We start from the raw sequence: 72,089 nt of genomic DNA, 5'->3' as shown, positions 1-72,089 counted from the left end.
GAAATGTCAGTGAATGTTGTTAATTTCTATCGATTCACACAAAAGTGAATCGGTAATCACCAATTTTCAAGTTTATGCATTTTCGGATACGACATAACTCGATTGTAAGTTATGATCTCGAATTGCACGTCGGAAAGCTGCTCTTTTCGAAATGTCAGTGAATGTTGTTAAATTGTATCGATTCACACAAAAGTGTATCGGTGATCTCCAATTTTCACGTTTATGATGGTTCGGAAACGACATCACTCGATTGTAAGTTATGATCTCGAATCGCACATCGGAAAGCGATTCAGAACGAAATGTCAGTGAATCTTGTTAATTTCTATCAATTCACACAAAAGTGAATCGGTGATCACCAATTTTCATGTTTATGCACGTTCGGATACGACATAACTCGATTGTAAGTTATGATCTCGAATCGCACGTCGGAAAGCTGCTCTTTTCGAAATGTCAGTGAATGTTGTTAAATTGTATCGATTCACACAAAAGGGTATCGGTGATCTCCAATTTTCACGTTTATGATGGTTCGGAAACGACATCACTCGATTGTAAGTTATGATCTCGAATCGCACGAGGGAAAGCGGTTCTGTTCGAAATGTCAGTGAATGTTGTTAATTTCTATCGATTCACACAAAAGTGAATCGGTAATCACCAATTTTCAAGTTTATGCATTTTCGGATACGACATAACTCGATTGTAAGTTATGATCTCGAATTGCACGTCGGAAAGCTGCTCTTTTCGAAATGTCAGTGAATGTTGTTAAATTGTATCGATTCACACAAAAGTGTATCGGTGATCTCCAATTTTCACGTTTATGATGGTTCGGAAACGACATCACTCGATTGTAAGTTATGATCTCGAATCGCACATCGGAAAGCGATTCAGAACGAAATGTCAGTGAATCTTGTTAATTTCTATCAATTCACACAAAAGTGAATCGGTGATCACCAATTTTCATGTTTATGCACGTTCGGATACGACATAACTCGATTGTAAGTTATGATCTCGAATCGCACGTCGGAAAGCTGCTCTTTTCGAAATGTCAGTGAATGTTGTTAAATTGTATCGATTCACACAAAAGTGTATCGGTGATCTCCAATTTTCACGTTTATGATGGTTCGGAAACGACATCACTCGATTGTAAGTTATGATCTCGATTCGCACATTGGAAAGCGATTCAGAACGAAATGTCAGTGAATCTTGATAATTTCTATCGATTCACACAAAAGTGAATCGGTGATCACCAATTTTCATGTTTATGCACGTTCGGAAACGACATTACTCGATTGTAAGTTATGATCTCGAATCGCACGTCGGAAAGCTGCTCTTTTCGAAATGTCAGTGAATTTTGTTAAATTGTATCGATTCACACAAAAGTGTATCGGTGATCTCCAATTTTCACGTTTATGAACATTCGGAAACGACATCAGTCGATTGTAAGTTATGATCTCGAATCGCACGTCGGAAAGCTGCTCTTTTCGAAATGTCAGTGAATGTTGTTCAATTGTATCGATTCACACAAAAGTGTATCGGTGATCTCCAATTTTCACGTTCATGATGGCTCGGAAACGACATCACTCGATTATCTCGAATCGCACGTCGGAAAGCGATGCTGGTCGAAATGTCAGTGAATCTTGTCGATTTGTTACGAATCTCGCAAAAGTCTGTAGGTGTTCACCGTTTTTCATGTTTATGAACGTTCGGAAACGACATCAGTCGATTGTAATTTATGATCTCGATTCGCACATCGGAAAGCGATTCAGAACGAAATGTCAGTGAATCTTGTTAATTTCTATCGATTCACACAAAAGTGAATCGGTGATCACCAATTTTCATGTTTATGCACGTTCGGATACGACATAACTCGATTGTAAGTTATGATCTCGAATCGCACGTCGGAAAGCTGCTCTTTTCGAAATGTCAGTGAATGTTGTTAAATTGTATCGATTCACACAAAAGTGTATCGGTGATCTCCAATTTTCACGTTTATGATGGTTCGGAAACGACATCACTCGATTGTAAGTTATGATCTCGAATCGCACGAGGGAAAGCGGTTCTGTTCGAAATGTCAGTGAATCTTGATAATTTGTAACGATTCTCACAAAAGTTTATTTGTGATCACCAATTTTCATATTTGTGAACGTTCAGAAACGACATCGTTCGATTGTCAGTTTCGGTCTCGAATCGCTTTTCGGATTGCGATTCTGATAGAAATGTCGGAAAAAATTGTTGATTTGTAACGATTAACACAAAAGATTATCGCTGATTACCTATTTTCATGTTTATGAAAGATTGGAAACGTTCACCGATAAACGTCACATATCAACAATTTTACAGACATTTAGTATCGCAATCCGAAGGGCCATTTGAGATCTGAACTGACAATCGAGCGATGAAAACGTTTCCGAACGTTCATAAACATGAAGATTGGTGATCACCAATAAAATTTTTGTTCAATTCATGACAAATTAACAATATTCAATGACATTTCGATTCGAGATCATAAATTACAATCGAGTGATGTCATTTCCGAACGTTCATAAACATGAACATTGGTGATCACCGATACACTTTTGTATGAATCGATGGAAATTAACAAGATTCACTGACATTTCGTTCTGAATCGCTTTCCGACGTGCGAATCGAGATCATACCTTACAATCGAGTGATGTCGTTTACGAACCATCATAAACGTGAAAATTCGTGATCACCGATAAACTTTTGTGTAAATCGATAAAAATTAACAAGATTCACTGACATTTCGAACTGAACAGCTTTCCGACGTGCGATTCGAGATCATACCTTACAATCGAGTGATGTCGTTTCCGAACGTTCATATACATGAAAATTGGTTTTCACCGATACACTTTTGTATGAATCGATGGAAATTAACAAGATTCACTGACATTTCGTTCTGAATCGCTTTCCGATGTGCGAATCGAGATTGTACCTTACAATCGAGTGATGTCGTTTCCGAACCATCATAAACGTGAAAATTGGTGATCACCGATAAACTTTTGTGTAAATCGATAAAAATTAACAAGATTCACTGACATTTCGAACTGAACAGCTTTCCGACGTGCGATTCGAGATCAGACCTTACAATCGAGTGATGTCGTTTCCGAACGTTCATATACATGAAAATTGGTGTTCACCGATACACTTTTGTATGAATCGATGGAAATTAACAAGATTCACTGACATTTCGTTCTGAATCGCTTTCCGATGTGCGAATCGAGATCATACCTTACAATCGAGTGATGTCGTTTCCGAACGTTCATAAACATGAAAATTGGTGATCACCGATACACTTTTGTGTGAATCGACACAAATTAACAAGATTCACTGACATTTCGTTCTGAATCGCTTTCCGATGTGCGAATCGAGATCATACCTTACAATCGAGTGATGTCGTTTCCGAACGTTCATAAACATGAAAATTGGTGATCACCGATACACTTTTGTGTGAATCGACACAAATTAACAAGATTCACTGACATTCCGTTCTGAATCGCTTTCCGATGTGAGAATCGAGATCATACCTTACGATCGAGTGATGTCGTTTCCGAACGTTCATAAACATGAAGAACAGTGATCACCGATACACTTTTGTGTGAATCGACACAAATTAACAAGATTCACTGACATTTCGTTCTGAATCGCTTTCCGATGTGCGAATCGAGATCATACCTTACAATCGAGTGATGTCGTTTACGAACCATCATAAACGTGAAAATTGGTGATCACCGATAAACTTTTGTGTAAATCGATAAAAATTAACAAGATTCGCTGACATTTCGAACTGAACAGCTTTCCGATATGCGATCCGAGATCATAACTTACAATCGAGTGATGTCTTTTCCGAACGTTCATAAACATGAAGAACGGTGATCACCGATAGATTTTTGTGAGAATCGCAACAAATCAAGAAGATTCACTGACATTTCGAACAAAATCAGATTCCGACGTGCGATGCGAGATCATAACTTACAATCGAGTGATGTAGTTTCCGAACGTTCATAAACGTGAAAATTGGAGATCACCGATACACTTTTGTGTGAATCGATACAATTTAACAACATTCACTGACATTTCGACCAGCATCGATTTCCGACGAGCGATTCGAGATCATTACACGTCGGAAAGCGATTCACAACGAAATGTCAGTGAACCTTGTTAATTTGTATCGATTCGCACAAAAGTGTATCGGTGATCACAAATTTTCATGTTTATGAACGTTCGGGAAGGACATCAATCGATTGTAAGTTATGATCTCGATTGGCACTGTGGCAAGCGATTCAGAACGAAATGTCAGTTAATCTTGCTACTTTGTATCGATTCACACAAAAGTTTATCGGTGAACACCAATTTTCATGTATATGAACGTTCGGAAACGACATCACTCGATTGTAAGTTATGATCTCGAATCGCAAGTCGAAAAGCTGTTCTGTTCGAAATGTCAGTGAATGTTGTTAAATTGTATCGATTCACACAAAAGTGTATGGGTGATCACGAATTTTCACGTTTATAAACGTTCGGAAACGACATCACTCGGTTGTAAGGTGTGATCGCGATTCGCACATCGGAAAGCGATTCAGAACGAAATGTCAGTGTATCTGGTTAATTTGGGTCGATTCACACAAAAGTGTATCGGTGATCTCCAATTTTCACGTTTATGAACGTTCGGAAACGACATCAGTCGATTGTAAGGTATGATCTCGAATCGCACGTCGGAAAGCGATGCTGGTCGAAATGTCAGTGAATGTTGTTACATTCTATCGACTCACACAAAAGGGTATCGGTGATCGCCAATTTTCATGTTTATGAACGTTCGGAAACGACATCACTCGATTGTAATTTATGATCTCGATTCGCACATCGGAAAGCGATTCAGAACGAAATGTCAGTGAATCTTGTTAATTTCTATCGATTCACACAAAAGTGAATCGGTGATCACCAATTTTCATGTTTATGCACGTTCGGATACGACATAACTCGATTGTAAGTTATGATCTCGAATCGCACGTCGGAAAGCTGCTCTTTTCGAAATGTCAGTGAATGTTGTTTAATTGTATCGAGTCACACAAAAGTGTATCGGTGATCTCCAATTTTCACGTTTATGATGGTTCGGAAACGACATCACTCGATTGTAAGTTATGATCTCGAATCGCACGAGGGAAAGCGGTTCTGTTCGAAATGTCAGTGAATGTTGTTAATTTCTATCGATTCACACAAAAGTGAATCGGTAATCACCAATTTTCAAGTTTATGCATTTTCGGATACGACATAACTCGATTGTAAGTTATGATCTCGAATTGCACGTCGGAAAGCTGCTCTTTTCGAAATGTCAGTGAATGTTGTTAAATTGTATCGATTCACACAAAAGTGTATCGGTGATCTCCAATTTTCACGTTTATGATGGTTCGGAAACGACATCACTCGATTGTAAGTTATGATCTCGAATCGCACATCGGAAAGCGATTCAGAACGAAATGTCAGTGAATCTTGTTAATTTCTATCAATTCACACAAAAGTGAATCGGTGATCACCAATTTTCATGTTTATGCACGTTCGGATACGACATAACTCGATTGTAAGTTATGATCTCGAATCGCACGTCGGAAAGCTGCTCTTTTCGAAATGTCAGTGAATGTTGTTAAATTGTATCGATTCACACAAAAGTGTATCGGTGATCTCCAATTTTCACGTTTATGAACATTCGGAAACGACATCAGTCGATTGTAAGTTATGATCTCGAATCGCACGTCGGAAAGCTGCTCTTTTCGAAATGTCAGTGAATGTTGTTCAATTGTATCGATTCACACAAAAGCGTATCGGTGATCTCCAATTTTCACGTTCATGATGGCTCGGAAACGACATCACTCGATTATCTCGAATCGCACGTCGGAAAGCGATGCTGGTCGAAATGTCAGTGAATCTTGTCGATTTGTTACGAATCTCGCAAAAGTCTGTAGGTGTTCACCGTTTTTCATGTTTATGAACGTTCGGAAACGACATCAGTCGATTGTAATTTATGATCTCGATTCGCACATCGGAAAGCGATTCAGAACGAAATGTCACTGAATCTTGTTAATTTCTATCGATTCACACAAAAGTGAATCGGTGATCACCAATTTTCATGTTTATGCACGTTCGGATACGACATAACTCGATTGTAAGTTATGATCTCGAATCGCACATCGGAAAGCTGCTCTTTTCGAAATGTCAGTGAATGTTGTTAAATTGTATCGATTCACACAAAAGTGTATCGGTGATCTCCAATTTTCACGTATATGATGGTTCGGAAACGACATCACTCGATTGTAAGTTATGGTCTCGATTCGCACATTGGAAAGCGATTCAGAACGAAATGTCAGTGAATCTTGTTAATTTCTATCGATTCACACAAAAGTGAATCGGTGATCACCAATTTTCATGTTTATGCACGTTCGGAAACGCCATAACTCGATTGTAAGTTATGATCTCGAATCGCACATCGGAAAGGGATTCAGAACGAAATGTCAGTGAATCTTGTTAATTTCTATCAATTCACACAAAAGTGAATCGGTGATCACCAATTTTCATGTTTATGCACGTTCGGAAACGACATCAGTCGATTGTAAGTTATGATCTCGAATCGCACGTCGGAAAGCTGCTCTTTTCGAAATGTCAGTGAATGTTGTTAAATTGTATCGCTTCACACAAAAGTGTATCGGTGATCTCCAATTTTCACGTTTATGATGGTTCGGAAACGACATCACTCGATTGTAAGTTATGATCTCGATTCGCACATTGGAAAGCGATTCAGAACGAAATGTCAGTGAATCTTGATAATTTCTATCGATTCACACAAAAGTGAATCGGTGATCACCAATTTTCATGTTTATGCACGTTCGGAAACGCCATAACTCGATTGTAAGTTATGATCTCGAATCGCACGTCGGAAAGCTGCTCTTTTCGAAATGTCAGTGAATGTTGTTAAATTGTATCGATTCACACAAAAGTGTATCGGTGATCTCCAATTTTCACGTTTATGAACGTTCGGAAACGACATCAGTCGATTGTAAGTTATGATCTCGAATCGCACGTCGGAAAGCTGCTCTTTTCGAAATGTCAGTGAATGTTGTTAAATTGTATCGATTCACACAAAAGTGTATCGGTGATCTCCAATTTTCACGTTCATGATGGCTCGGAAACGACATCACTCGATTATCTCGAATCGCACGTCGGAAAGCGATGCTGGTCGAAATGTCAGTGAATCTTGTCGATTTGTTACGAATCTCGCAAAAGTCTGTAGGTGTTCACCGTTTTTCATGTTTATGAACGTTCGGAAACGACATCAGTCGATTGTAATTTATGATCTCGATTCGCACATCGGAAAGCGATTCAGAACGAAATGTCAGTGAATCTTGTTAATTTCTATCGATTCACACAAAAGTGAATCGGTGATCACCAATTTTCATGTTTATGCACGTTCGGATACGACATAACTCGATTGTAAGTTATGATCTCGAACCGCACGTCGGAAAGCTGCTCTTTTCGAATGGTCAGTGAATGTTGTTAAATTGTATCGATTCACACAAAAGTGTATCGGTGATCTCCAATTTTCACGTTTATGATGGTTCGGAAACGACATCACTCGATTGTAAGTTATGGTCTCGATTCGCACATTGGAAAGCGATTCAGAACGAAATGTCAGTGAATCTTGTTAATTTCTATCGATTCACACAAAAGTGAATCGGTGATCACCAATTTTCATGTTTATGCACGTTCGGAAACGCCATAACTCGATTGTAAGTTATGATCTCGAATCGCACGTCGGAAAGCTGCTCTTTTCGAAATGTCAGTGAATGTTGTTAAATTGTATCGATTCACACAAAAGTGTATCGGTGATCTCCAATTTGCACGTTTATGATGGTTCGGAAACGACATCACTCGATTGTAAGTTATGATCTCGAATCGCACGAGGGAAAGCGGTTCTGTTCGAAATGTCAGTGAATGTTGTTAATTTCTATCGATTCACACAAAAGTGAATCGGTAATCACCAATTTTCAAGTTTATGCATTTTCGGATACGACATAACTCGATTGTAAGTTATGATCTCGAATTGCACGTCGGAAAGCTGCTCTTTTCGAAATGTCAGTGAATGTTGTTAAATTGTATCGATTCACACAAAAGTGTATCGGTGATCTCCAATTTTCACGTTTATGATGGTTCGGAAACGACATCACTCGATTGTAAGTTATGATCTCGAATCGCACATCGGAAAGCGATTCAGAACGAAATGTCAGTGAATCTTGTTAATTTCTATCAATTCACACAAAAGTGAATCGGTGATCACCAATTTTCATGTTTATGCACGTTCGGATACGACATAACTCGATTGTAAGTTATGATCTCGAATCGCACGTCGGAAAGCTGCTCTTTTCGAAATGTCAGTGAATGTTGTTAAATTGTATCGATTCACACAAAAGTGTATCGGTGATCTCCAATTTTCACGTTTATGATGGTTCGGAAACGACATCACTCGATTGTAAGTTATGATCTCGATTCGCACATTGGAAAGCGATTCAGAACGAAATGTCAGTGAATCTTGATAATTTCTATCGATTCACACAAAAGTGAATCGGTGATCACCAATTTTCATGTTTATGCACGTTCGGAAACGACATTACTCGATTGTAAGTTATGATCTCGAATCGCACGTCGGAAAGCTGCTCTTTTCGAAATGTCAGTGAATTTTGTTAAATTGTATCGATTCACACAAAAGTGTATCGGTGATCTCCAATTTTCACGTTTATGAACATTCGGAAACGACATCAGTCGATTGTAAGTTATGATCTCGAATCGCACGTCGGAAAGCTGCTCTTTTCGAAATGTCAGTGAATGTTGTTCAATTGTATCGATTCACACAAAAGTGTATCGGTGATCTCCAATTTTCACGTTCATGATGGCTCGGAAACGACATCACTCGATTATCTCGAATCGCACGTCAGAAAGCGATGCTGGTCGAAATGTCAGTGAATCTTGTCGATTTGTTACGAATCTCGCAAAAGTCTGTAGGTGTTCACCGTTTTTCATGTTTATGAACGTTCGGAAACGACATCAGTCGATTGTAATTTATGATCTCGATTCGCACATCGGAAAGCGATTCAGAACGAAATGTCAGTGAATCTTGTTAATTTCTATCGATTCACACAAAAGTGAATCGGTGATCACCAATTTTCATGTTTATGCACGTTCGGATACGACATAACTCGATTGTAAGTTATGATCTCGAATCGCACGTCGGAAAGCTGCTCTTTTCGAAATGTCAGTGAATGTTGTTAAATTGTATCGATTCACACAAAAGTGTATCGGTGATCTCCAATTTTCACGTTTATGATGGTTCGGAAACGACATCACTCGATTGTAAGTTATGATCTCGAATCGCACGAGGGAAAGCGGTTCTGTTCGAAATGTCAGTGAATCTTGATAATTTCTATCGATTCACACAAAAGTGAATCGGTGATCACCAATTTTCATGTTTATGCACGTTCGGAAACGACATTACTCGATTGTAAGTTATGATCTCGAATCGCACGTCGGAAAGCTGCTCTTTTCGAAATGTCAGTGAATTTTGTTAAATTGTATCGATTCACACAAAAGTGTATCGGTGATCTCCAATTTTCACGTTTATGAACATTCGGAAACGACATCAGTCGATTGTAAGTTATGATCTCGAATCGCACGTCGGAAAGCTGCTCTTTTCGAAATGTCAGTGAATGTTGTTCAATTGTATCGATTCACACAAAAGTGTATCGGTGATCTCCAATTTTCACGTTCATGATGGCTCGGAAACGACATCACTCGATTATCTCGAATCGCACGTCGGAAAGCGATGCTGGTCGAAATGTCAGTGAATCTTGTCGATTTGTTACGAATCGCGCAAAAGTCTGTAGGTGTTCACCGTTTTTCATGTTTATGAACGTTCGGAAACGACATCAGTCGATTGTAATTTATGATCTCGATTCGCACATCGGAAAGCGATTCAGAACGAAATGTCAGTGAATCTTGTTAATTTCTATCGATTCACACAAAAGTGAATCGGTGATCACCAATTTTCATGTTTATGCACGTTCGGATACGACATAACTCGATTGTAAGTTATGATCTCGAATCGCACGTCGGAAAGCTGCTCTTTTCGAAATGTCAGTGAATGTTGTTAAATTGTATCGATTCACACAAAAGTGTATCGGTGATCTCCAATTTTCACGTTTATGATGGTTCGGAAACGACATCACTCGATTGTAAGTTATGATCTCGAATCGCACGAGGGAAAGCGGTTCTGTTCGAAATGTCAGTGAATCTTGTTAATTTCTATCGATTCACACAAAAGTGAATCGGTGATCACCAATTTTCATGTTTATGCACGTTCGGAAACGCCATAACTCGATTGTAAGTTATGATCTCGAATCGCACGTCGGAAAGCTGCTCTTTTCGAAATGTCAGTGAATGTTGTTAAATTGTATCGATTCACACAAAAGTGTATCGGTGATCTCCAATTTGCACGTTTATGATGGTTCGGAAACTACATCACTCGATTGTAAGTTATGATCTCGATTCGCACATCAGAAAGCGATTCAGAACGAAATGTCAGTGAATCTTGTTAATTTCTATCAATTCACACAAAAGTGAATCGGTGATCACCAATTTTCATGTTTATGCACGTTCGGAAACGACATAACTCGATTGTAAGTTATGATCTCGAATCGCACGTCGGAAACCGATTCTGTTCGAATTGTAAGTGAATCTTGATAATTTGTAACGATTCTCACAAAAGTTTATTTGTGATCATCAATTTTCATATTTGTGAACGTTCAGAAACGACATCGTTCGATTGTCAGTTCCGGTCTCGAATCGCATTTCGGATTGCGATTCTGATAGAAATGTCGGAAAAAATTGTTGATTTGTAACGATTAACACAAAAGATTATCGCTGATTACCTATTTTCATGTTTATGAAAGATTGGAAACGTTCACCGATAAACGTCACATATCAACAATTTTACAGACATTTAGTATCGCAATCCGAAGGGCCATTTGAGATCTGAACTGACAATCGAGCGATGAAAACGTTTCCGAACGTTCATAAACATGAAGATTGGTGATCACCAATAAAATTTTTGTTCAATTCATGACAAATTAACAATATTCAATGACATTTCGATTCGAGATCATAAATTACAATCGAGTGATGTCATTTCCGAACGTTCATAAACATGAACATTGGTGATCACCGATACACTTTGGTGTGAATCGATAAAAATTAACAAGATTCACTGACATTTCGAACTGAACAGCTTTCCGACGTGCGATTGAAAATCATACCTTACAATCGAGTGATGTCGTTTCCGAACGTTCATAAACATGAAAATTGGTGATCACCGATACACTTTTGTGTGAATCGACACAAATTAACAAGATTCACTGACATTTCGTTCTGAATCGCTTTCCGATGTGCGAATCGAGATCATACCTTACAATCGAGTGATGTCGTTTACGAACCATCATAAACGTGAAAATCGGTGATCACCGATAAACTTTTGTGTAAATCGATAAAAATTAACAAGATTCACTGACATTTCGAACTGAACAGCTTTCCGACGTGCGATTCGAGATCATACCTTACAATCGAGTGATGTCGTTTCCGAACGTTCATATACATGAAAATTGGTGTTCACCGATACACTTTTGTATGAATCGATGGAAATTAACAAGATTCACTGACATTTCGTTCTGAATCGCTTTCCGATGTGCGAATCGAGATCATACCTTACAATCGAGTGATGTCGTTTCCGAACTTTCATAAACATGAAAATTGGTGATCACCGATACACTTTTGTGCGAATCGACACAAATTAACAAGATTCACTGACATTTCGTTCTGAATCGCTTTCCGATGTGCGAATCGAGATCATACCTTACAATCGAGTGATGTCGTTTACGAACCATCATAAACGTGAAAATTGGTGATCACCGATAAACTTTTGTGTAAATCGATAAAAATTAACAAGATTCACTGACATTTCGAACTGAACAGCTTTCCGATATGCGATCCGAGATCATAACTTACAATCGAGTGATGTCGTTTCCGAACGTTCATAAACATGAAGAACGGTGATCACCGATAGATTTTTGTGAGAATCGCAACAAATCAAGAAGATTCACTGACATTTCGAACAAAATCAGATTCCGACGTGCGATGCGAGATCATAACTTACAATCGAGTGATGTAGTTTCCGAACGTTCATAAACGTGAAAATTGGAGATCACCGATACACTTTTGTGAGAATCGATACAATTTAACAACATTCACTGACATTTCGACCAGCATCGATTTCCGACGAGCGATTCGAGATCATTACACGTCGGAAAGCGATTCAGAACGAAATGTCAGTGAACCTTGTTAATTTGTATCGATTCGCACAAAAGTGTATCGGTGATCACAAATTTTCATGTTTATGAACGTTCGGGAAGGACATCAATCGATTGTAAGTTATGATCTCGATTGGCACTGTGGCAAGCGATTCAGAACGAAATGTCAGTTAATCTTGCTACTTTGTATCGATTCACACAAAAGTTTATCGGTGAACACCAATTTTCATGTATATGAACGTTCGGAAACGACATCACTCGATTGTAAGTTATGATCTCGAATCGCAAGTCGAAAAGCTGTTCTGTTCGAAATGTCAGTGAATGTTGTTAAATTGTATCGATTCACACAAAAGTGTATGGGTGATCACGAATTTTCACGTTTATAAACGTTCGGAAACGACATCACTCGGTTGTAAGGTGTGATCGCGATTCGCACATCGGAAAGCGATTCAGAACGAAATGTCAGTGAATCTGGTTAATTTGGGTCGATTCACACAAAAGTGTATCGGTGATCTCCAATTTTCACGTTTATGAACGTTCGGAAACGACATCAGTCGAATGTAAGGTATGATCTCGAATCGCACGTCGGAAAGCGATGCTGGTCGAAATGTCAGTGAATGTTGTTACATTCTATCGACTCACACAAAAGGGTATCGGTGATCGCCAATTTTCATGTTTATGAACGTTCGGAAACGACATCACTCGATTGTAATTTATGATCTCGATTCGCACATCGGAAAGCGATTCAGAACGAAATGTCAGTGAATCTTGTTAATTTCTATCGATTCACACAAAAGTGAATCGGTGATCACCAATTTTCATGTTTATGCACGTTCGGATACGACATAACTCGATTGTAAGTTATGATCTCGAATCGCACGTCGGAAAGCTGCTCTTTTCGAAATGTCAGTGAATGTTGTTAAATTGTATCGATTCACACAAAAGTGTATCGGTGATCTCCAATTTTCACGTTTATGATGGTTCGGAAACGACATCACTCGATTGTAAGTTATGATCTCGAATCGCACGAGGGAAAGCGGTTCTGTTCGAAATGTCAGTGAATGTTGTTAATTTCTATCGATTCACACAAAAGTGAATCGGTAATCACCAATTTTCAAGTTTATGCATTTTCGGATACGACATAACTCGATTGTAAGTTATGATCTCGAATTGCACGTCGGAAAGCTGCTCTTTTCGAAATGTCAGTGAATGTTGTTAAATTGTATCGATTCACACAAAAGTGTATCGGTGATCTCCAATTTTCACGTTTATGATGGTTCGGAAACGACATCACTCGATTGTAAGTTATGATCTCGAATCGCACATCGGAAAGCGATTCAGAACGAAATGTCAGTGAATCTTGTTAATTTCTATCAATTCACACAAAAGTGAATCGGTGATCACCAATTTTCATGTTTATGCACGTTCGGATACGACATAACTCGATTGTAAGTTATGATCTCGAATCGCACGTCGGAAAGCTGCTCTTTTCGAAATGTCAGTGAATGTTGTTAAATTGTATCGATTCACACAAAAGTGTATCGGTGATCTCCAATTTTCACGTTTATGATGGTTCGGAAACGACATCACTCGATTGTAAGTTATGATCTCGATTCGCACATTGGAAAGCGATTCAGAACGAAATGTCAGTGAATCTTGATAATTTCTATCGATTCACACAAAAGTGAATCGGTGATCACCAATTTTCATGTTTATGCACGTTCGGAAACGACATTACTCGATTGTAAGTTATGATCTCGAATCGCACGTCGGAAAGCTGCTCTTTTCGAAATGTCAGTGAATTTTGTTAAATTGTATCGATTCACACAAAAGTGTATCGGTGATCTCCAATTTTCACGTTTATGAACATTCGGAAACGACATCAGTCGATTGTAAGTTATGATCTCGAATCGCACGTCGGAAAGCTGCTCTTTTCGAAATGTCAGTGAATGTTGTTCAATTGTATCGATTCACACAAAAGTGTATCGGTGATCTCCAATTTTCACGTTCATGATGGCTCGGAAACGACATCACTCGATTATCTCGAATCGCACGTCAGAAAGCGATGCTGGTCGAAATGTCAGTGAATCTTGTCGATTTGTTACGAATCTCGCAAAAGTCTGTAGGTGTTCACCGTTTTTCATGTTTATGAACGTTCGGAAACGACATCAGTCGATTGTAATTTATGATCTCGATTCGCACATCGGAAAGCGATTCAGAACGAAATGTCAGTGAATCTTGTTAATTTCTATCGATTCACACAAAAGTGAATCGGTGATCACCAATTTTCATGTTTATGCACGTTCGGATACGACATAACTCGATTGTAAGTTATGATCTCGAATCGCACGTCGGAAAGCTGCTCTTTTCGAAATGTCAGTGAATGTTGTTAAATTGTATCGATTCACACAAAAGTGTATCGGTGATCTCCAATTTTCACGTTTATGATGGTTCGGAAACGACATCACTCGATTGTAAGTTATGATCTCGAATCGCACGAGGGAAAGCGGTTCTGTTCGAAATGTCAGTGAATCTTGATAATTTCTATCGATTCACACAAAAGTGAATCGGTGATCACCAATTTTCATGTTTATGCACGTTCGGAAACGACATTACTCGATTGTAAGTTATGATCTCGAATCGCAAGTCGGAAAGCTGCTCTTTTCGAAATGTCAGTGAATTTTGTTAAATTGTATCGATTCACACAAAAGTGTATCGGTGATCTCCAATTTTCACGTTTATGAACATTCGGAAACGACATCAGTCGATTGTAAGTTATGATCTCGAATCGCACGTCGGAAAGCTGCTCTTTTCGAAATGTCAGTGAATGTTGTTCAATTGTATCGATTCACACAAAAGTGTATCGGTGATCTCCAATTTTCACGTTCATGATGGCTCGGAAACGACATCACTCGATTATCTCGAATCGCACGTCGGAAAGCGATGCTGGTCGAAATGTCAGTGAATCTTGTCGATTTGTTACGAATCGCGCAAAAGTCTGTAGGTGTTCACCGTTTTTCATGTTTATGAACGTTCGGAAACGACATCAGTCGATTGTAATTTATGATCTCGATTCGCACATCGGAAAGCGATTCAGAACGAAATGTCAGTGAATCTTGTTAATTTCTATCGATTCACACAAAAGTGAATCGGTGATCACCAATTTTCATGTTTATGCACGTTCGGATACGACATAACTCGATTGTAAGTTATGATCTCGAATCGCACGTCGGAAAGCTGCTCTTTTCGAAATGTCAGTGAATGTTGTTAAATTGTATCGATTCACACAAAAGTGTATCGGTGATCTCCAATTTTCACGTTTATGATGGTTCGGAAACGACATCACTCGATTGTAAGTTATGATCTCGAATCGCACGAGGGAAAGCGGTTCTGTTCGAAATGTCAGTGAATCTTGTTAATTTCTATCGATTCACACAAAAGTGAATCGGTGATCACCAATTTTCATGTTTATGCACGTTCGGAAACGCCATAACTCGATTGTAAGTTATGATCTCGAATCGCACGTCGGAAAGCTGCTCTTTTCGAAATGTCAGTGAATGTTGTTAAATTGTATCGATTCACACAAAAGTGTATCGGTGATCTCCAATTTGCACGTTTATGATGGTTCGGAAACTACATCACTCGATTGTAAGTTATGATCTCGATTCGCACATCAGAAAGCGATTCAGAACGAAATGTCAGTGAATCTTGTTAATTTCTATCAATTCACACAAAAGTGAATCGGTGATCACCAATTTTCATGTTTATGCACGTTCGGAAACGACATAACTCGATTGTAAGTTATGATCTCGAATCGCACGTCGGAAACCGATTCTGTTCGAATTGTAAGTGAATCTTGATAATTTGTAACGATTCTCACAAAAGTTTATTTGTGATCACCAATTTTCATATTTGTGAACGTTCAGAAACGACATCGTTCGATTGTCAGTTCCGGTCTCGAATCGCTTTTCGGATTGCGATTCTGATAGAAATGTCGGAAAAAATTGTTGATTTGTAACGATTAACACAAAAGATTATCGCTGATTACCTATTTTCATGTTTATGAAAGATTGGAAACGTTCACCGATAAACGTCACATATCAACAATTTTACAGACATTTAGTATCGCAATCCGAAGGGCCATTTGAGATCTGAACTGACAATCGAGCGATGAAAACGTTTCCGAACGTTCATAAACATGAAGATTGGTGATCACCAATAAAATTTTTGTTCAATTCATGACAAATTAACAATATTCAATGACATTTCGATTCGAGATCATAAATTACAATCGAGTGATGTCATTTCCGAACGTTCATAAACATGAACATTGGTGATCACCGATACACTTTTGTATGAATCGATGGAAATTAACAAGATTCACTGACATTTCGTTCTGAATCGCTTTCCGACGTGCGAATCGAGATCATACCTTACAATCGAGTGATGTCGTTTACGAACCATCATAAACGTGAAAATTCGTGATCACCGATAAACTTTTGTGTAAATCGATAAAAATTAACAAGATTCACTGACATTTCGAACTGAACAGCTTTCCGACGTGCGATTCGAGATCATACCTTACAATCGAGTGATGTCGTTTCCGAACGTTCATATACATGAAAATTGGTTTTCACCGATACACTTTTGTATGAATCGATGGAAATTAACAAGATTCACTGACATTTCGTTCTGAATCGCTTTCCGATGTGCGAATCGAGATTGTACCTTACAATCGAGTGATGTCGTTTCCGAACCATCATAAACGTGAAAATTGGTGATCACCGATAAACTTTTGTGTGAATCGACACAAATTAACAAGATTCACTGACATTTCGTTCTGAATCGCTTTCCGATGTGCGAATCGAGATCATACCTTACAATCGAGTGATGTCGTTTACGAACCATCATAAACGTGAAAATTGGTGTTCACCGATACACTTTTGTATGAATCGATGGAAATTAACAAGATTCACTGACATTTCGTTCTGAATCGCTTTCCGATGTGCGAATCGAGATCATACCTTACAATCGAGTGATGTCGTTTCCGAACGTTCATAAACATGAAAATTGGTGATCACCGATACACTTTTGTGTGAATCGACACAAATTAACAAGATTCACTGACATTTCGTTCTGAATCGCTTTCCGATGTGCGAATCGAGATCATACCTTACAATCGAGTGATGTCGTTTCCGAACGTTCATAAACATGAAAATTGGTGATCACCGATACACTTTTGTGTGAATCGACACAAATTAACAAGATTCACTGACATTCCGTTCTGAATCGCTTTCCGATGTGAGAATCGAGATCATACCTTACGATCGAGTGATGTCGTTTCCGAACGTTCATAAACATGAAGAACAGTGATCACCGATACACTTTTGTGTGAATCGACACAAATTAACAAGATTCACTGACATTTCGTTCTGAATCGCTTTCCGATGTGCGAATCGAGATCATACCTTACAATCGAGTGATGTCGTTTACGAACCATCATAAACGTGAAAATTGGTGATCACCGATAAACTTTTGTGTAAATCGATAAAAATTAACAAGATTCACTGACATTTCGAACTGAACAGCTTTCCGATATGCGATCCGAGATCATAACTTACAATCGAGTGATGTCTTTTCCGAACGTTCATAAACATGAAGAACGGTGATCACCGATAGATTTTTGTGAGAATCGCAACAAATCAAGAAGATTCACTGACATTTCGAACAAAATCAGATTCCGACGTGCGATGCGAGATCATAACTTACAATCGAGTGATGTAGTTTCCGAACGTTTATAAACGTGAAAATTGGAGATCACCGATACACTTTTGTGTGAATCGATACAATTTAACAACATTCACTGACATTTCAACCAGCATCGATTTCCGACGAGCGATTCGAGATCATTACACGTCGGAAAGCGATTCAGAACGAAATGTCAGTGAACCTTGTTAATTTGTATCGATTCGCACAAAAGTGTATCGGTGATCACAAATTTTCATGTTTATGAACGTTCGGGAAGGACATCAATCGATTGTAAGTTATGATCTCGATTGGCACTGTGGCAAGCGATTCAGAACGAAATGTCAGTTAATCTTGCTACTTTGTATCGATTCACACAAAAGTTTATCGGTGAACACCAATTTTCATGTATATGAACGTTCGGAAACGACATCACTCGATTGTAAGTTATGATCTCGAATCGCAAGTCGAAAAGCTGTTCTGTTCGAAATGTCAGTGAATGTTGTTAAATTGTATCGATTCACACAAAAGTGTATGGGTGATCACGAATTTTCACGTTTATAAACGTTCGGAAACGACATCACTCGGTTGTAAGGTGTGATCGCGATTCGCACATCGGAAAGCGATTCAGAACGAAATGTCAGTGAATCTGGTTAATTTGGGTCGATTCACACAAAAGTGTATCGGTGATCTCCAATTTTCACGTTTATGAACGTTCGGAAACGACATCAGTCGAATGTAAGGTATGATCTCGAATCGCACGTCGGAAAGCGATGCTGGTCGAAATGTCAGTGAATGTTGTTACATTCTATCGACTCACACAAAAGGGTATCGGTGATCGCCAATTTTCATGTTTATGAACGTTCGGAAACGACATCACTCGATTGTAATTTATGATCTCGATTCGCACATCGGAAAGCGATTCAGAACGAAATGTCAGTGAATCTTGTTAATTTCTATCGATTCACACAAAAGTGAATCGGTGATCACCAATTTTCATGTTTATGCACGTTCGGATACGACATAACTCGATTGTAAGTTATGATCTCGAATCGCACGTCGGAAAGCTGCTCTTTTCGAAATGTCAGTGAATGTTGTTAAATTGTATCGATTCACACAAAAGTGTATCGGTGATCTCCAATTTTCACGTTTATGATGGTTCGGAAACGACATCACTCGATTGTAAGTTATGATCTCGATTCGCACATTGGAAAGCGATTCAGAACGAAATGTCAGTGAATCTTGATAATTTCTATCGATTCACACAAAAGTGAATCGGTGATCACCAATTTTCATGTTTATGCACGTTCGGAAACGACATTACTCGATTGTAAGTTATGATCTCGAATCGCACGTCGGAAAGCTGCTCTTTTCGAAATGTCAGTGAATTTTGTTAAATTGTATCGATTCACACAAAAGTGTATCGGTGATCTCCAATTTTCACGTTTATGAACATTCGGAAACGACATCAGTCGATTGTAAGTTATGATCTCGAATCGCACGTCGGAAAGCTGCTCTTTTCGAAATGTCAGTGAATGTTGTTCAATTGTATCGATTCACACAAAAGTGTATCGGTGATCTCCAATTTTCACGTTCATGATGGCTCGGAAACGACATCACTCGATTATCTCGAATCGCACGTCGGAAAGCGATGCTGGTCGAAATGTCAGTGAATCTTGTCGATTTGTTACGAATCTCGCAAAAGTCTGTAGGTGTTCACCGTTTTTCATGTTTATGAACGTTCGGAAACGACATCAGTCGATTGTAATTTATGATCTCGATTCGCACATCGGAAAGCGGTTCTGTTCGAAATGTCAGTGAATCTTGTTAATTTCTATCGATTCACACAAAAGTGAATCGGTGATCACCAATTTTCATGTTTATGCACGTTCGGAAACGCCATAACTCGATTGTAAGTTATGATCTCGAATCGCACGTCGGAAAGCTGCTCTTTTCGAAATGTCAGTGAATGTTGTTAAATCGTATCGATTCACACAAAAGTGTATCGGTGATCTCCAATTTGCACGTTTATGATGGTTCGGAAACTACATCACTCGATTGTAAGTTATGATCTCGATTCGCACATCAGAAAGCGATTCAGAACGAAATGTCAGTGAATCTTGTTAATTTCTATCAATTCACACAAAAGTGAATCGGTGATCACCAATTTTCATGTTTATGCACGTTCGGAAACGACATAACTCGATTGTAAGTTATGATCTCGAATCGCACGTCGGAAACCGATTCTGTTCGAATTGTAAGTGAATCTTGATAATTTGTAACGATTCTCACAAAAGTTTATTTGTGATCACCAATTTTCATATTTGTGAACGTTCAGAAACGACATCGTTCGATTGTCAGTTTCGGTCTCGAATCGCTTTTCGGATTGCGATTCTGATAGAAATGTCGGAAAAAATTGTTGATTTGTAACGATTAACACAAAAGATTATCGCTGATTACCTATTTTCATGTTTATGAAAGATTGGAAACGTTCACCGATAAACGTCACATATCAACAATTTTACAGACATTTAGTATCGCAATCCGAAGGGCCATTTGAGATCTGAACTGACAATCGAGCGATGAAAACGTTTCCGAACGTTCATAAACATGAAGATTGGTGATCACCAATAAAATTTTTGTTCAATTCATGACAAATTAACAATATTCAATGACATTTCGATTCGAGATCATAAATTACAATCGAGTGATGTCATTTCCGAACGTTCATAAACATGAACATTGGTGATCACCGATACACTTTTGTATGAATCGATGGAAATTAACAAGATTCACTGACATTTCGTTCTGAATCGCTTTCCGACGTGCGAATCGAGATCATACCTTACAATCGAGTGATGTCGTTTACGAACCATCATAAACGTGAAAATTCGTGATCACCGATAAACTTTTGTGTAAATCGATAAAAATTAACAAGATTCACTGACATTTCGAACTGAACAGCTTTCCGACGTGCGATTCGAGATCATACCTTACAATCGAGTGATGTCGTTTCCGAACGTTCATATACATGAAAATTGGTTTTCACCGATACACTTTTGTATGAATCGATGGAAATTAACAAGATTCACTGACATTTCGTTCTGAATCGCTTTCCGATGTGCGAATCGAGATTGTACCTTACAATCGAGTGATGTCGTTTCCGAACCATCATAAACGTGAAAATTGGTGATCACCGATAAACTTTTGTGTAAATCGATAAAAATTAACAAGATTCACTGACATTTCGAACTGAACAGCTTTCCGACGTGCGATTCGAGATCAGACCTTACAATCGAGTGATGTCGTTTCCGAACGTTCATATACATGAAAATTGGTGTTCACCGATACACTTTTGTATGAATCGATGGAAATTAACAAGATTCACTGACATTTCGTTCTGAATCGCTTTCCGATGTGCGAATCGAGATCATACCTTACAATCGAGTGATGTCGTTTCCGAACGTTCATAAACATGAAAATTGGTGATCACCGATACACTTTTGTGTGAATCGACACAAATTAACAAGATTCACTGACATTTCGTTCTGAATCGCTTTCCGATGTGCGAATCGAGATCATACCTTACAATCGAGTGATGTCGTTTCCGAACGTTCATAAACATGAAAATTGGTGATCACCGATACACTTTTGTGTGAATCGACACAAATTAACAAGATTCACTGACATTCCGTTCTGAATCGCTTTCCGATGTGAGAATCGAGATCATACCTTACGATCGAGTGATGTCGTTTCCGAACGTTCATAAACATGAAGAACAGTGATCACCGATACACTTTTGTGTGAATCGACACAAATTAACAAGATTCACTGACATTTCGTTCTGAATCGCTTTCCGATGTGCGAATCGAGATCATACCTTACAATCGAGTGATGTCGTTTACGAACCATCATAAACGTGAAAATTGGTGATCACCGATAAACTTTTGTGTAAATCGATAAAAATTAACAAGATTCACTGACATTTCGAACTGAACAGCTTTCCGATATGCGATCCGAGATCATAACTTACAATCGAGTGATGTCTTTTCCGAACGTTCATAAACATGAAGAACGGTGATCACCGATAGATTTTTGTGAGAATCGCAACAAATCAAGAAGATTCACTGACATTTCGAACAAAATCAGATTCCGACGTGCGATGCGAGATCATAACTTACAATCGAGTGATGTAGTTTCCGAACGTTTATAAACGTGAAAATTGGAGATCACCGATACACTTTTGTGTGAATCGATACAATTTAACAACATTCACTGACATTTCAACCAGCATCGATTTCCGACGAGCGATTCGAGATCATTACACGTCGGAAAGCGATTCAGAACGAAATGTCAGTGAACCTTGTTAATTTGTATCGATTCGCACAAAAGTGTATCGGTGATCACAAATTTTCATGTTTATGAACGTTCGGGAAGGACATCAATCGATTGTAAGTTATGATCTCGATTGGCACTGTGGCAAGCGATTCAGAACGAAATGTCAGTTAATCTTGCTACTTTGTATCGATTCACACAAAAGTTTATCGGTGAACACCAATTTTCATGTATATGAACGTTCGGAAACGACATCACTCGATTGTAAGTTATGATCTCGAATCGCAAGTCGAAAAGCTGTTCTGTTCGAAATGTCAGTGAATGTTGTTAAATTGTATCGATTCACACAAAAGTGTATGGGTGATCACGAATTTTCACGTTTATACACGTTCGGAAACGACATCACTCGGTTGTAAGGTGTGATCGCGATTCGCACATCGGAAAGCGATTCAGAACGAAATGTCAGTGAATCTGGTTAATTTGGGTCGATTCACACAAAAGTGTATCGGTGATCTCCAATTTTCACGTTTATGAACGTTCGGAAACGACATCAGTCGAATGTAAGGTATGATCTCGAATCGCACGTCGGAAAGCGATGCTGGTCGAAATGTCAGTGAATGTTGTTACATTCTATCGACTCACACAAAAGGGTATCGGTGATCGCCAATTTTCATGTTTATGAACGTTCGGAAACGACATCACTCGATTGTAATTTATGATCTCGATTCGCACATCGGAAAGCGATTCAGAACGAAATGTCAGTGAATCTTGTTAATTTCTATCGATTCACACAAAAGTGAATCGGTGATCACCAATTTTCATGTTTATGCACGTTCGGATACGACATAACTCGATTGTAAGTTATGATCTCGAATCGCACGTCGGAAAGCTGCTCTTTTCGAAATGTCAGTGAATGTTGTTAAATTGTATCGATTCACACAAAAGTGTATCGGTGATCTCCAATTTTCACGTTTATGATGGTTCGGAAACGACATCACTCGATTGTAAGTTATGATCTCGAATCGCACGAGGGAAAGCGGTTCTGTTCGAAATGTCAGTGAATGTTGTTAATTTCTATCGATTCACACAAAAGTGAATCGGTAATCACCAATTTTCAAGTTTATGCATTTTCGGATACGACATAACTCGATTGTAAGTTATGATCTCGAATTGCACGTCGGAAAGCTGCTCTTTTCGAAATGTCAGTGAATGTTGTTAAATTGTATCGATTCACACAAAAGTGTATCGGTGATCTCCAATTTTCACGTTTATGATGGTTCGGAAACGACATCACTCGATTGTAAGTTATGATCTCGAATCGCACATCGGAAAGCGATTCAGAACGAAATGTCAGTGAATCTTGTTAATTTCTATCAATTCACACAAAAGTGAATCTGTGATCACCAATTTTCATGTTTATGCACGTTCGGAAACGACATAACTCGATTGTAAGTTATGATCTCGAATCGCACGTCGGAAACCGATTCTGTTCGAATTGTAAGTGAATCTTGATAATTTGTAACGATTCTCACAAAAGTTTATTTGAGATCACCAATTTTCATATTTGTGAACGTTCAGAAACGACAACGTTCCATTGTCAGTTCCGGTCTCGAATCGCATTTCGGATTGCGATTCTGATAGAAATGTCGGAAAAAATTGTTGATTTGTAACGATTAACACAAAAGATTATCGCTGATTACCTATTTTCATGTTTATGAAAGATTGGAAACGTTCACCGATAAACGTCACATATCAACAATTTTACAGACATTTAGTATCGCAATCCGAAGGGCCATTTGAGATCTGAACTGACAATCGAACGATGAAAACGTTTCCGAACGTTCATAAACATGAAGATTGGTGATCACCAATAACATTTTTGTTCAATTCATGACAAATTAACAATATTCAATGACATTTCGATTCGAGATCATAAATTACAATCGAGTGATGTCATTTCCGAACGTTCATAAACATGAAAATTGGTGATCACCGATACACTTTTATGTGAATCGACACAAATTAACAAGATTCACTGACATTTCGTTCTGAATCGCTTTCCGATGTGCGAATCGAGATCATACCTTACAATCGAGTGATGTCGTTTACGAACCATCATAAACGTGAAAATTGGTGATCACCGATAAACTTTTGTGTAAATCGATAAAAATTAACAAGATTCACTGACATTTCGAACTGAACAGCTTTCCGACGTGCGATCCGAGATCATAACTTACAATCGAGTGATGTCGTTTCCGAACGTTCATAAACATGAAGAACGGCGATCACCGATAGATTTTTGTGAGAATCGCATCAAATCAAGAAGATTCACTGATATTTCGAACAAAATCAGATTCCGACGTGCGATTCGAGATCATAAATTACAATCGAGTGATGTCGTTTCCGAACGTTCATAAACGTGAAAATTGGTGATCACCGATACACTTTTGTGTGAATCGATAAAATTTAACAACATTCACTGACATTACGAACAGAAAAGCTTTCCGACGTGCTATTCGAGATCATACTTTACAATCGAATGATGTCGTTTCCGAACGTTCATGAACATGAAAATTGGTGATCACCGATACACTTTTGTGTGAATCGACACAAATTAACAAGATTCACTGACATTTCGTTCTGAATCGCTTTCCGATGTGCGAATCGAGATCATACCTTACAATCGAGTGATGTCGTTTCCGAACGTTCATATACATGAAAATTGGTGTTCACCGATACACTTTTGTATGAATCGATGGAAATTAACAAGATTCACTGACATTTCGTTCTGAATCGCTTTCCGATGTGCGAATCGAGATCATACTTACAATCGAGTGATGTCGTTTCCGAACGTTCATAAACATGAAGAACGGTGATCACCGATAGATTTTTGTGAGAATCGCATCAAATCAAGAAGATTCACTGACATTTCGAACAAAATCAGATTCCGACGTGCGATTCGAGATCATAACTTACAATTGAGTGATGTCGTTTCCGAACGTTCATAAACGTGAAAATTGGTGATCACCGATACACTTTTGTGTGAATCGATACAATTTAACAGCATTCACTGACATTTCGAACAGAACAGCTTTCCAACGTGCGATCCGAGATCATAACTTACAATCGAGTGATGTCATTTCCGAACGTTCATAAACGTGAAAATTGGTGATCACCGATACACTTTTGTGTGAATCGATAAAATTTAACAACATTCACTGACATTACGAACAGAACAGCTTTCCGACGTGCTATTCGAGATCATACCTTACAATCGAATGATGTCGTTTCCGAACGTTCATGAACATGAAAATTGGTGATCACCGATACACTTTTGTGTGAATAGACACAAATTAACAAGATTTACTGACATTTCGTTCTGAATCGCTTTCCGATGTGCGAATCGAATCATACCTTACAATCGAGTGATGTCGTTTCCGAACCATCATAGACGTGAAAATTGGTGATCACCGTTAAACTTTTGTGTAAATCGATAAAAATTAACAAGATTCACTGACATTTCGAACTGAACAGCTTTCCGACATGCGATCCGAGATCATAACTTACAATCGAGTGATGTCGTTTCCGAACGTTCATAAACATGAAGAACGGTGATCACCGATAGATTTTTGTGAGAATCGCATCAAATCAAGAAGATTCACTGACATTTCGAACAAAATCAGATTCCGACGTGCCATTCGAGATCATACCTTACAATCGAATGATGTCGTTTCCGAACGTTCATGAACATGAAAATTGGTGATCACCGATACACTTTTGTGTGAATCGACACAAATTAACAAGATTCACTGACATTTCGTTCTAAATCGCTTTCCGATGTGCGAATCGAGATCATACCTTACAATCGAGTGATGTCGTTTCCGAACGTTCATAAACATGAAAATTGGTGATCACCGATACACTTTTGTGTGAATCGACACAAATTACCAAGATTCACTGACATTTCGTTCTGAATCGCTTTCCGATGTGCGAATCGAGATCATACCTTACAATCGAATGATGTCGTTTCCGAACGTTCATAAACATGAAGAACGGTGATCACCGATACACTTTTGTGTGAATCGACACAAATTAACAAGATTCACTGACATTTCGTTCTGAATCGCTTTCCGATGTGCGAATCGAGATCATACCTTACAATCGAGTGATGTCGTTTACGAACCATCATAAACTTGAAAATTGGTGATCACCGATAAACTTTTGTGTAAATCGATATAAATTAACAAGATTCACTGACATTTCGAACTGAACAGCTTTCCGACGTGCGATTCGAGATCATACCTTACAAGCGAGTGATGTCGTTTCCGAACGTTCATATACATGAAAATTGGTGTTCACCGATACACTTTTGTATGAATCGATGGAAATTAACAAGATTCACTGACATTTCGTTCTGAATCGCTTTCCGATGTGCGAATCGAGATCATACCTTACAATCGAGTGATGTCGTTTCCGAACGTTCATAAACATGAAAATTGGTGATCACCGATACACTTTTGTGTGAATCGACACAAATTAACAAGATTCACTGACATTTCGTTCTGAATCGCTTTCCGATGTGCGAATCGAGATCATACCTTACAATCGAGTGATGTCGTTTACGAACCATCATAAACGTGAAAATTGGTGATCACCGATACACTTTTGTGTGAATCGATAAAATTTAACAACATTCACTGACATTACGAACAGAACAGCTTTCCGACGTGCTATTCGAGATCATACCTTACAATCGAATGATGTCGTTTCCGAACGTTCATGAACATGAAAATTGGTGATCACCGATACACTTTTGTGTGAATAGACACAAATTAACAAGATTTACTGACATTTCGTTCTGAATCGCTTTCCGATGTGCGAATCGAATCATACCTTACAATCGAGTGATGTCGTTTCCGAACCATCATAGACGTGAAAATTGGTGATCACCGTTAAACTTTTGTGTAAATCGATAAAAATTAACAAGATTCACTGACATTTCGAACTGAACAGCTTTCCGACATGCGATCCGAGATCATAACTTACAATCGAGTGATGTCGTTTCCGAACGTTCATAAACATGAAAATTCGTGATCACCGATACACTTTTGTGTGAATCGACACAAATTAACAAGATTCACTGACATTTCGTTCTGAATCGCTTTCCGATGTGCGAATCGAGATCATACCTTACAATCGAGTGATGTCGTTTACGAACCATCATAAACGTGAAAATTGGTGATCACCGATAAACTTTTGTGTAAATCGATAAAAATTAACAAGATTCACTGACATTTCGAACTGAACAGCTTTCCGACGTGCGATTCGAGATCATAACTTACAATCGAGTGATGTCGTTTCCGAACGTTCATAAACATGAAGAACGGTGATCACCGTTTAGATTTTTGTGAGAATCGCATCAAATCAAGAAGATTCACTGACATTTCGAACAAAATCAGATTCCGACGTGCCATGCGAGATCATACCTTACAATCGAATGATGTCGTTTCCGAACGTTCATGAACATGAAAATTGGTGATCACCGATACACTTTTGTGTGAATCGACACAAATTTACAAGATTCACTGACATTTCGTTCTGAATCGCTTTCCGATGTGCGAATCGAGATCATACCTTACAATCGAGTGATGTCATTTCCGAACCATCATAAACGTGAAAATTGGTGATCACCGTTAAACTTTTGTGTAAATCGATAAAAATTAACAAGATTCACTGACATTTCGAACTGAACAGCTTTCCGATATGCGATCCGAGATCATAACTTACAATCGAGTGATGTCGTTTCCGAACGTTCATAAACATGAAGAACGGTGATCACCGATAGATTTTTGTGAGAATCGCAACAAATCAAGAAGATTCACTGACATTTCGAACAAAATCAGATTCCGACGTGCGATGCGAGATCATAACTTACAATCGAGTGATGTAGTTTCCGAACGTTCATAAACGTGAAAATTGGAGATCACCGATACACTTTTGTGTGAATCGATACAATTTAACAACATTCACTGACATTTCGACCAGCATCGATTTCCGACGAGCGATTCGAGATCATTACACGTCGGAAAGCGATTCAGAACGAAATGTCAGTGAACCTTGTTAATTTGTATCGATTCGCACAAAAGTGTATGGGTGATCACAAATTTTCATGTGTATGAACGTTCGGGAAGGACATCAATCGATTGTAAGTTATGATCTCGATTGGCACTGTGGCAAGCGATTCAGAACGAAATGTCAGTTAATCTTGCTACTTTGTATCGATTCACACAAAAGTTTATCGGTGAACACCAATTTTCATGTATATGAACGTTCGGAAACGACATCACTCGATTGTAAGTTATGATCTCGAATCGCAAGTCGAAAAGCTGTTCTGTTCGAAATGTCAGTGAATGTTGTTAAATTGTATCGATTCACACAAAAGTGTATGGGTGATCACGAATTTTCACGTTTATAAACGTTCGGAAACGACATCACTCGGTTGTAAGGTGTGATCGCGATTCGCACATCGGAAAGCGATTCAGAACGAAATGTCAGTGAATCTGGTTAATTTGGGTCGATTCACACAAAAGTGTATCGGTGATCTCCAATTTTCACGTTTATGAACGTTCGGAAACGACATCAGTCGATTGTAAGGTATGATCTCGAATCGCACGTCGGAAAGCGATGCTGGTCGAAATGTCAGTGAATGTTGTTACATTCTATCGACTCACACAAAAGGGTATCGGTGATCGCCAATTTTCATGTTTATGAACGTTCGGAAACGACATCACTCGATTGTAATTTATGATCTCGATTCGCACTTCGGAAAGCGATTCAGAACGAAATGTCAGTGAATCTTGTTAATTTCTATCGATTCACACAAAAGTGAATCGGTGATCACCAGTTTTCATGTTTATGCACGTTCGGATACGACATAACTCGATTGTAAGTTATGATCTCGAATCGCACGTCGGAAAGCTGCTCTTTTCGAAATGTCAGTGAATGTTGTTTAATTGTATCGAGTCACACAAAAGTGTATCGGTGATCTCCAATTTTCACGTTTATGATGGTTCGGAAACGACATCACTCGATTGTAAGTTATGATCTCGAATCGCACGAGGGAAAGCGGTTCTGTTCGAAATGTCAGTGAATGTTGTTAATTTCTATCGATTCACACAAAAGTGAATCGGTAATCACCAATTTTCAAGTTTATGCATTTTCGGATACGACATAACTCGATTGTAAGTTATGATCTCGAATTGCACGTCGGAAAGCTGCTCTTTTCGAAATGTCAGTGAATGTTGTTAAATTGTATCGATTCACACAAAAGTGTATCGGTGATCTCCAATTTTCACGTTTATGATGGTTCGGAAACGACATCACTCGATTGTAAGTTATGATCTCGAATCGCACATCGGAAAGCGATTCAGAACGAAATGTCAGTGAATCTTGTTAATTTCTATCAATTCACACAAAAGTGAATCGGTGATCACCAATTTTCATGTTTATGCACGTTCGGATACGACATAACTCGATTGTAAGTTATGATCTCGAATCGCACGTCGGAAAGCTGCTCTTTTCGAAATGTCAGTGAATGTTGTTAAATTGTATCGATTCACACAAAAGTGTATCGGTGATCTCCAATTTTCACGTTTATGATGGTTCGGAATCGACATCACTCGATTGTAAGTTATGATCTCGATTCGCACATTGGAAAGCGATTCAGAACGAAATGTCAGTGAATCTTGATAATTTCTATCGATTCACATATAAGTGAATCGGTGATCACCAATTTTCATGTTTGTGCACGTTCGGAAACGACATTACTCGATTGTAAGTTATGATCTCGAATCGCACGTCGGAAAGCTGCTCTTTTCGAAATGTCAGTGAATGTTGTTAAATTGTATCGATTCACACAAAAGTGTATCGGTGATCTCCAATTTTCACGTTTATGAACATTCGGAAACGACATCAGTCGATTGTAAGTTATGATCTCGAATCGCACGTCGGAAAGCTGCTCTTTTCGAAATGTCAGTGAATGTTGTTCAATTGTATCGATTCACACAAAAGTGTATCGGTGATCTCCAATTTTCACGTTCATGATGGCTCGGAAACGACATCACTCGATTATCTCGAATCGCACGTCGGAAAGCGATGCTGGTCGAAATGTCAGTGAATCTTGTCGATTTGTTACGAATCTCGCAAAAGTCTGTAGGTGTTCACCGTTTTTCATGTTTATGAACGTTCGGAAACGACATCAGTCGATTGTAATTTATGATCTCGATTCGCACATCGGAAAGCGATTCAGAACGAAATGTCACTGAATCTTGTTAATTTCTATCGATTCACACAAAAGTGAATCGGTGATCACCAATTTTCATGTTTATGCACGTTCGGATACGACATAACTCGATTGTAAGTTATGATCTCGAATCGCACATCGGAAAGCTGCTCTTTTCGAAATGTCAGTGAATGTTGTTAAATTGTATCGATTCACACAAAAGTGTATCGGTGATCTCCAATTTTCACGTATATGATGGTTCGGAAACGACATCACTCGATTGTAAGTTATGGTCTCGATTCGCACATTGGAAAGCGATTCAGAACGAAATGTCAGTGAATCTTGTTAATTTCTATCGATTCACACAAAAGTGAATCGGTGATCACCAATTTTCATGTTTATGCACGTTCGGAAACGCCATAACTCGATTGTAAGTTATGATCTCGAATCGCACATCGGAAAGGGATTCAGAACGAAATGTCAGTAAATCTTGTTAATTTCTATCAATTCACACAAAAGTGAATCGGTGATCACCAATTTTCATGTTTATGCACGTTCGGAAACGACATCAGTCGATTGTAAGTTATGATCTCGAATCGCACGTCGGAAAGCTGCTCTTTTCGAAATGTCAGTGAATGTTGTTAAATTGTATCGCTTCACACAAAAGTGTATCGGTGATCTCCAATTTTCACGTTTATGATGGTTCGGAAACGACATCACTCGATTGTAAGTTATGATCTCGATTCGCACATTGGAAAGCGATTCAGAACGAAATGTCAGTGAATCTTGATAATTTCTATCGATTCACACAAAAGTGAATCGGTGATCACCAATTTTCATGTTTATGCACGTTCGGAAACGCCATAACTCGATTGTAAGTTATGATCTCGAATCGCACGTCGGAAAGCTGCTCTTTTCGAAATGTCAGTGAATGTTGTTAAATTGTATCGATTCACACAAAAGTGTATCGGTGATCTCCAATTTTCACGTTTATGAACGTTCGGAAACGACATCAGTCGATTGTAAGTTATGATCTCGAATCGCACGTCGGAAAGCTGCTCTTTTCGAAATGTCAGTGAATGTTGTTAAATTGTATCGATTCACACAAAAGTGTATCGGTGATCTCCAATTTTCACGTTCATGATGGCTCGGAAACGACATCACTCGATTATCTCGAATCGCACGTCGGAAAGCGATGCTGGTCGAAATGTCAGTGAATCTTGTCGATTTGTTACGAATCTCGCAAAAGTCTGTAGGTGTTCACCGTTTTTCATGTTTATGAACGTTCGGAAACGACATCAGTCGATTGTAATTTATGATCTCGATTCGCACATCGGAAAGCGATTCAGAACGAAATGTCAGTGAATCTTGTTAATTTCTATCGATTCACACAAAAGTGAATCGGTGATCACCAATTTTCATGTTTATGCACGTTCGGATACGACATAACTCGATTGTAAGTTATGATCTCGAATCGCACGTCGGAAAGCTGCTCTTTTCGAATGGTCAGTGAATGTTGTTAAATTGTATCGATTCACACAAAAGTGTATCGGTGATCTCCAATTTTCACGTTTATGCTGGTTCGGAAACGACATCACTCGATTGTAAGTTATGGTCTCGATTCGCACATTGGAAAGCGATTCAGAACGAAATGTCAGTGAATCTTGTTAATTTCTATCGATTCACACAAAAGTGAATCGGTGATCACCAATTTTCATGTTTATGCACGTTCGGAAACGCCATAACTCGATTGTAAGTTATGATCTCGAATCGCACGTCGGAAAGCTGCTCTTTTCGAAATGTCAGTGAATGATGTTAAATTGTATCGATTCACACAAAAGTGTATCGGTGATCTCCAATTTGCACGTTTATGATGGTTCGGAAACTACATCACGCGATTGTAAGTTATGATCTCGATTCGCACATCAGAAAGCGATTCAGAACGAAAAGTCAGTGAATCTTGTTAATTTCTATCAATTCACACAAAAGTGAATCTGTGATCACCAATTTTCATGTTTATGCACGTTCGGAAACGACATAACTCGATTGTAAGTTATGATCTCGAATCGCACGTCGGAAACCGATTCTGTTCGAATTGTAAGTGAATCTTGATAATTTGTAACGATTCTCACAAAAGTTTATTTGTGATCACCAATTTTCATATTTGTGAACGTTCAGAAACGACATCGTTCGATTGTCAGTTCCGGTCTCGAATCGCATTTCGGATTGCGATTCTGATAGAAATGTCCGAAAAAATTGTTGATTTGTAACGATTAACACAAAAGATTATCGCTGATTACCTATTTTCATGTTTATGAAAGATTGGAAACGTTCACCGATAAACGTCACATATCAACAATTTTACAGACATTTAGTATCGCAATCCGAAGGGCCATTTGAGATCTGAACTGACAATCGAGCGATGAAAACGTTTCCGAACGTTCATAAACATGAAGATTGGTGATCACCAATAAAATTTTTGTTCAATTCATGACAAATTAACAATATTCAATGACATTTCGATTCGAGATCATAAATTACAATCGAGTGATGTCATTTCCGAACGTTCATAAACATGAACATTGGTGATCACCGATACACTTTTATGTGAATCGACACAAATTAACAAGATTCACTGACATTTCGTTCTGAATCGCTTTCCGATGTGCGAATCGAGATCATACCTTACAATCGAGTGATGTCGTTTACGAACCATCATAAACGTGAAAATTGGTGATCACCGATAAACTTTTGTGTAAATCGATAAAAATTAACAAGATTCACTGACATTTCGAACTGAACAGCTTTCCGACGTGCGATCCGAGATCATAACTTACAATCGAGTGATGTCGTTTCCGAACGTTCATAAACATGAAGAACGGCGATCACCGATAGATTTTTGTGAGAATCGCATCAAATCAAGAAGATTCACTGACATTTCGAACAAAATCAGATTCCGACGTGCGATTCGAGATCATAAATTACAATCGAGTGATGTCGTTTCCGAACGTTCATAAACGTGAAAATTGGTGATCACCGATACACTTTTGTGTGAATCGATAAAATTTAACAACATTCACTGACATTACGAACAGAACAGCTTTCCGACGTGCTATTCGAGATCATACCTTACAATCGAATGATGTCGTTTCCGAACGTTCATGAACATGAAAATTGGTGATCACCGATACACTTTTGTGTGAATAGACACAAATTAACAAGATTTACTGACATTTCGTTCTGAATCGCTTTCCGATGTGCGAATCGAATCATACCTTACAATCGAGTGATGTCGTTTCCGAACCATCATAGACGTGAAAATTGGTGATCACCGTTAAACTTTTGTGTAAATCGATAAAAATTAACAAGATTCACTGACATTTCGAACTGAACAGCTTTCCGACATGCGATCCGAGATCATAACTTACAATCGAGTGATGTCGTTTCCGAACGTTCATAAACATGAAGAACGGTGATCACCGATAGATTTTTGTGAGAATCGCATCAAATCAAGAAGATTCACTGACATTTCGAACAAAATCAGATTCCGACGTGCCATTCGAGATCATACCTTACAATCGAATGATGTCGTTTCCGAACGTTCATGAACATGAAAATTGGTGATCACCGATACACTTTTGTGTGAATCGACACAAATTAACAAGATTCACTGACATTTCGTTCTAAATCGCTTTCCGATGTGCGAATCGAGATCATACCTTACAATCGAGTGATGTCGTTTCCGAACGTTCATAAACATGAAAATTGGTGATCACCGATACACTTTTGTGTGAATCGACACAAATTAACAAGATTCACTGACATTTCGTTCTGAATCGCTTTCCGATGTGCGAATCGAGATCATACCTTACAATCGAATGATGTCGTTTCCGAACGTTCATAAACATGAAGAACGGTGATCACCGATACACTTTTGTGTGAATCGACACAAATTAACAAGATTCACTGACATTTCGTTCTGAATCGCTTTCCGATGTGCGAATCGAGATCATACCTGTTAGCATTTAGTTTCGACCACTGATCAGTGGGGATGGGTGTGTTCACACCTCGAGAAAGGGGAGAAGAACGAGGCAAATAAGCCTAAGAGGCAGTATGACGAGGGACGAGAATGAGACCGGGTCGTCGCCCGACAGTCCCGTCGAATTTTGAAGTAATTAGTACGACCGCGAAATATATTTATTAAAAGCGTGCGGCCAATCTGCATACGATCGGTACCGTCCATCCGTATAGTAAAGGAATTGTGAAGCTACAACCGTGCCCCAAACAAAACAATAAAGAAGTTAAAGACAAAATGTGAACAGTCTCCATTTTTCCCTTTCACCTCCACGAGCCCTGTCGTTCGGAAGAATAAAAACCACTAACCTGACAAAAATCTATTTATATTACAACAATTCAGAATTGGGACTCGAGTGAAAATTTTAGTTCACGTTTTGTGCGTTAAATAAATTTGAAAATTTTCGGTTACTTCGAAATTTTCGGTTAGACTAATATATATATATTGTAACGGTACGTTTATGCTTGTGCACACCGTCACGCCAAGATTCGAGCAATTCGATAATAAAGAAGAGCGGGCATGAAAGAAAAACAAAAGTAAAATGAAATTAGATTGAAATGACAAATGCTTTATTCAATTTTAAATCGTTTTGTACCAAATTACAAAAATAAAGGCTTTTTATTTGAAATCGTGTTTTTAGCTTTATTTTAATTGCATGAAAAATTTTATTTCCGGTATTTTTCTTTGTGACAATTTTCGCAAATATTTAATGTCAAATTTCTAATACTTTTCGCAATGATAACAATAATAATCTCGACAGTGAATTTACGCTCGCACTAATAGTCTCGCTCGTAATAATTAATTTCTGATTTATTTTGCCAACGCTATTAGGAATTGAACAATTGAGCTATGATTCTTAGAGACTCACTTTTTGACTCTATACAATACAAATTGATTGTTCGAGTGGATTTCTTGCTGATCTCACTCTTTTGACTCGATATAATTCAAATAATGATTTTTAGTGAGTGATTTCGCTTTTTGAAATAATTTAATTGGCTCAAAATAATAAATGACTCGCAATTGTCTCGTTATGAGAATAAAGAAAATTTGTTTGATTTTAATGATTTCTACTGAATTAGATCACCACTCAAAAAACAATAACTCATTGATGGAAAAGAATCCACCCAGAGATCTTGAGACAGAACGAACCCGAACTGTCCCGGCCCCTCTGGCGTGGAAAGGTAGGAGTTCTACCCAAGAATCTTGTGACCGAACGAAATCGAACGGCCACGGCCCTCTTGGATAGAAAAAGGATAGGAAATCTACCAGGAATCTTGAGACAGAACGGAATCGAACTGTCCCGGCCCTCCTGAATAGATCGGAAACTCTCACCTAAGAATCTTGAGTTCAAACGAAATCGAATGAACCCGGCCCTCTTAGCGTGAGAGAGGAAAGGTGTTATTCTGTTTGAATTCTGAGTGGGATAATAGCGATGTTATTTTGCTCTTTGTTTTTAGAGCTATTTTTGAAATGAGTGAAAATTCTATGTTTCTTTATTCTCGATTTTATGGCGAGTTCACGCGGCGAGATCCGGAGGCAAGACTGGCTTTTTGTTTTGGCATGCGAGTCGAGCTCTCAGGGATTCGAGACGTGACTGGCTCTTAGCGTGGCGAGATTCGAGACGAGACTCTCCACTGGAGCTTCTGCGCTCGGGTTTTTATACTCTCCCGAACAAAGGAAATAATAATAATAATTCGCTTGGACTTTGTCCCTTCTTGTGATTCGCTGCGCGACTAACTCTAAATTCTGTGATTGGTTCTGGGACTCACCACGCGGGCTCTGATTCGCTGAGTTGAGCTGCCGTCACAATGCGCATGTGCAAGAATTCGATATAATTCAATAAAACAGTTTTTTGATCAATTTTAAGACTTTTCTCTATTGTTCTGTTTTATTTTCAATTGATTTTATCCACAAGAACCTTTTTATTTAATTTTATTTCATTATTCGTTCAAAGTTACGTTCTTGCATGTGGCTGTGGAAAGTAGGTCATCGCGCATGCGCACTGTGCACGCTCGATCTTCCAAAGAAAAGTTTTCTTAAAAATTTGAGTAATTTTGACCTGAAATTTACACCCATTTATTCAAAATATGTTTCTTTAATAGTTCGCATCATTATTTTTAATAAGAAAAAGATTATTTAATTGATATTTAATAAAATAAAGAATTTCATGAATCTAGGGAATTTTGGTGGAACGAAATTAAGTTGGCAGCGCTGAGCGCCTCACTTCCCGAGCGCCGCTTCGCGAAGTGACAGTTTTTCATCATGGCCGCCGGTGTAAACACTCGTGCGTGCCATGTCGACAAATAAAAAATAAAATAACGTTTTCTAATAGTGTATTTCGCTTCAACGCCCCCCAGAACAAAAAGAAATTTTGAGACTCTAAATTGATTTTTGTTCTCAACAGAAAATAATAAAAAAAATGAAATTTGATTTGGGATAGTGGGAGGACAGGGCGATGATCTTCTGAAGATGATGATGATGATTTGCAGGTTTCTCGAGGATCTTGATGTTTTTTCAGCTTGGCTCAAGATGACAGCGATGTTGATTTTCAGCGGAGTTCTCGATGGTGATTAGTCGCTCCAAAAATCGACCTCTCTCTCCTGCTCTTCCTCCAAGTCCATAAATTGCAGATGTTCTAATTGCCTCAGCTCAGCCTCGATTGGATCGAAAGGTTCCTGCCGTTGCTCTCCATTTACCAGTCTTTGTATTTCTTCTGGTGTTGCACATTTGATGTCATCTCGAAGCGAAAATGCATATTCGCCTTCTGTAGCATATCCACGCTGAATGAGGCTTTCCCGCAGGTTGACGTAGTGTGGAGTGATAAAAAGATCGACCTCATGTCCATCTAGGGTTGGATGATCCCTGAGGATGTTGACTTTTGCCCTTTGATTGACTAGCTTTCGTTGATAGTGAAGGCTGCAAACCATATCCCATCGATCCCCAATGTACGGTTTAATGTTGGTGATGTATGCCTTTGTACAGAAAGGTGGCACGCTGGCAAATTGATATGGTAAATTATGAAGTTCATCAACGGGATGCATGAGCGTCATCCCTCGGTCAATTAGCATCAAGGTAGCTTCTTCATCCTCGACGTTGGTCAATCTCCCACGACAGGCACGGTCACCATTTATAACAGCGTACATTCGATCTGTTTTTAGAGACACCCTTTGATCGTGTCTTCCATTTGTGAGTTCGATGAATAATTTTTCTTCGAAAATACGCAGCTCTTCAAATTTTGAAGGAGTTGTATACGAAAAGTTGGTTGGATTAAGAAATTCCAAGATTTTGACGTCATGAACGCCCTCCCAAGTCGCTGGCCATGGAGAAGGTGTTGGAACTCCCGGAATGACTTGTTCGATTCTCATTTTGAGATGGTTTGGGCAATTGGGTGTGAGCTGATAGAAGGTTCGACTCGAGGTGTTGCTTGTAGCTCGTCTCGATGTGGACTGAAGAAACGCTGCTCCGCTCGGCTGCTTTTATACCGCTCTGGCTTCCCCCACTCCTCGCTCGGTGGTGCTGCCCTCTGGTGGCCCGTGATGAGTCGAGTTGGTGGTTTGGGGAAAGGGAAATTACATTTTTCTATCCCTACTACTTTTTACAACTGCTGCCCTCTTATTTTCCCCTTAAATGTTTCCCTTTATATTTTTTCTTTTCTTTTTGTTCTTTCAGGTAGCGAGGTAAGTATAATTTTTCCCTTTTTCATTTCTCTTAAAATAAAATTTGTTTTTCAAGTACAGGTGGAAATTTCAGGTAAGTATCGCTTTTTATATTTCGTTTTATCATAATTTATAATAATAGTAATAATAATAATCCTTTTTCAGGTTGCGCAGAAATAAAGAAAAACACCGGAAATTTCGTTGGTAACAGAAAATAGAAAATTTATTCAATTGTTTGTTTAGTTTTCAACAATGTTTGTTTGTTTATTTTAATTTGAAACAATGATTTTTGTTTGATTCACAATAATGATAATAAACTTAGTTATTAGAATAACAATAATAAATTTTGTAACAAAAATAAATAAAAACAATTTTCAAAAAAAAAAAAAAAATTACTCGAAATCCTTATTCTATTTGGCCTTGAATTAAACTTTTTTTTATTATTTCACGCTTTGACGCCATGTTTCCTTGATCGAAGTCGATCCCACGCCCTGCAGCCTCACATTCGGCAAAACAGCAAACAAATACCCCACAATCATAATTATTCGTTTGTCTAGGAATGTCCTTTTTTATGACAATCGACCATTCACTCGAATGAAAAGAGGTTTGTTTTTTATTGGCCGCCTCCCTGATTAAATACTCAAAAATGAGCGTGGGGTACTCTTTATTATCGCCTAGCAAACTATCAAAATATTTGATTTTTTTATTTTTGAAATCAATTGTTGCTAGGCACCAGTGCGCTCCCAAATGCAAAGGAATTAGGACGTGGTCAAAATGAAAAATATTAAATTTCTTCGTCCATCTTTTAACCGCCGGAAATCCCCCCGATATCAATCGCGTGAAGAAGAAAGTGCCGAAAGCGAACGTTTTTTCATATTTCTCCACGATGAGCTCCAAATATCTATTAATCACTTCATCATTCAGCCATCTTTTTCCTTCCAGCGTTATTAAATCTGTTTCTGCAATCTTATGTCCTTTTCTTTCACCCTGACTTTCTTTCTTTTTCGAATCATCCTCTTGTTTTCCTTTCTCTATGCTCTTTTCTCTCCTTTTTTCTTGGATGTTCTCGTATTTCTTCTCTTCGATGTTTTCTTCTTGTCGTGTTTTTACTTCTGCTTCTCTCGTTTCTCTCTCAATGTCTCTTCCTTCTTTCTTTGTCTCGATGTTTTCGTTTTTTCCGATGGTCTCTACGTTTGCTTCTTTCTTAATTTTCTTGATGCTTTTTTTCTTCCTCTCGACATTCTCCTCATTGCTTTCTTCCCTTCTTCTTTTTCGTCGTTCGTCCGCATTGTTGTTAAACTTCTCGTTTTCCTTCCCTTCGTCCTCCCAGTAAAATTCTCCTATTTTCCAGTCCGTCCATTGCTTTCCGTTTCTCTCTACTTCTCTCCTGTACCTTTCTCGTTCTTGTTTTTCATCCTCTCTCTTTTTTCGTATCCACTCCTCCGCTGACATCGGGAGTTTGAATTCGGCATCTCTTTGTGGGTCGTGAATTGGCGACAAAATTTCAGGAACTACAAGTTCCTGAGGAATTTGTTCTATTTTAAATTTTCGAACAAATTGTTCGAGCCGTTGCCGATTCGATTCTCGGCTTACGTCAATGTCGACGGGAATGAGACGCCACATAAAAACTTGAGTAGCTTTGTTCTTAGCCCTCACCGTCTGTGTTCCTGTTGATTGTTTGGCCCTTTTTATCTCTTGTGATATTTTTTTTGTTATATTGAATTGCTCAACCTCCTTTATTTTGATCAACTCTTTTGATTCCTCCCATTCGCCTTTTTCCCCGGTTTGCATCGAAAAATGTACTTTTCCGTACACATTTACCGTTTGCGTCGAAACCTCCATATTTTGCTAGTAAACAGTGTAATTTTTATTGAAATCAGTTCTAAACATCTAATTAAACATTTTTTATAACTTTTTACGGCAGACCATTACCTTTTTTCCTTTATTTTCCGTTTTATTGGTCTGAAAAATCGCTCCCGCTTGAAAAAAAACGCTTCGTTCGAAATTTTTTTGAAAGGGTATACAAATTTTCCCTAGATAGGTAGACTCGCATGTGAATAAAGGATTCGCTAGTCGACACGAGCGACAGTGGCGGACACAGGAACTACATTTAGTGATATTTTGGCCCGATGAAATAATTTTCATTTTTTTATTGTTTTGAGCGATATTTTTGATTAAATAAATGTTTCTTTTGATAGAATTGAATGTTTTGACTATAATTATGCATGTTTTCAGTAAATAAACGTAAAAATAGGATGATTTTCTGTCAGATTTTTGACTTTTGAAGCTTTTAATAGACTTCTCGGATTTTCCTCATGAGATTGATTCTTCCTTATTGTTTTCTCGTAAAATTTGTGCAACAAAGTGAATTTTGCTATTATGATTATTTTGACTGTTTTTTCGATTTTTCTCTTGAAAAATCTTTTTCCCAAATTAAATAATTAATGTCATTAAATGTCTTATACTATTCCCAAACTATTTGGAGTAATTTGAACAAAATCTTTTTAGTAATTTTTCACTGTCTCGTCAATTCAGTTTCATGACTTATAACTATATTTATTTTTTCTTTTGTTTTCGACTTTATAATTTTTTTTTGTGATTTTCGTGTTTTCTATAAAATTGATAGCGATATGAGCTCAAAATAGCAATGTAAGAGATAATCGTAATTTCGATTCTATTGAATTAATTATTATTTGATAATAAAAATTTTTACTTTTTATCGAATTTGTTTGTTATTCTTTTGTAAATAAAAGGTAGTTTACTCGTTTTCATTAATCTCCCAAATCCTGATTGTTGTTGTCGTTTTCGACTTCATTTTTGTATTTTTTTAAATTTGCGGCATGGTACATGCCTCTTTCAATACCGTTTTCGGGATTTTCTAAAATATAAGTCGCGGCTGCTATCTGTTTTTTGATTCTATACGGCCCCTCGTAAATCGAGAAAAATTTCGCCATTTTTTTATTTAATGGGTCGCTGACGTTGCACGCTTTTGCGAGAACTAAATCTCCTACCTGAAATTGAATCAATTTATGTTTTTGATCAAATTTTTCGGCTCTTTTTCGGCCTTTTCTTTCTATTCGACTTCTTGCAAGCATTAATCTGGCATCAATTTCTTGTTCATTATCTAAATTTTCGTTTTTATCGATTTTTAACCAATTTTTCCAGATTCTTTGAGGTTTTTGATTTTTCTGAATTTCAAGTGGAGTCATTTCCGTTGTCTCATGATACGTTTCGTTCATACAGTCTTCTATTACTTTGACCCATTTTACCCAATCGGTGTGTTTGTCTGTTAAGAATGTTCTAAAGAATCTACCGATTTCGCGATTTACTCTTTCCACGATATTCCCCTGAGGATGTCTGATTGACGAGAAAACAGGTTGAATACCCTCACTTGCTAATTTACTGAGCCATAATCGCGATGTGAATTGAGTACCGTGGTCAAATTGTAATTTTCTTGGTTTGCCGTACTCTGGAATGTAATGATTAAAAATTTTGTTTATTGTCGCTGGAGCAGTTGCGGTTTTTAATGGATATAAAACTACAAATTTGGAAAAGGCATCGATTGTAACAAGAATGTGTTTCATTCCGCCCTGAGAGGCTGGCAAAGGACCGAAAAAATCGATTGACACAATATCTCCAGGTCCTTCTGGAATGATATTTTGCTGTGCGGCATACGAATGCTGATTCGGAACTTTGTTCCTTTGACAAGAGTCACAAAAAGAGAGAATTTGTCTGACTGAATGGTACATTCTTGGGTAAGTAAAATCTTCGCTAATTATTTTCCATACTTTTTTAGCCCCAATATGACCGTACATTTCGTGTGTTTCAGATACTAAGCGCTGGAAAATCTCTTTTGGAATTACGACTTTACAAGAATTCGGATTGATTGTCTTGAATAAAATGTTATTTTTGATTTGAAATTTATCGTTTTCTTCATTTTCAACCCTTTCTTTAATTTCCCGAATTTTATTATCTCTCGTTTGCCAATCTGCAATGTTTTTGATCATGGATTCTAATTCTCTTGATGGTTTTGTAGCTAGCATTGTATTAATAATTAATTCCCTGCCTTTTCTGCCCCCCGTATCAGGTGGATTTAAACGACTCAAAACGTCTGCAACAACGTTTCTAGCTCCAGGACAATATTCAAAATTGATGTTGTAATCCTGGATTGCTAGGATCCATCTAGTTAATCTTTCACTCAGCAATTGACTATTTTTCAAGAAAGTTATAGCTTGATGATCGGTTATGACTCGAATTTTAGCTCCCAATAAATACGTTCTCAATTTTTTCAAAGACCACACGATAGCAAGCAATTCTTTTTCTGTAGTGGTGTAAGCCAACTCTGGCCCTTTAAGAGTTCTACTCGCGAACATTATTACCCCTAAATCATTATTTTCATCGTACTGAGCTAGAGTGCCCCCCAAAGCATAATTACTCGCGTCTGTCTGCAAAATGTACTCTTTTTTCGGATCAGGATGTTTTAATAGCACGTTATTTACGAACAAATCTTTAACTCTTTGGAAAGCAATTTTTTCGTTCTCACCCCAATGCCATTTAGTTTCCTTTTTCAACAATTTTAATAGAGGAATTGTTTCCTCGGCATGATTTCTAGTAAATTTCGTGTAATAGTTTATCAGACCCAGAAAACCCCTTAATTGTTTCAAATTTCTTGGAGCTGGAAAGTCATGAATGGCTTGAATTTTTTCAGGTTGTGGTTTAATACCCTCGGTTGTCAAAATATGCCCCAAAAACTCTACTTCCTTTCTGAAAAATTTAGCTTTCTTTAATTTAATTGTCATCCCATGACTCTCTAATCGTTCAAGCAATTCATCTAAATGCTGCATGTGTTCTTCGAAACTAGTTGAAATACAAAGCAAATCGTCTACAAAATTGATTACGTGGTCACCGAGACCATGAAGAACAATATCTAAACCTCTTAACAAAGCAGCAGTGCTTGTTTTTAAACCGAATGGGGTTACTGTGAACTCGTAAACTTTACCGCGATATCGAAATGCCGTAAACTTCATAGAATCTGGATGTAATGGTATTTGCCAAAAACTGTTAGTTAAATCGAGTGTTGTCATTACTTTCGCGGAATGACATTTTTGAAAGACTTCTTCGATATTTGGAACTGATTCATGATCGTCTTCCATAACTTGATTCAATTTTCTCGCATCAAGACATAATCTAACTGAACCATCTTTTTTAATAACTGGGATAATTGGATTGATCCATGGACTACTGGATCTCTGAATAATTCCATAATTCAATAATTTTTCAATCTCTTTATCAACTTTTTCACGATGCATTAATGGTACCTCATATGCATGAGCAACGATCGGTTTATCCGTCGTAATATTCAATTGATGCTCATAAACGGAAATTCTACCAGTGTCCTTGCGAAAGACATTTCGTCTATTCCAAAGCACCTGTTTATGAATTTCTTTTTGATTTTCAGGGAGACCGGTTTGATCTACGATTTCTTCTATCTCTTCAATTGTAATTTGATCATTATCATTAAAAATCAAATTTTGTATTGGCTGAACATTTTTTTCACTAATAATCTTTGTTGTTTCTAATCTTGGCACTGGCTTAATAGTTTCCATTCGACTTTTGATTTTATCATTTGATTCTCCCCTTAATTCATTATTTCTCTTTTCAATTGGAACAGTTTTGATTATCTCTTTTTCAATAACTTCATCATTAACTTTTTCTCCCACTTCAATAACACTTTCTCCCACTTCAATAACTTTTTCAATTTTTTTTATTCCTCCCAAAACATTAACTTCATTTTCTCCCTTTCTAACTTCAACTTCATCATTATCAATTACTGCTCCTTCTTCAATCAAAACTGTTTCCAAATTTTCCTCCATTTTTTCTTTTTCGAAAGATCCCACTGTGGGAATGATTTCAGTTATATCATTATATTTTACATGGAGACTCATCTCTCCCAAATCAATTAAACTTTTCAAAGGTTGGAGTGAATCTACTCCCAACAATACATCTCTTATTAAGCCAGGGATAATCAAAAATTTTATGAATGTTTTTATTTTGCCAATTTCCGTTACAGCCATTATTTGATGTTTAATTTTCGTCAATTTGCCTTTAATAGCACCTTTCACCGTGACTCCCGTCACAGGTAAAAGAGGACAATTTTTCAAAATTTCTTTATTTTCGAGATAGAATTCTTCCGAAATCGTAGTCACCTTGGATCCCGAGTCAACGAGAGCTGTCACCTGAATGCCTTCAATTTTTGCGTAAATTTCAGGACATTCAATAATCGGGACTGCTTCTCCGTTGATCTCTTCTCCCATCAAAAATTCTCTAGTATCCGTAAAAATTGTATTGATCGGAATTTGATTTTCACTGTTGAGGTCCATTTTTAATGCATCGTACGGGTAATTTTTAATTTTATTCCTTTGATTTTCATTATTGTTCTCCGTTGTACCACGCACTTTTATATCATTTTTGTTTTCTCGATTATCGTTTTTGTTTATTGCGGGTACAACGCCTACGCGTTTCCCGCTTTCGATGTTGATGGTTGAGGTTCTTTTTGCGCCTCAATCGTTTGAATCGGTGGTTGCTGCGTATTATTATTCGCAGGTGGCCGATATCCCCCGTTGTTTTGAGGTGGTCCCCGATTTTGGTTCGACGATCCCCAATTTTGATTCTGATTTGGCTGAGGACTGTTGTTTGGGCGATTGTTTCCGTTTTGTCTTCCATTTTGTTGGCTCCGATTGAAACTTCCGTTATTCGGCCGTTGATTTCCGTAATTCTGTTGATAATTGAAATTGCGATTTTGTTGATTATAACCGTTAGTGTTTTGGTAACCTCGGTTATTTTGGAATCCTCCATTGTTCTGATTCCAATTCTGGCGATTATTTTGCCAGTTTTGATTTCCGCGATTGTTATTGTTCTGGTAACCATTGTTGTTCCAGTTGTTTGGCGGAGGCATTTTAAATGGCCGTTGCTCATTTTTGTCATTGCTGTTTGGTTTTTGATTTTGAGGTTTTCCTTCCTCATTTCCTGTATTTACAGGCCCACTTTGATCGAGTTTCTCCAGGAACTCGATCAGCTGCTCGAGGGTTTCGAACCCACGACTTATGATTGTCGCTCTTATCTCCTCGGTAAAGTGCTGCGAAAGGGATGCAACAATGTCCGGATCGCTCGGTGGCGGAATCAAATCACGGGCCGCTCCGAACGTCCGAGTTGCATATTCCACTTTTGTTAATTTGCCTGGCTTTTCAGGATATTTCCCGAATTCCAGGTCTTTACGCACTCTTCGTTGCACGTCGTGACTCCAAAATCGATTTGTAAATCGTTTTTCGACGTCTTCAAAACTATTAACCTGGTCCTCGACCAGTTCCCACCATTCCTTGGCGGCTTTCTCAAGTGATTGGCTGAGTAAGTACTTCATTTCGGTGAACGTTGGGTTCGTCACCTCGCAATAATGTCGAAATTCTTTTATGAATTTAATCGGTCGTTTATTGCTCGATCCATCGAATGTTGGAGGCTTGATTTTAATTTTGTTGGTCGATGTCATCTCGTTCCGGAACGTTTGCCTCTGTTGTTGTTGCTCCTCATCGTCATCTGATTCTTCATCTTCGTTTTCTTCCGGGATGTCCGTCAATCGTGGATGAATCCGGGTGCTCTCGGTATTTGGACTGCGTAATTTGTCCGTATTTTCCAGATTTTCGACCCTTTTTTTAATTGCACTCACGTCGAGTTGGATTTGAGCAACGTTTACTTCTACAACGGCACTTTTGGCCTCGTTCTCTTGCACGATTCTAGTGAGACCCGTAACATGGCGTTTGATTGGATCGTACATTTTGTGTACGTCACTAGCAATTTTAGCTTCCATCACCGTTAATCTACTTGAAAACTCTGTTTTTAATTCATGATACGCCTGGTTATTTTTCGCGACTTCGTTCGCCATGCACTGCATCTGGGATTTCATCTCTTGGATTGATTCTATTAAATTAATTAGCAACTGATTGTTTACTTCTACAGTGTTGATTTTAACCCGATCGGATTTCGGCGTGCCAAATTCCTCTAATCTTTCTTCTTTATTTTCATCAATTTTATTTTCAAAATCTTCCCCAAAGTTAGCTCTAGATTCATTGAAAATATCCCCCGCACCGGGCAACGTGGTCGTGAAATCGTTTGATTGAATTTCATGCTCTGGATTTTGAAATCCCGAATCGCCAGTGGCGCTATCAATTTGTTCTTTATTATCAGCCATTTTGAGATTTCGAATAATTTTCATTTACTGAATTTACTAACCCTTGTTTTTCCTATGCAATGCCCGTCCCTGTTCGGGCGCCAATAGTTGTAACGGTACGTTTATGCTTGTGCACACCGTCACGCCAAGATTCGAGCAATTCGATAATAAAGAAGAGCGGGCATGAAAGAAAAACAAAAGTAAAATGAAATTAGATTGAAATGACAAATGCTTTATTCAATTTTAAATCGTTTTGTACCAAATTACAAAAATAAAGGCTTTTTATTTGAAATCGTGTTTTTAGCTTTATTTTAATTGCATGAAAAATTTTATTTCCGGTATTTTTCTTTGTGACAATTTTCGCAAATATTTAATGTCAAATTTCTAATACTTTTCGCAATGATAACAATAATAATCTCGACAGTGAATTTACGCTCGCACTAATAGTCTCGCTCGTAATAATTAATTTCTGATTTATTTTGCCAACGCTATTAGGAATTGAACAATTGAGCTATGATTCTTAGAGACTCACTTTTTGACTCTATACAATACAAATTGATTGTTCGAGTGGATTTCTTGCTGATCTCACTCTTTTGACTCGATATAATTCAAATAATGATTTTTAGTGAGTGATTTCGCTTTTTGAAATAATTTAATTGGCTCAAAATAATAAATGACTCGCAATTGTCTCGTTATGAGAATAAAGAAAATTTGTTTGATTTTAATGATTTCTACTGAATTAGATCACCACTCAAAAAACAATAACTCATTGATGGAAAAGAATCCACCCAGAGATCTTGAGACAGAACGAACCCGAACTGTCCCGGCCCCTCTGGCGTGGAAAGGTAGGAGTTCTACCCAAGAATCTTGTGACCGAACGAAATCGAACGGCCACGGCCCTCTTGGATAGAAAAAGGATAGGAAATCTACCAGGAATCTTGAGACAGAACGGAATCGAACTGTCCCGGCCCTCCTGAATAGATCGGAAACTCTCACCTAAGAATCTTGAGTTCAAACGAAATCGAATGAACCCGGCCCTCTTAGCGTGAGAGAGGAAAGGTGTTATTCTGTTTGAATTCTGAGTGGGATAATAGCGATGTTATTTTGCTCTTTGTTTTTAGAGCTATTTTTGAAATGAGTGAAAATTCTATGTTTCTTTATTCTCGATTTTATGGCGAGTTCACGCGGCGAGATCCGGAGGCAAGACTGGCTTTTTGTTTTGGCATGCGAGTCGAGCTCTCAGGGATTCGAGACGTGACTGGCTCTTAGCGTGGCGAGATTCGAGACGAGACTCTCCACTGGAGCTTCTGCGCTCGGGTTTTTATACTCTCCCGAACAAAGGAAATAATAATAATAATTCGCTTGGACTTTGTCCCTTCTTGTGATTCGCTGCGCGACTAACTCTAAATTCTGTGATTGGTTCTGGGACTCACCACGCGGGCTCTGATTCGCTGAGTTGAGCTGCCGTCACAATGCGCATGTGCAAGAATTCGATATAATTCAATAAAACAGTTTTTTGATCAATTTTAAGACTTTTCTCTATTGTTCTGTTTTATTTTCAATTGATTTTATCCACAAGAACCTTTTTATTTAATTTTATTTCATTATTCGTTCAAAGTTACGTTCTTGCATGTGGCTGTGGAAAGTAGGTCATCGCGCATGCGCACTGTGCACGCTCGATCTTCCAAAGAAAAGTTTTCTTAAAAATTTGAGTAATTTTGACCTGAAATTTACACCCATTTATTCAAAATATGTTTCTTTAATAGTTCGCATCATTATTTTTAATAAGAAAAAGATTATTTAATTGATATTTAATAAAATAAAGAATTTCATGAATCTAGGGAATTTTGGTGGAACGAAATTAAGTTGGCAGCGCTGAGCGCCTCACTTCCCGAGCGCCGCTTCGCGAAGTGACAGTTTTTCATCATGGCCGCCGGTGTAAACACTCGTGCGTGCCATGTCGACAAATAAAAAATAAAATAACGTTTTCTAATAGTGTATTTCGCTTCAATATATATATTTTTTTTTCCTTTCTCCTTCGTATCGTTTCACACGAGTGCTTCTGCGAACAACAAGTGCCATGGCGAATGAGAATAAATTTACGAAAATACCTCCCGGTCTTCAACTTGGAAACAATGAAGCATCGAACGAGCCTCAACAACAAGGTGGCTCACTATTTGGATCCTTACCAACAAGACAAGGTAACAACGGTATTTCACAAACATCGGATTATACTCAAGACGCTCAACACACAGGCACCCAAGGAGGTCAATCTTTCGTGCCGATTGATCAAAACACTTTATCGAACGAGGGGAGAGAAATGATAGAAACACCGCCGATAGATAGTTCGAAAATAACGGGGGCAGGAAATCATACGGATAATTTGTTTGAAATGATGACGCAACTCCTAGAACAAAACAGAGTAATGATTCAACAAACTCGGGATTCGGCTCGTACACTACCTAACTTTCACGTGATGCCTGACTTATCGAAAACGATCGGGGATTTTTTGGGTCACGAAAGCCCAGTTGAGGCCCGACAATGGCTCGATCAAATCGAAATTTCGTCGAGGGTCCATAATTGGCCAGAGGCTTTTCTATATGAAACAGCAAGAATGCATTTAAAACAGGCAGCTAAATCGTGGTTTCAAACGTATCGGGGAGGATTCACGAGCTGGTTACATTTTCGTGAATCGTTTAAAAAGACGTGGATACCCCAGTTAAATCGAACACAATTATGGGATAAAATGCAGACTCGTAAACAGCGCGACAACGAGTGTTTCGCCGATTATTTCCACGAAAAAGTCAAATTGTGTAAAAATCTCGGGTTGTCGTTCGACGAAATAAAAGAGCAAGTATCATCGGGATTGCTCGCAAGAGATTCAGCTGTTCACGCGCTGTCAACAATGTACCGTGACGAGGACGCACTTTTTCATGGCCTAGTAATGTTTGAACGTACATTAAAATCTTTTGACCGTCAGCGAACGCAAAAACCGAAAGAAGCCACCGTAAAACCAAGATTAGTTGCACCTGCGAATTCGAGTACGGTGTCATCGGAAAGCAACAATAGTGTTACAAACACCGATGATAACAATGGGAAAAGAGTGAAGTGTTTTAATTGTAACAAGACGGGTCACTTTTCACGAAAGTGTCCAGAACCACGTAAAGAGAAAAACTGCACAAGATGTGGTGAATCAGGGCATTATGCCAAACATTGTGAAAAACCGAAACCTTTGGAGAAAGCGGATGTCAACGTCATATCAAATTCTCCGAATGCGAGCACTAGCAACGATACGTCATACGAATTTAACGCGGAAGAACACGACGGTCCTTCGTTTACGTTAAATCTCACCAAGTATTTGAAGCGAGTGAAAGTAAACAATGTCGAATTTGATGCGATGATAGATGCTGGAAGTTCGGACTGCACGATTAAGGCATCAGCGGTTTTGTGCAACGATTTGCCTATCATTCGGAAAGTGAATACTTTGAGTGGTTTTGGAAATAAAAATAATTTAGTCAAATCATGTGGAGTGGTTGAAGCCACAATAAACATTGATGGTGTTACCGGACACGGAGTGTGGTTGCGCATTGTCCCAGATGACGTTCAGTCATTCGACGTTCTTATTGGTAGGACGTTCACAGAATTAGCACACATTGTGTATATGAAGATCGACGACCAACTTATTTTTGTCGATCGCTGCACCACGGAGTTGGCGAAAATTATGCCAAATTTGGAAAATTCGAGGTATGAGAAAACGATCTCGTTCGGTGACGAGACTCTGCCTCCGGCAACCATAAATTTTGTTGACATTCAGCCAAAAATATCAGAACTGTTCGTCCCTATATTGAATCTTAGCGAACGAACTGTAGCTCTGAGAGAAGGTCAGAAGATTGACGCAAAAATGATGGTGGTCGAAAATCAGCCCCCTCCACTTCAACCACGACGAGCAACGATCTCCGAGGAAGAAGTCAACATGGATTCTACACTGAATTCAAAACAACGACAAGATTTGGTGACCTTGTTAAATGATTTTCGTGTGTGTGTAGCTCAGAATATTTTTGAGATCGGGAAAACAAATTTACTCGAAATGGATATTCACGTTACCCCTGGTAGTGTTCCCGTGTGTGCGAAACCATATCGCGCGAACAATGCGGAGCGAGAAATCATGAAGAAAACCATTGCCGAATGGAAAAGTGCGGGAATCGTTCGCGAAACGTCGTCGCCATATGCAAGCCCTGTATTACTCGTACGAAAAAGCAATGGCGAATCTCGACTTGTCGTTGATTATCGAAGATTAAATGCACAAACAGAGCGAATAAATTTTCCTCTTCCGAATATTGATGAATATTTAGAGGTTTTGAGTGGTTCTAAGGTTTTTGCTACCCTTGATTTAGCGCACGGTTATTTACAACTACCTCTCAAGGACGAGGCTTGTGCAAAGACGGCTTTTATTACCCCTGATGATACAGGAGAGTTCACGAGAGCGATGTTTGGCTTGATGAACGCTCCATTTTATTTCTCAAAAATGATGGATTTGGCTCTCGGCCCTTTAAGAAATAAAATCTTGCTATTTTATTTGGACGATGTATTAATTCTGGCTAAAAATTGGGAAGAGTTATTAGTCCGTCTTCGTGCAACCCTCGAAGCGTTGAAGAATGCGGGTTTGACTTTGAAACTAGAAAAATGTAAATTCGGAATGAATCGCGTCGAATATCTCGGATTCGTCGTATCCGGGGAGGGTATCGAGCCTGGTCCAGTGAAAACCGAAGCGATAGCGAATTATCCTAGGCCGAGGAATGTTCACGAAGTCCGAAGATTCGTGGGAATGGCAAGTTTTTTTCGTAGGTTTGTGCCCAAATTTGCGTCGATTGTTGCACCGCTAACTGAATTAACACGTAAAACGACGGAATTTAAATGGACGGAAAAAGAAAACTTGGCATTTACTCGGATTAAGGGGATTTTGTCTTCAAAACCGGTGCTTGGTATCTATAACCCAAACGCTACCAAAACAGAGTTACATACGGACGCCAGCTCCGAGGGTTTGGGTGCGATACTCTTTCAAGCTAATGAGAGAGGAGAATTACATCCTATATTTGCGGTAAGTCGGAGAACATCTTCGGTCGAGCGAAGCTATCACTCAAGTAAACTCGAGCTCATGGCGCTAGTTTGGGCGGTGGAGCGATTACGAGTATTTTTGATTTCGTTGAAGTTTACAATTATAACAGATTGTCAAGCACTCGTTTACCTTAACGCAAATAAAACCATAAATCCACAAGTAGTTAGGTGGTCAGCTCTGCTCTCCGAATATGAATTCGACATTAAACATAGAAAAGGTACTGCCATGCAACATGTTGACGCTCTTTCCAGAGCGCCAGTTGATGATCCGTCAAGTGAGGAATTGGTAGAAAGAGCGCATGTTTTTCAAATCGTTTCGCGAGAAGATGAAATTATGCTCCATCAATATCAAGACGTTGAGTTAAAAAGAAAGATTGACATTTTGTCGAGCCCAAAAGGTCAAAGTACGAAGGCTGAACTTGATGCCGTTAAAGACTATGTTCTGCGTAACGGAATTTTATATAAAATTGTTAATAATAGCGGGAGAGAAGTTGAGTTGTATGTTGTACCTGCCTCAATGAGAAAAGCTATTGCAATCAAATATCATGATTTGAGCAGTCATTTTGGAGTTGACAAAACAGTAGCAAGAATCAAAATGTATTACTACTTCCCAAGACTACGGGCGTATATACGAAGGCATATTGCCCAATGTATTGAGTGTTTAATAAGTAAAAAACCTTCTGGCTCTCGTGCTGGGGAATTGCACCCGATTCCTCCGGGAAAACGTCCATTCGGAGTCATTCATGTAGATCATATCGGACCATTCATTTCTTCAACTAAAGGGAGTAGATACATTTTGGGTCTAATTGATACGCTCACAAAATTTGTAAAGTCCAAACCGGTTAAAAACACAAGTGCAGCTCTCACAGTGAAAAAGCTGGAAAAGTTCGTTGGTCGTTTTGGAGCGCCAGATCGTATTATCAGCGACCGCGGTACCAGTTTTACAGCAAAAGTGTTTGAAGAATTTTGTGCACGAGAGGGTATTCATCATACCTTAAATTCTAGTCGCCATCCGCAGGCTAACGGGCTTATTGAAAGAATGAATCGAACACTGTTACCCGCAATGATAATACGAACTGAGCAGGGTGATCGAACCAATTGGGACGTTGAGGTAAAAAATATTGAGCGAGACGTTAACTTAACCGTCAGTAAAGCAACGGGAAAAACTCCCTTCGAAAGTTTATATGGTTATCTTCCGCGTATGGGCGCTGGTCGTGCGCGTGAGCTAACTAAACATTTGGAAAATTATCGTAACCCGGTGGAAATACGGGAAGAGAATCGAATAAATATCGAACATGCACAAGAAAAATATAAACGACGTTATGACAAGAAACACAACCCACATGTGAAGTACGAAATCGGCGATATAGTCTATGTTCAGGTTAATCCGAATACAACTACGGGAGAAAGTACTAAACTCCAACCGCGATTCCGAGGACCATGTGTAGTGTCCGACGTATATCAAAATGATACTTATGCGATAGAGCGATTAGCGGGCGAAAGGAAATCTTATCGGCCTACTACTGCGCACGTGTCTCAGTTAAAGTTGTGGCGAAAACATATAGACGAAGCTGACAAGATTTCAGCCGATGATGAGTAAATAATTGAGTTGTTAATCATTCGTGAGGTTGAGCGAAAATAATCGTTTGAAATTTAAATCATGTGAAGTAAATTCGCGGAATGAGAGATTTCAATGTCAATTTTGAGGGTCCAAAAGTAACTCAGGATGGTCGAGTGTTAGCATTTAGTTTCGACCACTGATCAGTGGGGATGGGTGTGTTCACACCTCGAGAAAGGGGAGAAGAACGAGGCAAATAAGCCTAAGAGGCAGTATGACGAGGGACGAGAATGAGACCGGGTCGTCGCCCGACAGTCCCGTCGAATTTTGAAGTAATTAGTACGACCGCGAAATATATTTATTAAAAGCGTGCGGCCAATCTGCATACGATCGGTACCGTCCATCCGTATAGTAAAGGAATTGTGAAGCTACAACCGTGCCCCAAACAAAACAATAAAGAAGTTAAAGACAAAATGTGAACAGTCTCCATTTTTCCCTTTCACCTCCACGAGCCCTGTCGTTCGGAAGAATAAAAACCACTAACCTGACAAAAATCTATTTATATTACAACATACCTTACAATCGAGTGATGTCGTTTACGAACCATCATAAACGTGAAAATTGGTGATCACCGATAAACTTTTGTGTAAATCGATATAAATTAACAAGATTCACTGACATTTCGAACTGAACAGCTTTCCGACGTGCGATTCGAGATCATACCTTACAAGCGAGTGATGTCGTTTCCGAACGTTCATATACATGAAAATTGGTGTTCACCGATACACTTTTGTATGAATCGATGGAAATTAACAAGATTCACTGACATTTCGTTCTGAATCGCTTTCCGATGTGCGAATCGAGATCATACCTTACAATCGAGTGATGTCGTTTCCGAACGTTCATAAACATGAAAATTGGTGATCACCGATACACTTTTGTGTGAATCGACACAAATTAACAAGATTCACTGACATTTCGTTCTGAATCGCTTTCCGATGTGCGAATCGAGATCATACCTTACAATCGAGTGATGTCGTTTACGAACCATCATAAACGTGAAAATTGGTGATCACCGATACACTTTTGTGTGAATCGATAAAATTTAACAACATTCACTGACATTACGAACAGAACAGCTTTCCGACGTGCTATTCGAGATCATACCTTACAATCGAATGATGTCGTTTCCGAACGTTCATGAACATGAAAATTGGTGATCACCGATACACTTTTGTGTGAATAGACACAAATTAACAAGATTTACTGACATTTCGTTCTGAATCGCTTTCCGATGTGCGAATCGAATCATACCTTACAATCGAGTGATGTCGTTTCCGAACCATCATAGTCGTGAAAATTGGTGATCACCGTTAAACTTTTGTGTAAATCGATAAAAATTAACAAGATTCACTGACATTTCGAACTGAACAGCTTTCCGACATGCGATCCGAGATCATAACTTACAATCGAGTGATGTCGTTTCCGAACGTTCATAAACATGAAGAACGGTGATCACCGATAGATTTTTGTGAGAATCGCATCAAATCAAGAAGATTCACTGACATTTCGAACAAAATCAGATTCCGACGTGCCATTCGAGATCATACCTTACAATCGAATGATGTCGTTTCCGAACGTTCATGAACATGAAAATTGGTGATCACCGATACACTTTTGTGTGAATCGACACAAATTAACAAGATTCACTGACATTTCGTTCTAAATCGCTTTCCGATGTGCGAATCGAGATCATACCTTACAATCGAGTGATGTCGTTTCCGAACGTTCATAAACATGAAAATTGGTGATCACCGATACACTTTTGTGTGAATCGACACAAATTAAGAAGATTCACTGACATTTCGTTCTGAATCGCTTTCCGATGTGCGAATCGAGATCATACCTTACAATCGAATGATGTCGTTTCCGAACGTTCATAAACATGAAGAACGGTGATCACCGATACACTTTTGTGTGAATCGACACAAATTAACAAGATTCACTGACATTTCGTTCTGAATCGCTTTCCGATGTGCGAATCGAGATCATACCTTACAATCGAGTGATGTCGTTTACGAACCATCATAAACGTGAAAATTGGTGATCACCGATAAACTTTTGTGTAAATCGATATAAATTAACAAGATTCACTGACATTTCGAACTGAACAGCTTTCCGACGTGCGATTCGAGATCATACCTTACAAGCGAGTGATGTCGTTTCCGAACGTTCATATACATGAAAATTGGTGTTCACCGATACACTTTTGTATGAATCGATGGAAATTAACAAGATTCACTGACATTTCGTTCTGAATCGCTTTCCGATGTGCGAATCGAGATCATACCTTACAATCGAGTGATGTCGTTTCCGAACGTTCATAAACATGAAAATTGGTGATCACCGAAACACTTTTGTGTGAATCGACACAAATTAACAAGATTCACTGACATTTCGTTCTGAATCGCTTTCCGATGTGCGAATCGAGATCATACCTTACAATCGAGTGATGTCGTTTACGAACCATCATAAACGTGAAAATTGGTGATCACCGATAAACTTTTGTGTAAATCGATAAAAATTAACAAGATTCACTGACATTTCGAACTGAACAGCTTTCCGACGTGCGATCCGAGATCATAACTTACAATCGAGTGATGTCGTTTCCGAACGTTCATAAACATGAAGAACGGCGATCACCGATAGATTTTTGTGAGAATCGCATCAAATCAAGAAGATTCACTGATATTTCGAACAAAAACAGATTCCGACGTGCGATTCGAGATCATAAATTACAATCGAGTGATGTCGTTTCCGAACGTTCATAAACGTGAAAATTGGTGATCACCGATACACTTTTGTGTGAATCGATAAAATTTAACAACATTCACTGACATTACGAACAGAAAAGCTTTCCGACGTGCTATTCGAGATCATACTTTACAATCGAATGATGTCGTTTCCGAACGTTCATGAACATGAAAATTGGTGATCACCGATACACTTTTGTGTGAATCGACACAAATTAACAAGATTCACTGACATTTCGTTCTGAATCGCTTTCCGATGTGCGAATCGAGATCATACCTTACAATCGAGTGATGTCGTTTCCGAACGTTCATGAACATGAAAATTGGTGATCACCGATACACTTTTGTGTGAATCGACACAAATTAACAAGATTCACTGACATTTCGTTCTAAATCGCTTTCCGATGTGCGAATCGAGATCATACCTTACAATCGAGTGATGTCGTTTCCGAACGTTCATAAACATGAAAATTGGTGATCACCGATACACTTTTGTGTGAATCGACACAAATTAACAAGATTCACTGACATTTCGTTCTGAATCGCTTTCCGATGTGCGAATCGAGATCATACCTTACAATCGAGTGATGTCGTTTACGAACCATCATAAACGTGAAAATTGGTGATCACCGATAAACTTTTGTGTAAATCGATATAAATTAACAAGATTCACTGACATTTCGAACTGAACAGCTTTCCGACGTGCGATTCGAGATCATGCCTTACAAGCGAGTGATGTCGTTTCCGAACGTTCATATACATGAAAATTGGTGTTCACCGATACACTTTTGTATGAATCGATGGAAATTAACAAGATTCACTGACATTTCGTTCTGAATCGCTTTCCGATGTGCGAATCGAGATCATACCTTACAATCGAGTGATGTCGTTTCCGAACGTTCATAAACATGAAAATTGGTGATCACCGATACACTTTTGTGTGAATCGACACAAATTAACAAGATTCACTGACATTTCGTTCTGAATCGCTTTCCGATGTGCGAATCGAGATCATACCTTACAATCGAGTGATGTCGTTTACGAACCATCATAAACGTGAAAATTGGTGATCACCGATACACTTTTGTGTGAATCGATAAAATTTAACAACATTCACTGACATTACGAACAGAACAGCTTTCCGACGTGCTATTCGAGATCATACCTTACAATCGAATGATGTCGTTTCCGAACGTTCATGAACATGAAAATTGGTGATCACCGATACACTTTTGTGTGAATAGACACAAATTAACAAGATTTACTGACATTTCGTTCTGAATCGCTTTCCGATGTGCGAATCGAATCATACCTTACAATCGAGTGATGTCGTTTCCGAACCATCATAGACGTGAAAATTGGTGATCACCGTTAAACTTTTGTGTAAATCGATAAAAATTAACAAGATTCACTGACATTTCGAACTGAACAGCTTTCCGACATGCGATCCGAGATCATAACTTACAATCGAGTGATGTCGTTTCCGAACGTTCATAAACATGAAAATTCGTGATCACCGATACACTTTTGTGTGAATCGACACAAATTAACAAGATTCACTGACATTTCGTTCTGAATCGCTTTCCGATGTGCGAATCGAGATCATACCTTACAATCGAGTGATGTCGTTTACGAACCATCATAAACGTGAAAATTGGTGATCACCGATAAACTTTTGTGTAAATCGATAAAAATTAACAAGATTCACTGACATTTCGAACTGAACAGCTTTCCGACGTGCGATTCGAGATCATAACTTACAATCGAGTGATGTCGTTTCCGAACGTTCATAAACATGAAGAACGGTGATCACCGTTTAGATTTTTGTGAGAATCGCATCAAATCAAGAAGATTCACTGACATTTCGAACAAAATCAGATTCCGACGTGCCATGCGAGATCATACCTTACAATCGAATGATGTCGTTTCCGAACGTTCATGAACTTGAAAATTGGTGATCACCGATACACTTTTGTGTGAATCGACACAAATTAACAAGATTCACTGACATTTCGTTCTGAATCGCTTTCCGATGTGCGAATCGAGATCATACCTTACAATCGAGTGATGTCATTTCCGAACCATCATAAACGTGAAAATTGGTGATCACCGTTAAACTTTTGTGTAAATCGATAAAAATTAACAAGATTCACTGACATTTCGAACTGAACAGCTTTCCGATATGCGATCCGAGATCATAACTTACAATCGAGTGATGTCGTTTCCGAACGTTCATAAACATGAAGAACGGTGATCACCGATAGATTTTTGTGAGAATCGCAACAAATCAAGAAGATTCACTGACATTTCGAACAAAATCAGATTCCGACGTGCGATGCGAGATCATAACTTACAATCGAGTGATGTAGTTTCCGAACGTTCATAAACGTGAAAATTGGAGATCACCGATACACTTTTGTGTGAATCGATACAATTTAACAACATTCACTGACATTTCGACCAGCATCGATTTCCGACGAGCGATTCGAGATCATTACACGTCGGAAAGCGATTCACAACGAAATGTCAGTGAACCTTGTTAATTTGTATCGATTCGCACAAAAGTGTATCGGTGATCACAAATTTTCATGTTTATGAACGTTCGGGAAGGACATCAATCGATTGTAAGTTATGATCTCGATTGGCACTGTGGCAAGCGATTCAGAACGAAATGTCAGTTAATCTTGCTACTTTGTATCGATTCACACAAAAGTTTATCGGTGAACACCAATTTTCATGTATATGAACGTTCGGAAACGACATCACTCGATTGTAAGTTATGATCTCGAATCGCAAGTCGAAAAGCTGTTCTGTTCGAAATGTCAGTGAATGTTGTTAAATTGTATCGATTCACACAAAAGTGTATGGGTGATCACGAATTTTCACGTTTATAAACGTTCGGAAACGACATCACTCGGTTGTAAGGTGTGATCGCGATTCGCACATCGGAAAGCGATTCAGAACGAAATGTCAGTGAATCTGGTTAATTTGGGTCGATTCACACAAAAGTGTATCGGTGATCTCCAATTTTCACGTTTATGAACGTTCGGAAACGACATCAGTCGATTGTAAGGTATGATCTCGAATCGCACGTCGGAAAGCGATGCTGGTCGAAATGTCAGTGAATGTTGTTACATTCTATCGACTCACACAAAAGGGTATCGGTGATCGCCAATTTTCATGTTTATGAACGTTCGGAAACGACATCACTCGATTGTAATTTATGATCTCGATTCGCACATCGGAAAGCGATTCAGAACGAAATGTCAGTGAATCTTGTTAATTTCTATCGATTCACACAAAAGTGAATCGGTGATCACCAATTTTCATGTTTATGCACGTTCGGATACGACATAACTCGATTGTAAGTTATGATCTCGAATCGCACGTCGGAAAGCTGCTCTTTTCGAAATGTCAGTGAATGTTGTTTAATTGTATCGAGTCACACAAAAGTGTATCGGTGATCTCCAATTTTCACGTTTATGATGGTTCGGAAACGACATCACTCGATTGTAAGTTATGATCTCGAATCGCACGAGGGAAAGCGGTTCTGTTCGAAATGTCAGTGAATGTTGTTAATTTCTATCGATTCACACAAAAGTGAATCGGTAATCACCAATTTTCAAGTTTATGCATTTTCGGATACGACATAACTCGATTGTAAGTTATGATCTCGAATTGCACGTCGGAAAGCTGCTCTTTTCGAAATGTCAGTGAATGTTGTTAAATTGTATCGATTCACACAAAAGTGTATCGGTGATCTCCAATTTTCACGTTTATGATGGTTCGGAAACGACATCACTCGATTGTAAGTTATGATCTCGAATCGCACATCGGAAAGCGATTCAGAACGAAATGTCAGTGAATCTTGTTAATTTCTATCAATTCACACAAAAGTGAATCGGTGATCACCAATTTTCATGTTTATGCACGTTCGGATACGACATAACTCGATTGTAAGTTATGATCTCGAATCGCACGTCGGAAAGCTGCTCTTTTCGAAATGTCAGTGAATGTTGTTAAATTGTATCGATCCACACAAAAGTGTATCGGTGATCACCAATTTTCATGTTTATGCACGTTCGGATACGACATAACTCGATTGTAAGTTATGATCTCGAATCGCACATCGGAAAGCTGCTCTTTTCGAAATGTCAGTGAATGTTGTTAAATTGTATCGATTCACACAAAAGTGTATCGGTGATCTCCAATTTTCACGTATATGATGGTTCGGAAACGACATCACTCGATTGTAAGTTATGGTCTCGATTCGCACATTGGAAAGCGATTCAGAACGAAATGTCAGTGAATCTTGTTAATTTCTATCGATTCACACAAAAGTGAATCGGTGATCACCAATTTTCATGTTTATGCACGTTCGGAAACGCCATAACTCGATTGTAAGTTATGATCTCGAATCGCACATCGGAAAGGGATTCAGAACGAAATGTCAGTGAATCTTGTTAATTTCTATCAATTCACACAAAAGTGAATCGGTGATCACCAATTTTCATGTTTATGCACGTTCGGAAACGACATCAGTCGATTGTAAGTTATGATCTCGAATCGCACGTCGGAAAGCTGCTCTTTTCGAAATGTCAGTGAATGTTGTTAAATTGTATCGCTTCACACAAAAGTGTATCGGTGATCTCCAATTTTCACGTTTATGATGGTTCGGAAACGACATCACTCGATTGTAAGTTATGATCTCGATTCGCACATTGGAAAGCGATTCAGAACGAAATGTCAGTGAATCTTGATAATTTCTATCGATTCACACAAAAGTGAATCGGTGATCACCAATTTTCATGTTTATGCACGTTCGGAAACGCCATAACTCGATTGTAAGTTATGATCTCGAATCGCACGTCGGAAAGCTGCTCTTTTCGAAATGTCAGTGAATGTTGTTAAATTGTATCGATTCACACAAAAGTGTATCGGTGATCTCCAATTTTCACGTTTATGAACGTTCGGAAACGACATCAGTCGATTGTAAGTTATGATCTCGAATCGCACGTCGGAAAGCTGCTCTTTTCGAAATGTCAGTGAATGTTGTTAAATTGTATCGATTCACACAAAAGTGTATCGGTGATCTCCAATTTTCACGTTCATGATGGCTCGGAAACGACATCACTCGATTATCTCGAATCGCACGTCGGAAAGCGATGCTGGTCGAAATGTCAGTGAATCTTGTCGATTTGTTACGAATCTCGCAAAAGTCTGTAGGTGTTCACCGTTTTTCATGTTTATGAACGTTCGGAAACGACATCAGTCGATTGTAATTTATGATCTCGATTCGCACATCGGAAAGCGATTCAGAACGAAATGTCAGTGAATCTTGTTAATTTCTATCGATTCACACAAAAGTGAATCGGTGATCACCAATTTTCATGTTTATGCACGTTCGGATACGACATAACTCGATTGTAAGTTATGATCTCGAACCGCACGTCGGAAAGCTGCTCTTTTCGAATGGTCAGTGAATGTTGTTAAATTGTATCGATTCACACAAAAGTGTATCGGTGATCTCCAATTTTCACGTTTATGATGGTTCGGAAACGACATCACTCGATTGTAAGTTATGGTCTCGATTCGCACATTGGAAAGCGATTCAGAACGAAATGTCAGTGAATCTTGTTAATTTCTATCGATTCACACAAAAGTGAATCGGTGATCACCAATTTTCATGTTTATGCACGTTCGGAAACGCCATAACTCGATTGTAAGTTATGATCTCGAATCGCACGTCGGAAAGCTGCTCTTTTCGAAATGTCAGTGAATGTTGTTAAATTGTATCGATTCACACAAAAGTGTATCGGTGATCTCCAATTTGCACGTTTATGATGGTTCGGAAACTACATCACGCGATTGTAAGTTATGATCTCGATTCGCACATCAGAAAGCGATTCAGAACGAAAAGTCAGTGAATCTTGTTAATTTCTATCAATTCACACAAAAGTGAATCTGTGATCACCAATTTTCATGTTTATGCACGTTCGGAAACGACATAACTCGATTGTAAGTTATGATCTCGAATCGCACGTCGGAAACCGATTCTGTTCGAATTGTAAGTGAATCTTGATAATTTGTAACGATTCTCACAAAAGTTTATTTGTGATCACCAATTTTCATATTTGTGAACGTTCAGAAACGACATCGTTCGATTGTCAGTTCCGGTCTCGAATCGCATTTCGGATTGCGATTCTGATAGAAATGTCGGAAAAAATTGTTGATTTGTAACGATTAACACAAAAGATTATCGCTGATTACCTATTTTCATGTTTATGAAAGATTGGAAACGTTCACCGATAAACGTCACATATCAACAATTTTACAGACATTTAGTATCGCAATCCGAAGGGCCATTTGAGATCTGAACTGACAATCGAGCGATGAAAACGTTTCCGAACGTTCATAAACATGAAGATTGGTGATCACCAATAAAATTTTTGTTCAATTCATGACAAATTAACAATATTCAATGACATTTCGATTCGAGATCATAAATTACAATCGAGTGATGTCATTTCCGAACGTTCATAAACATGAACATTGGTGATCACCGATACACTTTGGTGTGAATCGATAAAAATTAACAAGATTCACTGACATTTCGAACTGAACAGCTTTCCGACGTGCGATTGAAAATCATACCTTACAATCGAGTGATGTCGTTTCCGAACGTTCATAAACATGAAAATTGGTGATCACCGATACACTTTTGTGTGAATCGACACAAATTAACAAGATTCACTGACATTTCGTTCTGAATCGCTTTCCGATGTGCGAATCGAGATCATACCTTACAATCGAGTGATGTCGTTTACGAACCATCATAAACGTGAAAATCGGTGATCACCGATAAACTTTTGTGTAAATCGATAAAAATTAACAAGATTCACTGACATTTCGAACTGAACAGCTTTCCGACGTGCGATTCGAGATCATACCTTACAATCGAGTGATGTCGTTTCCGAACGTTCATATACATGAAAATTGGTGTTCACCGATACACTTTTGTATGAATCGATGGAAATTAACAAGATTCACTGACATTTCGTTCTGAATCGCTTTCCGATGTGCGAATCGAGATCATACCTTACAATCGAGTGATGTCGTTTCCGAACGTTCATAAACATGAAAATTGGTGATCACCGATACACTTTTGTGCGAATCGACACAAATTAACAAGATTCACTGACATTTCGTTCTGAATCGCTTTCCGATGTGCGAATCGAGATCATACCTTACAATCGAGTGATGTCGTTTACGAACCATCATAAACGTGAAAATTGGTGATCACCGATAAACTTTTGTGTAAATCGATAAAAATTAACAAGATTCACTGACATTTCGAACTGAACAGCTTTCCGATATGCGATCCGAGATCATAACTTACAATCGAGTGATGTCGTTTCCGAACGTTCATAAACATGAAGAACGGTGATCACCGATAGATTTTTGTGAGAATCGCAACAAATCAAGAAGATTCACTGACATTTCGAACAAAATCAGATTCCGACGTGCGATGCGAGATCATAACTTACAATCGAGTGATGTAGTTTCCGAACGTTCATAAACGTGAAAATTGGAGATCACCGATACACTTTTGTGTGAATCGATACAATTTAACAACATTCACTGACATTTCGACCAGCATCGATTTCCGACGAGCGATTCGAGATCATTACACGTCGGAAAGCGATTCAGAACGAAATGTCAGTGAACCTTGTTAATTTGTATCGATTCGCACAAAAGTGTATCGGTGATCACAAATTTTCATGTTTATGAACGTTCGGGAAGGACATCAATCGATTGTAAGTTATGATCTCGATTGGCACTGTGGCAAGCGATTCAGAACGAAATGTCAGTTAATCTTGCTACTTTGTATCGATTCACACAAAAGTTTATCGGTGAACACCAATTTTCATGTATATGAACGTTCGGAAACGACATCACTCGATTGTAAGTTATGATCTCGAATCGCAAGTCGAAAAGCTGTTCTGTTCGAAATGTCAGTGAATGTTGTTAAATTGTATCGATTCACACAAAAGTGTATGGGTGATCACGAATTTTCACGTTTATAAACGTTCGGAAACGACATCACTCGGTTGTAAGGTGTGATCGCGATTCGCACATCGGAAAGCGATTCAGAACGAAATGTCAGTGAATCTGGTTAATTTGGGTCGATTCACACAAAAGTGTATCGGTGATCTCCAATTTTCACGTTTATGAACGTTCGGAAACGACATCAGTCGAATGTAAGGTATGATCTCGAATCGCACGTCGGAAAGCGATGCTGGTCGAAATGTCAGTGAATGTTGTTACATTCTATCGACTCACACAAAAGGGTATCGGTGATCGCCAATTTTCATGTTTATGAACGTTCGGAAACGACATCACTCGATTGTAATTTATGATCTCGATTCGCACATCGGAAAGCGATTCAGAACGAAATGTCAGTGAATCTTGTTAATTTCTATCGATTCACACAAAAGTGAATCGGTGATCACCAATTTTCATGTTTATGCACGTTCGGATACGACATAACTCGATTGTAAGTTATGATCTCGAATCGCACGTCGGAAAGCTGCTCTTTTCGAAATGTCAGTGAATGTTGTTAAATTGTATCGATTCACACAAAAGTGTATCGGTGATCTCCAATTTTCACGTTTATGATGGTTCGGAAACGACATCACTCGATTGTAAGTTATGATCTCGAATCGCACGAGGGAAAGCGATTCAGAACGAAATGTCAGTGAATCTTGATAATTTCTATCGATTCACACAAAAGTGAATCGGTGATCACCAATTTTCATGTTTATGCACGTTCGGAAACGACATTACTCGATTGTAAGTTATGATCTCGAATCGCACGTCGGAAAGCTGCTCTTTTCGAAATGTCAGTGAATTTTGTTAAATTGTATCGATTCACACAAAAGTGTATCGGTGATCTCCAATTTTCACGTTTATGAACATTCGGAAACGACATCAGTCGATTGTAAGTTATGATCTCGAATCGCACGTCGGAAAGCTGCTCTTTTCGAAATGTCAGTGAATGTTGTTCAATTGTATCGATTCACACAAAAGTGTATCGGTGATCTCCAATTTTCACGTTCATGATGGCTCGGAAACGACATCACTCGATTATCTCGAATCGCACGTCGGAAAGCGATGCTGGTCGAAATGTCAGTGAATCTTGTCGATTTGTTACGAATCTCGCAAAAGTCTGTAGGTGTTCACCGTTTTTCATGTTTATGAACGTTCGGAAACGACATCAGTCGATTGTAATTTATGATCTCGATTCGCACATCGGAAAGCGATTCAGAACGAAATGTCAGTGAACCTTGTTAATTTGTATCGATTCGCACAAAAGTGTATCGGTGATCACAAATTTTCATGTTTATGAACGTTCGGGAAGGACATCAATCGATTGTAAGTTATGATCTCGATTGGCACTGTGGCAAGCGATTCAGAACGAAATGTCAGTTAATCTTGCTACTTTGTATCGATTCACACAAAAGTTTATCGGTGAACACCAATTTTCATGTATATGAACGTTCGGAAACGACATCACTCGATTGTAAGTTATGATCTCGAATCGCAAGTCGAAAAGCTGTTCTGTTCGAAATGTCAGTGAATGTTGTTAAATTGTATCGATTCACACAAAAGTGTATGGGTGATCACGAATTTTCACGTTTATAAACGTTCGGAAACGACATCACTCGGTTGTAAGGTGTGATCGCGATTCGCACATCGGAAAGCGATTCAGAACGAAATGTCAGTGAATCTGGTTAATTTGGGTCGATTCACACAAAAGTGTATCGGTGATCTCCAATTTTCACGTTTATGAACGTTCGGAAACGACATCAGTCGAATGTAAGGTATGATCTCGAATCGCACGTCGGAAAGCGATGCTGGTCGAAATGTCAGTGAATGTTGTTACATTCTATCGACTCACACAAAAGGGTATCGGTGATCGCCAATTTTCATGTTTATGAACGTTCGGAAACGACATCACTCGATTGTAATTTATGATCTCGATTCGCACATCGGAAAGCGATTCAGAACGAAATGTCAGTGAATCTTGTTAATTTCTATCGATTCACACAAAAGTGAATCGGTGATCACCAATTTTCATGTTTATGCACGTTCGGATACGACATAACTCGATTGTAAGTTATGATCTCGAATCGCACGTCGGAAAGCTGCTCTTTTCGAAATGTCAGTGAATGTTGTTAAATTGTATCGATTCACACAAAAGTGTATCGGTGATCTCCAATTTTCACGTTTATGATGGTTCGGAAACGACATCACTCGATTGTAAGTTATGATCTCGAATCGCACGAGGGAAAGCGGTTCTGTTCGAAATGTCAGTGAATGTTGTTAATTTCTATCGATTCACACAAAAGTGAATCGGTAATCACCAATTTTCAAGTTTATGCATTTTCGGATACGACATAACTCGATTGTAAGTTATGATCTCGAATTGCACGTCGGAAAGCTGCTCTTTTCGAAATGTCAGTGAATGTTGTTAAATTGTATCGATTCACACAAAAGTGTATCGGTGATCTCCAATTTTCACGTTTATGATGGTTCGGAAACGACATCACTCGATTGTAAGTTATGATCTCGAATCGCACATCGGAAAGCGATTCAGAACGAAATGTCAGTGAATCTTGTTAATTTCTATCAATTCACACAAAAGTGAATCGGTGATCACCAATTTTCATGTTTATGCACGTTCGGATACGACATAACTCGATTGTAAGTTATGATCTCGAATCGCACGTCGGAAAGCTGCTCTTTTCGAAATGTCAGTGAATGTTGTTAAATTGTATCGATTCACACAAAAGTGTATCGGTGATCTCCAATTTTCACGTTTATGATGGTTCGGAAACGACATCACTCGATTGTAAGTTATGATCTCGATTCGCACATTGGAAAGCGATTCAGAACGAAATGTCAGTGAATCTTGATAATTTCTATCGATTCACACAAAAGTGAATCGGTGATCACCAATTTTCATGTTTATGCACGTTCGGAAACGACATTACTCGATTGTAAGTTATGATCTCGAATCGCACGTCGGAAAGCTGCTCTTTTCGAAATGTCAGTGAATTTTGTTAAATTGTATCGATTCACACAAAAGGGTATCGGTGATCTCCAATTTTCACGTTTATGAACATTCGGAAACGACATCAGTCGATTGTAAGTTATGATCTCGAATCGCACGTCGGAAAGCTGCTCTTTTCGAAATGTCAGTGAATGTTGTTCAATTGTATCGATTCACACAAAAGTGTATCGGTGATCTCCAATTTTCACGTTCATGATGGCTCGGAAACGACATCACTCGATTATCTCGAATCGCACGTCGGAAAGCGATGCTGGTCGAAATGTCAGTGAATCTTGTCGATTTGTTACGAATCTCGCAAAAGTCTGTAGGTGTTCACCGTTTTTCATGTTTATGAACGTTCGGAAACGACATCAGTCGATTGTAATTTATGATCTCGATTCGCACATCGGAAAGCGATTCAGAACGAAATGTCAGTGAATCTTGTTAATTTCTATCGATTCACACAAAAGTGAATCGGTGATCACCAATTTTCATGTTTATGCACGTTCGGATACGACATAACTCGATTGTAAGTTATGATCTCGAATCGCACGTCGGAAAGCTGCTCTTTTCGAAATGTCAGTGAATGTTGTTAAATTGTATCGATTCACACAAAAGTGTATCGGTGATCTCCAATTTTCACGTTTATGATGGTTCGGAAACGACATCACTCGATTGTAAGTTATGATCTCGAATCGCACGAGGGAAAGCGGTTCTGTTCGAAATGTCAGTGAATCTTGTTAATTTCTATCGATTCACACAAAAGTGAATCGGTGATCACCAATTTTCATGTTTATGCACGTTCGGAAACGCCATAACTCGATTGTAAGTTATGATCTCGAATCGCACGTCGGAAAGCTGCTCTTTTCGAAATGTCAGTGAATGTTGTTAAATTGTATCGATTCACACAAAAGTGTATCGGTGATCTCCAATTTGCACGTTTATGATGGTTCGGAAACTACATCACTCGATTGTAAGTTATGATCTCGATTCGCACATCAGAAAGCGATTCAGAACGAAATGTCAGTGAATCTTGTTAATTTCTATCAATTCACACAAAAGTGAATCGGTGATCACCAATTTTCATGTTTATGCACGTTCGGAAACGACATAACTCGATTGTAAGTTATGATCTCGAATCGCACGTCGGAAACCGATTCTGTTCGAATTGTAAGTGAATCTTGATAATTTGTAACGATTCTCACAAAAGTTTATTTGTGATCACCAATTTTCATATTTGTGAACGTTCAGAAACGACATCGTTCGATTGTCAGTTTCGGTCTCGAATCGCTTTTCGGATTGCGATTCTGATAGAAATGTCGGAAAAAATTGTTGATTTGTAACGATTAACACAAAAGATTATCGCTGATTACCTATTTTCATGTTTATGAAAGATTGGAAACGTTCACCGATAAACGTCACATATCAACAATTTTACAGACATTTAGTATCGCAATCCGAAGGGCCATTTGAGATCTGAACTGACAATCGAGCGATGAAAACGTTTCCGAACGTTCATAAACATGAAGATTGGTGATCACCAATAAAATTTTTGTTCAATTCATGACAAATTAACAATATTCAATGACATTTCGATTCGAGATCATAAATTACAATCGAGTGATGTCATTTCCGAACGTTCATAAACATGAACATTGGTGATCACCGATACACTTTTGTATGAATCGATGGAAATTAACAAGATTCACTGACATTTCGTTCTGAATCGCTTTCCGACGTGCGAATCGAGATCATACCTTACAATCGAGTGATGTCGTTTACGAACCATCATAAACGTGAAAATTCGTGATCACCGATAAACTTTTGTGTAAATCGATAAAAATTAACAAGATTCACTGACATTTCGAACTGAACAGCTTTCCGACGTGCGATTCGAGATCAGACCTTACAATCGAGTGATGTCGTTTCCGAACGTTCATATACATGAAAATTGGTGTTCACCGATACACTTTTGTATGAATCGATGGAAATTAACAAGATTCACTGACATTTCGTTCTGAATCGCTTTCCGATGTGCGAATCGAGATCATACCTTACAATCGAGTGATGTCGTTTCCGAACGTTCATAAACATGAAAATTGGTGATCACCGATACACTTTTGTGTGAATCGACACAAATTAACAAGATTCACTGACATTTCGTTCTGAATCGCTTTCCGATGTGCGAATCGAGATCATACCTTACAATCGAGTGATGTCGTTTCCGAACGTTCATAAACATGAAAATTGGTGATCACCGATACACTTTTGTGTGAATCGACACAAATTAACAAGATTCACTGACATTCCGTTCTGAATCGCTTTCCGATGTGAGAATCGAGATCATACCTTACGATCGAGTGATGTCGTTTCCGAACGTTCATAAACATGAAGAACAGTGATCACCGATACACTTTTGTGTGAATCGACACAAATTAACAAGATTCACTGACATTTCGTTCTGAATCGCTTTCCGATGTGCGAATCGAGATCATACCTTACAATCGAGTGATGTCGTTTACGAACCATCATAAACGTGAAAATTGGTGATCACCGATAAACTTTTGTGTAAATCGATAAAAATTAACAAGATTCACTGACATTTCGAACTGAACAGCTTTCCGATATGCGATCCGAGATCATAACTTACAATCGAGTGATGTCTTTTCCGAACGTTCATAAACATGAAGAACGGTGATCACCGATAGATTTTTGTGAGAATCGCAACAAATCAAGAAGATTCACTGACATTTCGAACAAAATCAGATTCCGACGTGCGATGCGAGATCATAACTTACAATCGAGTGATGTAGTTTCCGAACGTTCATAAACGTGAAAATTGGAGATCACCGATACACTTTTGTGTGAATCGATACAATTTAACAACATTCACTGACATTTCGACCAGCATCGATTTCCGACGAGCGATTCGAGATCATTACACGTCGGAAAGCGATTCACAACGAAATGTCAGTGAACCTTGTTAATTTGTATCGATTCGCACAAAAGTGTATCGGTGATCACAAATTTTCATGTTTATGAACGTTCGGGAAGGACATCAATCGATTGTAAGTTATGATCTCGATTGGCACTGTGGCAAGCGATTCAGAACGAAATGTCAGTTAATCTTGCTACTTTGTATCGATTCACACAAAAGTTTATCGGTGAACACCAATTTTCATGTATATGAACGTTCGGAAACGCCATCACTCGATTGTAAGTTATGATCTCGAATCGCAAGTCGAAAAGCTGTTCTGTTCGAAATGTCAGTGAATGTTGTTAAATTGTATCGATTCACACAAAAGTGTATGGGTGATCACGAATTTTCACGTTTATAAACGTTCGGAAACGACATCACTCGGTTGTAAGGTGTGATCGCGATTCGCACATCGGAAAGCGATTCAGAACGAAATGTCAGTGAATCTGGTTAATTTGGGTCGATTCACACAAAAGTGTATCGGTGATCTCCAATTTTCACGTTTATGAACGTTCGGAAACGACATCAGTCGATTGTAAGGTATGATCTCGAATCGCACGTCGGAAAGCGATGCTGGTCGAAATGTCAGTGAATGTTGTTACATTCTATCGACTCACACAAAAGGGTATCGGTGATCGCCAATTTTCATGTTTATGAACGTTCGGAAACGACATCACTCGATTGTAATTTATGATCTCGATTCGCACATCGGAAAGCGATTCAGAACGAAATGTCAGTGAATCTTGTTAATTTCTATCGATTCACACAAAAGTGAATCGGTGATCACCAATTTTCATGTTTATGCACGTTCGGATACGACATAACTCGATTGTAAGTTATGATCTCGAATCGCACGTCGGAAAGCTGCTCTTTTCGAAATGTCAGTGAATGTTGTTTAATTGTATCGAGTCACACAAAAGTGTATCGGTGATCTCCAATTTTCACGTTTATGATGGTTCGGAAACGACATCACTCGATTGTAAGTTATGATCTCGAATCGCACGAGGGAAAGCGGTTCTGTTCGAAATGTCAGTGAATGTTGTTAATTTCTATCGATTCACACAAAAGTGAATCGGTAATCACCAATTTTCAAGTTTATGCATTTTCGGATACGACATAACTCGATTGTAAGTTATGATCTCGAATTGCACGTCGGAAAGCTGCTCTTTTCGAAATGTCAGTGAATGTTGTTAAATTGTATCGATTCACACAAAAGTGTATCGGTGATCTCCAATTTTCACGTTTATGATGGTTCGGAAACGACATCACTCGATTGTAAGTTATGATCTCGAATCGCACATCGGAAAGCGATTCAGAACGAAATGTCAGTGAATCTTGTTAATTTCTATCAATTCACACAAAAGTGAATCGGTGATCACCAATTTTCATGTTTATGCACGTTCGGATACGACATAACTCGATTGTAAGTTATGATCTCGAATCGCACGTCGGAAAGCTGCTCTTTTCGAAATGTCAGTGAATGTTGTTAAATTGTATCGATTCACACAAAAGTGTATCGGTGATCTCCAATTTTCACGTTTATGAACATTCGGAAACGACATCAGTCGATTGTAAGTTATGATCTCGAATCGCACGTCGGAAAGCTGCTCTTTTCGAAATGTCAGTGAATGTTGTTCAATTGTATCGATTCACACAAAAGCGTATCGGTGATCTCCAATTTTCACGTTCATGATGGCTCGGAAACGACATCACTCGATTATCTCGAATCGCACGTCGGAAAGCGATGCTGGTCGAAATGTCAGTGAATCTTGTCGATTTGT

General features: G+C 38.5%; 1 protein-coding gene across 1 annotated transcript; it reads right to left on the bottom strand.

The window, feature by feature from the left end:
• Positions 1–45,019: 45,019 nt before the first annotated feature.
• Positions 45,020–46,750, bottom strand: LOC122408526 (putative uncharacterized protein DDB_G0272516). Its single transcript, XM_043415319.1, has one exon. The coding sequence runs from the start codon at positions 46,748–46,750 to the stop codon at positions 45,020–45,022; it is 1,731 nt and encodes a 576-aa protein (XP_043271254.1).
• Between the last annotated feature and the right edge of the window lie 25,339 nt (positions 46,751–72,089).

This window comes from Venturia canescens, chromosome 3 (genome assembly GCF_019457755.1).
Source record: "Venturia canescens isolate UGA chromosome 3, ASM1945775v1, whole genome shotgun sequence".
Lineage (NCBI taxonomy): Eukaryota > Metazoa > Arthropoda > Insecta > Hymenoptera > Ichneumonidae > Venturia > Venturia canescens.
Note: the sequence above shows the minus strand (reverse complement) of the source record. Positions and strands in the feature narration are given on the sequence as shown.

Bases quoted from the DNA above. Each gene is read 5' to 3' on its own strand.
- LOC122408526 (XM_043415319.1), bottom strand. From the start codon at position 46,750: ATGGCTGATAATAAAGAACAAATTGATAGCGCCACTGGCGATTCGGGA.